Source organism: Alligator mississippiensis, chromosome 3 (assembly GCF_030867095.1).
Source record: "Alligator mississippiensis isolate rAllMis1 chromosome 3, rAllMis1, whole genome shotgun sequence".
Lineage (NCBI taxonomy): Eukaryota > Metazoa > Chordata > Crocodylia > Alligatoridae > Alligator > Alligator mississippiensis.
Window position 1 is genome coordinate 262,275,165 of NC_081826.1, and position 72,089 is coordinate 262,347,253.

Sequence of the window (72,089 nt, forward strand, 5' to 3'; positions counted from 1 at the left end):
AAGCCAATGGCACTTTATCGTGCATCAGCAGATGCATGACGAATAGGTCCAGGGAGGTGATACTTCCCCTCTATAGGGCGTTGGTCAGACCGCAGTTGGAGTACTGCGTGCAATTCTGGGCGCCACACTTCAAGAAGGATGCGGATAACCTGGAGAGGGTACAGCGAAGGGCAACTCGTATGGTCAAGGGCCTGCAGACCAAGCCCTACGAGGAGAGACTAGAGAACCTGGACCTTTTCAGCCTCCGCAAGAGAAGGTTGAGAGGCGACCTTGTGGCTGCCTATAAGTTCATCACGGGGGCACAGAAGGGAATTGGTGAGGATTTATTCACCAAGGCGCCCCCGGGGGTTACAAGAAACAATGGCCACAAGCTAGTAGAGAGCAGATTTAGACTGGACATAAGGAAGAACTTCTTCACAGTTCGAGTGGCCAAGGTCTGGAACGGGCTCCCAAGGGAGGTGGTGCTCTCCCCTACCCTGGGGGTCTTCAAGAGGAGGTTAGACGAGTATCTAGCTGGGGTCATCTAGACCCAGCACTCTTTCCTGCTTATGCAGGGGGTCGGACTCGATGATCTATTGAGGTCCCTTCCGACCCTAACATCTGTGAATCTATGAATCTATGGTGTTTGGTGTTGGAAGGCTTTGGCAGCATTCAGTGGATGGCAATGGTTGCCTGTTCCACAGATGGGCAATGAGGAGCTGCTTGTTCTGTGGCAAGGTGGTTAAGGGGCTTTGGCCATGCCACAAATGGGGGGCAGGGAAAAACATGAGCAGTGGCTGGTTCCTAGTTCCAGCCCACTTCAGACCCAAGCTGGGTTACTCCAGCTCACCACCCAGAAATGTTGATGACTGCTTGTCTATACTTTTTTTTTTTTTTTGGTGCTTCCACTCTCATTTCCCTGTAAATAGGCGAAGTTTAATTCATTGTGTTCACAAGGCTGAAGTTCTAGGAAAGTACCTACCTACTTCTGGTGGCCTCTACTAAGGCTCATTACTAATTTTGGATTCTTGTGATAATGGAGACAAATATCCTATTTCAATGAAGAGCTACAAAAAGCCTATACCCAAGGAGGATATCAGAGAGACCAAGGGAAGTGACTGCTGAATTTGACTTAGATCAAGGGAATCATGAAACCACAGGGGCAGATACAACAGCTTGTTTAATGCCCAGGTCACAACAGCTGTGTAGTAGGGCTATGCGAAGCTTCGGTCCCTTGTTCGATTCGATGGAGATTTGACCCGACTCGGTGGCTGAATCGTCAAATCCACATTGAATCAGAGGACCCTTTAATCTCTCTGAATTGAATCAGAACCCTCCAAATCAATTTGGAGAGATTCGGAAAGATTTGGCAATTCAGACGTAGATACAGCTTTAAATGTTTTTTCTACATACCTCAGGATAGCAGGCAGCTCATGAACACTGCAATGCTGGGGCACATGGAGTGTCCCACAGGAACGTGGTGGGGGGGTCCCCAGCATGCTAGGCAGCAGACCCGGAAGTGGACTAGAAGCACTTCTGGTCCACTTCCGCATCCACTGGGGAGCACCCTGGGCCCACTCCCCCAAAACTCCTGGCTTAGTGACTGGTGCCTCCTGGGTTGGGGGGGGGGCACCCAGGACTCCCCTGTGGCTGACCACAGAGTTGGGGGGGGGGCTCCCTGCATGCTCCCCAGTGGACTCAGAAGTGGACTGGAAATACTTTTGGTCTACTTCCAGCTTCACCACTGCACATGTGGAGGGCCCCCCCGCACTCCTGTGGGACACTCCATGCGCCCCAGCATCACAGCATTCACGAGCCACACCTGGTACCTTGAGGTATGTAGAAAAGACATTTAAAGCTGTGTCTATGTCCAAATTGCTGATTCTCCAAATCATCATTGAATCTTCAGACTAATTGAATCACTGTCCCTGTTTCAGGCCGAATCCGAATCTAAATCAAATAGGGCCCTCTTCACACATCTATACTGTATCGAAGTATTCATTAACAGTCTAGAAAAGAGAGAACAACAAGGTAGCAAAAATTGCAGATGACAAAGTAATTTAGAAGTCAAGAAATCTGTTCTGGAGAATGTTGGGGAACTTCAGAGGGACCTAATAGAGTTTAGGGAAATGGGCAGCACAGTGGCACTGGTGGTAGGTAAAATTCATTGTTGACAAATTCAAGGTAATGAATACATGGTAGATTCATTTAAAGTGCAGATACACAACGTTGCTTTCTAAATGAGACTCTGAAATTCCTAAGGAGGAGAATGACCTTTATAAGGGTCATTATGAAGCTCTCAATAAATGCAGAGAAAGAGTAAAAATAGGAAACAAAGTAGTGAAAGAACACACATCAAATAAGTAGGAAAATCATAGTAAGAATTGTATCATGCTGTTGCTTAAATTCAGTGAATGCCTTCAGCTGAAATTCCGTGTTCAGTTCCAGGCAATCTAACCCAAATAAAATAGAGCTGAAACTGATGGAATGCTGAGATAGGTGACAAAAATGAGCAGAGGAAAATTGAAAAGATTAAGATTGTTTACTTTAGGAACGAGATTAATAAGAGGTATTCAAAAATACTGGATTAGTGTAGATAAAATAGGCCAGGTACTCAATCTTTTCTAATATATAAATAAAAAGTTATCCACTAAAACAATGGAAGTGAACAAATTAAGACTGATAGAAGGATAGTTTCATAGCTATACTGTGTAATTAGCCTCTAGATCTAACTGCTGAAAGAAAGAAACTTAGCAGGATTCAGAAAGGAATCTGGGTAATGAACCTTTGCAGTTACAGCAACATACAAACACTATTCTAGGGCTGGATGCACACCAACATGACACTTACCATGTCCCTCCTCCACCCCAGCAAGAGCTGGTAGGGCTACAAATAAGAAAAGTAAAATCACAATACCGTGCTCAAGAAAGGGTGGTGATCTCAGATCTAGAGTATGCATATATTAAGGTGCATACATGCAAAAGTGTGGAAGAATCCAAAACACTTTGAAGAGATAAGTAGAATTTTCTCATAACGAATGATAAGACATGGGTTATCTCTATACGTAGATCAGATTTGCAGCAGTGGTCTAAAATACAATGGTATCTCAGATACTGCTCTGTAGCTGGTTCCTCATTACTTCTCCATCACTAACTTGAGAGACAAGCCAAGAGACTGCACAATGTTATACCTGTAGCTAGCAATGACTAGGAAGAAATCAGGCAGACAGTGAAAATTCATCTCAGCACCTATACACCTCTGGCATGAATACTCAGAAATAGCCATATTTTCAGAAAACAAATGTATAAATGTTATTCATTTTTTAAAAACAATTTTTGTGGCCTTTAACAATAGGAGGTACGTTATTTTAAAAATTCCAGCCTGGGGATTCATGGTAGATTCTCTTTGACAGCAAGCCAAATTTTGAACTGTAGCAAATGCTCCTGTCAATCTTCTAGCATCAAGAAACTACACAGATCTTGCCCATTTCTTTTCTTAGCCAGTTAAAATCAAATTATTAAGATGAGAGCTGGAGAACTAGCGTCCTACAAAAGAAACAAAATAGTGGACACCTCTCTCTTTAAGTACTTCCTTAGCTTCTCTTGCTGTGGCATCCAAGCACATCACAATCCATCAATAAATTCTTTCGCTCAACCCTCCTAAGGTTAAAAGTCATAATGGAGAGTTAGCTGTATCTAAATCAAGTATATAGGAAGTTCAGTGCCTTCTATTGTTCTATGCTCAAAGAATGACCATTCAAGTAACTGTGTTATTCACTGTTCTCCTATCAGCAACTATAACACATTCATGAAAAATCAGAGGGAAAAAGCTAAAAAGATTAAAAAAAAAAACACCTCAGGGGCATTACTCATCATGTTGAAATATGCCAGGTGCTCAAAGCCCAATTTTACGATAGAATTTAATGAGGTGCTCAGGGCAAGTTTACTTACCAGTACCATTAGAAATGTTCATTTCAATGCTAATGTAGGCCATGTACAAGCGTTCATTTCTAGCAATGGAAAATTTCTACAGGTAAAAATACTTCCAGGAGAGGAAGCAGTACAAACATTTAGCCTGCAACTGCAAGGGCATTTCTCCTGTTCCTGGGGGGACTGGAGCAGAAGGGAAAGTTTATTTGGGGAAAGGGAACAGAAGGGAAAGTCTACTTTGGAGACTCCAGAGTGAAAAGTGGGCAGGGGGAGGTGCCAAGGAGCTGATTGGCAGAGTGGTGGGGCAGAATGTCCTGCCAGCTTGTCACTCTAAGGACTCTGGTGTGTAGGGAGCAAGCAGGGAGCAGCTGGCAACTACTCCCCACCCCTTCTGGTCTATAAGCCTTTCCCTGTGGCTCCACTCCTCCCTAGGAGGAGTTAATCCATTGGAAAGTGCATGTACAAATGTTCCTTCTCCCAGGAGTGATTTCTAAATGGTTAGAGTTAGGCTATTTTTCTCTTGGAACCACCATTTTACTTCAGGAGAAAAAAACTGGAATGTCCATACATTTGTGGTTTCTACTGGGAGACCAGGGATTTTCCTGGTCAAAATAGAATACCTGTATGTGGCCATAAACAGAAAAGAATATAAATATTATAAATAGAGAAGAAGTTGTTGAGCTGTAGATCTCAAAATCCTTTGCAAAAGTTTCTAAAGATTACTGGTTAGAAGGCAAAACCTGAACTAATTCCCCAAAACATATTCCATTCCGTGCAGGTTGGATTGCTTAAAAAGAAGTCTAAAACTGGTTTTGGACAATATTCCTCCACATGGCAATCCAGCACTGAGTGTAAAAATTCAGGAGGCTTACCATTGTCTGTGGATGTATCTATAGCTCAGAGGTGACAGAGGCCTTCCATATTTTTGTAGTTTCACAGTCTGAGCTTCCTATTTTTATTAATATATTTTCCCCTTCCCTTCTACTGTATACTAACAAAAAGAGAAACCCATGAAAATGTTAAACATGGGACATTCTGTAGAAAATCCAATGTAAAGAACCTGAAGAAAGAAGGATTTATCTCTGTAATCTCTTTCAGTTATAGAAATTAGAGGATCATAGGAAAAACCTTAGGGATTGATTTTAATATGAGTAGACTTAAAAAAAAATCACAGAAATGTAACTTTTAGTTTGTAGCCTAAAGAGAAATGTCAGATAAAACATGGGATATAAATCATAGTCTAAGTTTGCAGGTGTCAATGAAGGCTAAGTTTAAACTTTCCATTTAAATGTTTGCACATAACTTTAAGAGGTTACATCGCTTAAGATATGTAAAATGAACATTAATCCACAGTGTCTAAGATGTCTTATGTCAGTCAATACCTATTTTACCTAGCATGGAAATGAAACTTCATCAGATTTTTCATCTACCCAGGCAATAATTAACACTATTTAATAGGAAATATTCTGTACATTTACCTTTTGTAAGTGCTATAATAAGAAATGCTCACTTAAAATATGGCAAAGATCATAAGTTTAATTTCAGTGGCTAATTGAAATGCATGTCCCATAAGCTAAAAAAGTAAATACAGGTACACTGTTTAACCAAAAGCAGAATTTGTAATCCCATTGTCTTTAATAGGATTGCGCTAGTGTCAGCAGCTGAGACCCAAAATATGTTTTAACTATAGTACTATGTGATACATTCACATAAATCCTAATTTCTTTTTGAATGATTACAAAAAAATGAGCGATGGTTTTAATTATATTTGCAGCACTTTCTTTTGTGTCTCCCTACTTTCTTCCGACTCAATTTCTAAAAATTAAAGTGATTTTTATATGAACCTGTCTGTTGCTTAGTATTGTTTTATGAGGAACAAAGGAGAAACACTTTGAAATGTTGTTAAGTCTAACTTTAAAATTGTTTTGTCAGTTCTGAACATGAGAAAAAAAGCCTCTGAAATATTTTACCATGGTAGTAAGAATGAAAGGATTTGTATTTCTCTTTAGAAAAACAGAAGCTAGCACTGTGCAAGCTTGTTTGTTTGTGCTTTGCAAAACACTGATAATATTGAAAATGTTCAAGAGAAAAATGCCATTATACAATGAACATCCTAACAATAAAATCCTTATTAAAAACTGTGAAATTTGACAATCTAACATGTAATGGATAAGTAGGGATTGCCAATGTAATAGTTTGGATACTATGGCGATTATTGAAATTTTAAAATGATGTCAAACTCTTAATGACACCTGTGTAATTCTCCCTTCCACTAATTTCAGAAGCAATGCCAACATCAATAGCACTGCCACAACTACTCCTAAGTAAGATTAATTACAATGACCATTTTGCCCCCTTGTTGAAACAAATCAGAGAGGTTTTACCTGACATAGAAAAATTCAGAACACCAAGTAGTTTACTACAAATCAAGAACTATCTATATATCTATTTCAGATTTCACACCCACATCACACTTAAGCAACTCATAAAACTGCCATTTTTGGTACTTGTGCAATCCTATTCCACATGCAAAGTAGATATGCAAGGCTTTTTGCAGCTACCAAGCTTGTGCAGCAAGCTGTGTTCTGGACAGTCAGTTTTGTGGCTCCCTAGCTAGAACAGTGAGGGCTGGCTGACAAGGGGGTGAGGGGGAATGCCCAACTAGGGATGCAGCCCAGTCTGCAAGAGGGTGGGGACTGCCTCCCCAGGCAAATCCTGACTGGGGCCAGGGAGGGGGGATTAAATACCCTTTCCCCCACTCAAATTTACTGCTGGCTACAACTGTAGACCAAAAAACCCAGAGGCACCTGGAAGCAGGAAGAGGACCCTGCAGAGTCCTGCTGCTGTAATTCTGGACTGCAAATCCTAGAGACTTCAGGGGCAGCAGGAAAAGGAAGTAAACACACAGCCAGAGAGGTGTGTTCTAGTCCCCCTGGCTTCTGGCCTGAGTCACTGCAGGCATGTGGTTGCATTTCCTGAATCAAAGGTAAATGTCTGTTTGCTTCTGTTTCAATTTAAACTGTGCAGTTTAAACTAACCTGCATAGACTGAATCGATGCAGCCTCAGGCTCTGTGACTGTCTGTACCTAGCCTAGAGGTTGCACTTTCTGTAGCAGCCCAGAGCTGCAGCTATGGGGAAAGTTCTGCTCAGTGCAGATGAACTACTGGGGTACTTAGCTACCAAAATCTAGGTCTCTGCTGAGGAAATGCAAAGAGTATTTTTTCAAAGGCTTCTAATTTGGCTAATGCCTGGCACAAACATATTGACTAAGTATCATACCCCAGCTCCAAAGTCAGAGCTTTTTGAAGAAGAGGATGCCAGAATTCTTAAATGTGAAAAAAAACAACCCCCTTCCCACAACACCCCTGTCCCCTCTGCCGCCTTCCCACCCCTGCATGTGCTATTTTCTCCAGCTTTCCCTTCAGATGTGATTAGACTGTCCTGGACTGTTCTGGCTGACCAGACTGAGGCAAGTACCAACTATGTAAAATTTAGGTCATGTGGTTAAAAATGAACAAAGTGATAAGCAACTAAGAACATGACAGCAGGGTCATATAATGGGAAGTACTGGCAACCTTGATAATGGGCAGTTCTTCCCATCTGTAACTGCATTTTAAAATGGTACTTCCAGCAGTAGTTGGACTCCTGATCTCCAGATAAAAAAAGGCACTAAATAAGATTAAGAAATGTTGTTTGGTGGACTTGTGCAGAAACAAACTAGAAGTTATCTTTCAGTGGTTAGGTCCTTAGTACTCCACTTGCCAAAAAGGAAGCAGATAGATCATAAGGATCTGTTTGTCCTTTATTTTCCAATTTATGCCTTAATTCTGGTTATGGCATACTGGACATGCCTGCTCTCTTATCCAAATATGTTCATTACAAATAAGATTTATTTTTAAATATTTTTGCTAGCTTATAAATCTTTAAACAGCCTTTTTCTAATCTTTAAAGATCTTTAAACTAACTTTTAATCTTTAAACTATCCTTCAGTTTTAGGAATTTACATACAAAGCTATATTACCCCCCAAATATATGGCTACTAACACTTCAGCTAGCACATTTTTTAATACTGAAGGCACATTTTTGAATAGCATATTGACTTTCATTCTACCCAAGAGAGCACACAAAGAAACAACAAACTTACCTGTGTCTGGAAAAGGGTGTTTGTACCTGAAAACTTGCAAAGAACAATTTTTCCAACTGTTTAGCTGGTCTAATAAAAGATATTACATTTACCCAAAGAACCGTGCCTGCCAAAGGCCTTAGAAGATATTAAATCCAAATATTGCATATTATTTTCATCAGGGAGGACTAAAATGTAGGTATATTCTAATCTTAGCCTTCTAATTTTATCATAACACATGAATACATGTTTTTGCATGGCTTAAAAGAGCTGAAATCAAGGTAGCTACTTTACAGAAGGGGCTATTAACAGTCAGAGATCCAGCCCATTGAGCCATGTCAACCAGCCTGCCAGGGCACCCCACACGTCCAAAATTTTGGCAGCAGGGGAGTGGGGCACCGTTAATTTCAGCTCCCCCACTGCCAAATAGTGAGCCCTGTAGGCCTGATAGTGTGGCCCTGCCCATTAGATCAGGCATATGGGGCTGGGCCAAGGTGGCATGGGGCCTGATTTGGGTGCACAGGGCCTAATCCCGCTAGCTGACCCTCTTAAAATCTCTCTTAAATCTTCTACTAATGCTAGTGAAAAGCTATTCCAGAACCTTCCTTCTTTGACAGTGAGAAACCATTTTCTTATTTTCAGCCTAACTGTATTTAAGGCCATTTTATATCCATTTGTTCATGTAGTAAAATTGTCCTTTTATTTTTAAAAAGCTTCTCTGTGTTGATAGTGTTTCCCCTCCAATTTATTTATTTATTTATAGCTCCTCTGACCCTTCATTTTCAGGACTGAACAAGACAAACTCTCATATGGCAGGCTCTTCTTTCCCTTGATCCTTTGACACATCAGTTCCAGTTCCATGCAAATTAAAGTCCAATTTGGAAGATGTGTCAAATTTTTCTTCCCTGAAATACAGTAAAATAGGGTTCAATGCTAGGAATATACAATATACTAATGCTCGCAGTGGGAAAAAGTGGAGAGGTGCTGGCTACATTTGATTAGTCTGCTGGCATCATGGCAACGCAAGGAATGAATGTGGTGTGGAATGTTCCTTATTACAGATAAGATTGCCTTTCCCTTTGCCATACCTTCTGTAATACGTGGATGTGCATACCTGGATGGGTGTATGAGGCTGGATACAAGCTCATAGGATCTTAGGAAAATAGGGCTGGAAAGGACCTCACAAGGTCATCTAGTCTAGCCCCCTGCTTAAGGCTGCTGACTAAAGCATCCCAGTCTCAGCTGCAGTGAAGCAGTGACAGGGGTTGGGCAGATGATTGGGCGGGGGGGAGTGGGAGGTGCTGTTTAGGCACCTGACCTAAACACCAGGGGACTTCATCGGCTTGCTTTGATCAGTTTATGTCCTGTGTCAGACATGTCCTGTGGAAGTCCAGGAACCTCCTGATGTACAGGCACATGAACCTCAAGGTGGTAGACAGTGTTAAAATGAGTCTAAGAGAACTCCAGTCCTACTACCAGAAATTGGTAGCAGAGGACAGTGAATACACAGCCGACACCACCTGGCAAAGAGACACTTGGCACAGGCTCTTCAACCTGCACCTCTCCTCCCACCCCTCAGGGGGAATGGTTAGTAACTACAAAGAGGATGATGATGCATCTAGACCTGGAGACTGCAACGATGACAGCAGCAGTAGATCAGACAGTGACAGTGAATGAACTGAGATTTTAAACCCCGTAATCGGGGCAAGGACTAAGGGATAGTATAATCAGGTTAGGGAAAGGCCTGCGGATGGGTGCATGGGCACGCGGTTCTGCAGGCGTGTATATTGTAATGGGTGCATGGGTTTTGTTTGTGGGTTACGGTATGTGAAGAAAAGTTGCTAGAAGATGTGTATATATAACTTATATATAGACATATAGACATATATATTCACACACACACAAGTGTAGGGAGTATCTGAAGTCCTGGACTAAAGAGTCTGGGATGAAGAATGCTTGCCTATAGTATCTGGGAGCATCCAAACCCTAAGGCCTCTGGGCTTGGGCATGTATGTAGGATGCCTGTTGAGAGGAGGTATCCAGTGGGGTTCTCCAGGGGTCTGTCCTGGGTCCAGCATTGTTCAGAATCTTCATTAATGATTTGGAGGATGGGATCAAGTGCATACTTAGTAAAATTGTGGATGACACTATGTTATGTGAAATTGTGGATACTCTACAGGGCACAGTGTTCTGGATAGACTAGATAAATGGTCTGAAGTCAATGAGATGAGATTCAGTATGCACAAGTGGAAAGTCCTGCACTTAGGGTGATATAATTGCATGCACAAATAGAGACTGGGGAATGAGTGGCTGGGTTGCAGTACTGCAGAGAAGGACCTGGGGGTTATGATGGACCATAAGCTGAATATAAGCCAACAATGTTGTTATATCATTGCAGAAAAAAAGCCAACAGTCTCCTGGATTATATTAACCAGAGTGATACTTGCAAATCAAGTGAAGTGATTCTTTCACTTTATTCAGCATGGGTGAGGCCTCATCTGGAGTACTATCCAGAACACCCTGCCCCCTAGAGTGTCCACAATTCCACGTAACTTGGTGTCATCCACAATTTTACTAAGCAAGCTGAGTATGATGATCCAGCTAATGTATACTACTTTGCTCTAGTCTATATTTCCTTAGCTTGTTAATGAAGATGCCATGGGAGACAGTGTCAAAAGCCTTGCTAAAGTCAAGGTATACCATGTCCACTGCTCTCCCCTCATTCACAGAGCCTGTCACTTTATCATAGAAGGAAATCAGATTGGTCAGGCATAACTTGCTCTTGGTGTATCCATGCTGACTTTTTCTGCTCACCTTGTTCTCCTTTTGCGTGCCTCACAATGGATTTGTTGAGGATCTGCTCCTTGATCTTTCTGCATATAGAAGTCAGGCTGACTTCCTGAGAGCAGGGTATTAGGTGCCTGAAATATCCCCACCCTTTACAACCTGGTAGGTCGAAGTTGCAGTTCCACTTTATGCAGGTTAGCATGCATGTCTGCATCTATAAAAACATTTTCTGTGCTCTTTTCCTTTCTGTTGCCCTTCCTCTCCTATACTTCTCTAAGTGCACCTCAGTATCACAGGAAGCATTTGTCTCAGTGTCTTACTCCACTGTTCTGCTTTGGTAGAGCTTAGAATTATGGCACTGTATGAGCCTGCTATTACCCTTAATGGAAAGATTATCCCCATCTGTCTGTGTTTCTGCACTGTGAATTATATGTACACTATATACCAAGATCATTTTAACTCACATATCTACTATTACTCTGGTGACTTGATTTATGTTTCAGGGCTAAATCAGGATTTTACATTAAAACCTCAAAGTAAATACTCAATAATAATAAGTGTTTGAGGGCACTGCAGGTGAAAAAAAAAGTACATTTTAATTTTAGTTGATGTATTTTAATAACTAGGGAACAGTCTGTACTTGTAATTAGAATCAACAGCAATACTGACACATCCAAATCAAACTGGTTTCTATCTGACTTTTGATTTCCACAATGAAAGAGCTCTGTGTTCATTAAATTCCAGATCTTTAAAGGGAATGCAAAGGATACCTTAACCCATCTGCCTCCCTAAAAGAACAAATTTTAAGGACACGTCTGACCTCAGTTCATGAAATTAGTCCTAAATGCCTGTAGTATCTGGGGGCAGATTTTTTTAAATAATAAAAATAGCTATACATGTTATGAAAGGATTAATGAGTCAAACAGCCATGTCCAATAAAGTAGAGTCTACATTACCCTTCTAGACCTTATAAATACATACCTAGAATTTACAGAAATTGCCTATGAGTAAGACCTATTAGACCATACCTGACCACTGCTCTGATACTTTGCTTATCTAGTTTCCCAGAGAGATGATACAGTTCTCATTTAGACTGAATTATTACTCCTTTTCTATCCCAGGTTTTTTTAATTTCACTTGGACTGCTCACATGGGTGCTATTATTCATTTATGGTGTAATGAGGTCTGTAGGTGGGTCCAGAACTTTGAAAAGAGGGATGTAGAAGCAGCAGCTGACACTGCAGGAGTGGCTGTACTCCCTGTCCCAGATTCACCCCCTCCCCCGTCATGGTGGGCAGCCCACATCAGGATACCAACATCTGAGGATGTTCGTTTAGTCCCTGATTTGGGTAAACAGCTCTTTCTCTCCCCTGCGCTTAGCATACCCTCTCTTTCCATGTGTGTTCAGCAGCACCACCCCTCCCTACCCATTCCCCTCTCTCACCCTCTACTTATGCCTGCCCAACACTGCTGTCTTCCTGGCCCTTCCTGCTATGCTCCAGACTGGGCTGCAGGATGCAGATGTACAGGGAGCTGGGTTTTTGGGGGACAGTAACAGTAGCAGGTTCCCCCTTGCATCTGCACTTGGGCCAGTGGGGAACTTCCAGGGGGACCAGGCAGGGAAGGAGAGCCCGCTTGATTCTGCTGCTTTGACTATCTAGCCCCAACTCCCTGCATGGCTGCTCCCCACAGCCATGGCTTGAGTGGGGCAGAAGCAGGTCCACCTGTCCCTGGGTCAGCTAGGGACAATAGTACTATGGGTAGGTCTCCCCGTTCTGAGCCCAGAGGTGTAAATTGAGGTAGGAGTGGAAGAGAGGGGCTGATGACAGCAGAGTGAGTCTTACTTGCTTCAGGAACTTTAAAAAAAGTCCCCAGCTGATTCTCCCATCCAGAGGTGCTGAGCTACACTATAGAAAGTAGGATGTGACTATGCCATTGCATTGCCTCTGGATCTGCTTCTGATTAGGCCTGAATCTAAACTATGCCTGCTAAACTGCTTCTCACTTCTAGAAACACACATTACTCCACAGCACAGATGCTACCTAGTTTGGAAATGTAAGGGTGCTTAAAAGTACATAGAATTGTCCGTCTGTTCAGAATTCATGACACCTACACAACTGCAATGTGGTAACGTGGTAAAAATGTACTCTTGCTGATGACTATATAAAATAATAGATCCTATCTAAAACATTAAGAGTGAAATATGTAATTTTTAAAAAATTGTGCTGGTGTCTTAGGGGTGCTTCTACAATTTGGAAGGGAAAACATACTATAATCAGGCATCTATCATAAAATTTATTAATTTTTTTTCTAAGTGATGATAGAAAATGTATCCATTTTACTTTCTTCATTAATCAATAACTAGAGTTTATTTGAACAGTATACTAAAAGAATGCCTGTGCCAGACTCTAAGCACTTTGCCACCAGTTAAACATACATCATTAAGAACAAAAACCTCTATGTACAACCAAAAGGCTACGGAGTATTATACATGAAAAAAGTTCCTTGCTCTAATTCTGAAAGATAATCCCCTTCTCAAACACATTTTCAAAATGAATTTTCCAGAAGTTCAATTTAGGTTGGGCAAAGGTGGAGGATGGGAGTTCATTCCAAAATTGGTTAACCTTCGTTAAGAACCCCATGGCCACAGCTCTCTCTTCCATCTATCAATGGAGGTCCAAAGCTTTATAGATGGAAACCAGCCTTTTTTAAAATCCATTTGCAAAGAAGCAGAGATGATGGAATATTAATGTCATGAGCTCAAAGCAAGATACACTACTCAAGCAACCAACTGCTAGGTTCTGCATTAACTTTATGTTACAAATTGATTTCAACAACAGGTAGAGATCATTATTGTGCACTTATTTAATGCAATGCATAGTTTGGCAGCCCCCAAGGATCCATGTAGCACAGCATGACCCTTCATAATGAGTAGAGGGATCTCTCAAGCCCTCTCTCCTCTGGAAAGTGGAGATGGGTAGAGAATAGGCAAGTTGGAAAAAAGACACCAACTTAAATTATAGCCTCACTAAGCAAATGATGCACTTACCTGTACACTCCCGTCTTTATTAGTACTTTTGCTACTAAGCATGATGAGGCTTCTTCTCTACTCCCTGTCTTGCTCATCACCTTCTGTTTTGTTGTCTTATGTGTTACACTCCAGAAGTAGCCAATTCAGGGTCAAGGCCATTGTGAGTCTGTAATGCAAAATATTTAATATTTTCATAAGGAACAGACTTAGGACATGATATTCTGCTTATGAATATAATTAACCATATTGATCTCTCTGAAAGTCATCAAGTAGAGTGCATTTCACTAAGGTATGAGATGAGGTGACTTAACATTTGAGAATGTCTTAAGCTTCACCTGTCTGAAGGGATTTCCTGCATTCCTGTAACACAGACACTTCATTCCTACAATGTCAAGTTAAGTTTTAACAGTCCAAGACTGTAAATGAGTTTAAATGAAGCTGAGAGCTGACAAGTGGTAGTTCAATCAGAGGTAGTGCTACTGTGTTCAAGATGGCCTATAATCTCTTTGGACTAGAATTCAACAGGTAAGGATGCTAATCTACTCTTATTAGGAATAGCAGCAAATGCATGTGGCATCTCAAATGCAGGCACCAACAGTCATTATATTGAGTAGAAGCCAACAGTAACTCACTCATATAAATTAGAAAGTAGCCTGCAAAAAATCTACTTACTGCATTAAAATGCAGGCCCTTTTCCAGCTATACCATCCTTGGCAAACTAGAAAATCATTCTGAGAAAAGGTAAGGTGAGGTTAAGTAACCAAGAAGAAGGCATCAAAAGGAAGTCACAGAAAACAGAGTCAAGTAATCACAATAAGTGAGAACATAATAAAAAACATGACCCAAGACATCAAGGATCACTGCAGAGAACCTGAAAGAGAACTGAAGAGAGGATCAATAAAAATTATTTTCTCTGAGATTCTCCAGGTGCTAAATGTGAGTAAGAAAAGAACAGGACAGACAAGGCAAACAGAAAAAAAAAATTCCATTTGCATACACAGGAGGATTTGGATTTACCACCCATTCTTGTATATGATGCAGTGAAGCATGGGTGGGGAATCCCTGGCTCCCATGCTGCCCTGTGCCCATGTCTCCTTAATCAGGGAACCCTGGGCTTTCCCTGCTTAAAGAGATGTATCTGGGGGAGGCATGGGAGCTGGGGAATTCCAGCACACCATGTCTCCATGATGGGACCAGTCCACCACTGACCCAGGGATTCCCCACCCATGCTTCACCCAGAGGAATGTGTCAGTATGGATCCCAGTAAGGAGGTGTGGGGCAGTGGGGGAAGCAGGGAATCCCTCAGCAAGGGAAAAATGGTGCCCCCTTGTCCTGCATCCCACCAAAACTAATTTGCTTTCCTCTGGTGGCACCTGTTTCTACCCTTAATGTTCTAAAACGTCTCTTCAAAAAGTAAAAAAAAAAAGAACTCATAAGTATTTTCAAGTAATAGGCATAGAGTTTATTGCAGAAATTACTGGGTGAAGTTTTACACCCTGTGTTCTGTGTCCAAGGTCAGCATAGAGTAATATAATGGCACCTTCTGACCTTAAATGGCCAATGGCTATCTACAGCCTCAAAAATACTAGGTCCTGCAAACAACACTTTGGCAATAAATTATGCATTATCAAAATGCCTAACTTATATACAGCTCAATGTTTCAGTCCAGAAAGCAGTTGAGAAACTATCTTTAGTGCATTTTTCTGAGCAATTTGAATTAAGCTTCCCATAGGAAGCAATGACTTTACAGAACAGAGTAGTACAAATAAATTAATCTTTTTTTGCCACTGGCTCATCCATCCTATAGTCTGTTATAGCTGTACAAAGTAAGTCTAAAATAGTTGTAATACACTTCTTTTCTGATTTGTCATATTTCATGTGTCAAGCTGCACAGCAACAAATGATTTACACAATACAAGGGGATTGAGTCAGTAGATTTTAGAATTTGGAAAATTATTAAATCTAGGGTTTGATTAAACTAGTCTAGTTTTATGCATGTGTAAGTGTATTGATTTCAGTGGAGTTACTCCAGTAACAGAGATTATCTAGACTAGAGCCAAAGATTCATTGTCTCATTGTAAAACCCCCATTCACTGAAATGGAAACTTTCTGTGAGAAAGCTCTAGTTTTGACACTCTTTTTACTTGAATAAATTGGAATAAAAGACTTGAGAGTTTCAAAAGATTTAATTTCAAAGTTTAAAAAAGTCTGTTTTTTTATGTGAAATAATGTTGTGTTTAGAAATGTAAACTAGTTATACTTTTAAATACAGTCAAAATTGAAACAAAGCTTGTTGAAACTATTGAAATACTTTGACTGACCAGGACTGATCATCTGGAGGTGGGGGGAGGGCGGGGGAGGAGAGAAGAAGCTGGTAGGCAAAAAAAAAAGAAGAGATTTCAACATTTTGCTTTGATTTGAGACTGGAAGTTTTTTTGAAATATTGAATAATTTGTGAGTTAAGAAATTTGTTTTCTGACTCTGTAGGGCCTCACTTGGAGAAGCAATGAAATGGGATATTAAAATCCACAAGTATGAGGAAGTCTGGGAAATGTTGAAGAACAAATTATAATCCCCCCACCCTCCCAAATGAACAAACAGAAAAAAAATGCACAAGTTAGACCAACAGGCAGTGTGGCTTTAGGTGGGAATCTTTAAATCTTAAAATAAACTGTTATACTAATAAAGCAAGCAACTGGAAAAGAATGATTCAAGGAATTAACAGAAATGTTCTCTGAGGGAAAAAACCTAATACTAGAATGAATGGGGCTTAAATTAAGGCTAACAGATTTGTCAAATAATTATGCCCTTTATAACCTTTCAAAACTAAGAATTTAAATAAGTAGGAATTAATGAAAGCCTTGTAAAATAGTTTTTGATAAACAGCAAGCAAGGGAATATTTGGAAAATTTCCACACATACAAATCACCTGGTTTGGGTGAAGTGAAGAGTGGATGGCTCAGGAAATTAGCTAACAAAGCCTACCCAACTAGTGACAATTATAGTTGAAAAATTGCAGAACACTGCAGAATTATCAAGATAATGGGAAAGAGCAAACAGGGTCCTAATCTTCAGAAGTGAATCTGTATAATCTTTCAAGGCTGGGATTTTCAGGAGTTTGGAAGTCAAAGGAGTTCTGAATTGTACATGCCGCTTTGAGAATCCCAGCCTAAATCTCATGTTTGGATCCTTATAAAAATGGAAAACAAAAATTATCAGAAGGAATCACCCTAAGCACTAAATAAAGCTGATATATTGTATCCAGCTCAGGTAGCAGTTACCACAGGGCAGAAAACCTCTGAGCAAGCAACACCTGTGCCAGAGCGAGGCTGCCTTTGAAAAGGAAACTAATAGAAAATTACCAGCACATGGAGAAGGCACATTTAATTACTGCTTATACTAGTTGCAAGTAATTGCTCTACACTCTTACAATGCTATTAAAGTTAGCATTGCTGGGCAGACTAACAATGAGCATAGTAGAAGCTGTGTGCAAGGACAACAGCTACAGAACAGTGTCTGTGTTGGTTATGTGACAGAGCAAGTATCAGCAAAGTTGGGGTGTCTCAACAGAACTGACCTGACCAGTACATCATTGCTGGACTACCCAAAGGGGGAAAGGCTCTTGCCAAGCTTGCTGTATGCTACATCCTGACAGTTGCCAGCTTACTGAGCCAGGATACTGTCTCAATAAAAGAGGTATCATATTTGCTCTGAGAATGATATTTGACTGAATCCCTCTCCTTAAAAAGCAGACTTCCATTAACAGGGTAAAAGTAAAAAAAGTTAAAATCAGGAAGGCAGCAATGCTTTAGCATTTAAAAAACACCCACAGACCTATATTAAATCTGCTGTGAAAATATACTGCTAGTTGGTCCTTGAGACCCTACAAAGAACCATTGTGGTCCTGTTTATGCCGTCTCGGAAAAAGAAATTCCAGTAGGGATGACCTGTCACTGTATATCAAGTGTAGCCATAGTGCAGCTTGCAAACTTACTGGCTGTTTAAATACAGCTCCTGACAAAAGAGTAGTTAAATAAGTCATGCTTTGTCCCCTCCATTTGTTCATTTATTGTTTTCTATTTTGTTTCAGTTCTTTCTTATTATTTATTCTATGATATCCTTTAAAATGGCAAATTGTTATGTTATATGAGGTGGAGTGTTATCCATATATCATTGACTCTAAGGTTTGCACATCTTGCAAGTTTTGCCTCCTTGTCAAGTGTTGCAGGGCACCTCAGTGCCTGCTCCTAGAGAGGAGAAACTGCCAGGGAGAGAGAGAGAGCCCTGGCACGTTATAATGAGACCAGCTGAGGGTTGCCAGGGTAACAAATGCAGCTGCAGGTTGCCGGAGCAACTAAGGGGAGCCAGCTGCCTGTAGGGGGCAGGGCCTGGCCCTTATAAAGCCCAGGGCTGAGGCTAGGCTGGCAGTTCCCTGCCAGCAGCCAAGGAGGCAAGAGCTCTGGGAGTGAGGATGCGGAGAGGAGCCTAGTAGCAAGTATCACTGTCATATGGAGCAATGTTGTTATAGCCAGAGGGCATGTGTTTAAGTTATAACCGGGAGGCTTGCACTGTGGTTGTTTATTACACCGCAGGTTTGGGTGAGGCTGTAGGGGTTGGAGAAGGCCTCATAGGGACCCCAGAGAATGTGGGGTGCCCTAGCGCCAAGAGGGCGCAGTGCCCTCATAGGGACCCCAGAGGGGTGGGGCCCCAGCGCCAGTGAGGGCGCAGTCTAGTGCCAAGAGGGCGCATTATTCTCATAGGGACCCTAGAGAGTGTGGGGTGCCCTAGCGCCAAGAGGGCACAGTGTCCTCATAGGGACCCCAGAGGGGTGGGGCCCAGTGCTAGTGAGGGCGCAGTATCCTCATAGGTACCCTAGTGGTAAGGGGACCCCAGCGCCAGCGAAGGCACAGCTTATGCGCCAGTGCAGGCGCAACGGGCAGTGAGGAGCGCAACCAGTGGGTTGCGGGTGCAACCGGTGGGTTGCGGACGGGGGATGCAGACCCTGGGTTGTGTGCGGGGTACGTAGACCCCAGCCCCAGAGACAGGGGCGGTTTCCTTGGGAAGCCCAAGGTGGGCACGGCAAGCCCCAAAGAGGGGGAGCGCCATATCGGACTATTGAGAAGCCCAAGGTGGGCACGACAAGCCCCAAAGAGGGGGAGCGCCATATTAGGAAGCCCAGGATGGGCGCAACAGACGCCAGCAGGGGCGTCACTTGTGGGGTGCATAGACCCCAGCCCCAAGGAGGGGCGATTGCTGAGTAGCCCAAGAGGGGCGTAGTAGACCTGGGTGAAGGCTAGCACTGCAGGAAAACCCAGGGCAGGGTGCTGCGGTGGACCCAAACCAAAGGGGTTGGCAGCATAGTGACCCAGGAGAAAGGCGAGGTGCTGCGGTTGTCCCCGGCAAAAGGGGATAGCAGCGCGGTGAGCCCGTACCATAGAGGGCAGTAGTGTGGTGGGCCTAAAAGACCGGTGGATCGAGAGGACGTCCCAGAGGGGACTAGCCTTTTGTAGAGAAGGCCCAAGAGTGGGCTAGATTATAGAAGAAGGGCCCGGGAAGCGGGCGTGCAGACACACCAACGTCTATTACATCTGCGAGGCTTGGGGCGTGGTATTAGGGGTGGTAGAAGCCACGCGCAGCCCATAAGGCTAGGGTGCTTGGGGAGCACCCGTCATACCGGGAGACCACAGGAGTCCAGAAGAACCGCGGGGACAGAGGTCCCGAGTAGCTGTGCCCAGGGAGTCATAGGCAGCCTCCCAACCTTATATTTGCCAGCAAGACGTGGCGGGTGAGAATAAGAGGGTGCCTTGGGCTGGCCTTGACACGGAGCGAGGGACCTCGAGGAGATCACGGCCTTCCTAAAGGACCCCGCTGTGACATCAAGATTTTGATTGCTGGAAGGGTAGAATTTCAGATCACCCATGCTATATATTCTAGCACAGGAGTTTAGCTGTTTATTAAAAGGAAGCTCTTTACATTTTCTCTCTAGCAGGCTTACTGTTTTCACCTGTTATTTCATATTCAGGTAATCATACCATGAACTAATGTGAAGTCACACTTTTAAAGGACATGTATAAAAGAAAGGGCCTTCTACCATGGTCAGCAGTCAGGTTCTTACAGTTCAGCCATCACAATGGTATTCCACTGCTTTCTACCTGATAACTAATATGTTAAAAGCTGTGATTTCTTTAATAACTAGAGCATTCATAATAATTGTATTGGAAATTTTTTCTTAATCGCATTATATTGTTCTTGCAAGTAGTTTTCTGGGGGTGTTTGCCAGCTGTAGAAGGAATTTGTCTTGTGTATCTAGGGTTATTTATCAATGGCATTATTTTGTTAGGCAGTGGAGTTTTGATATCCTGTAGGTTCTCCTTCTACATATCAGTGGGTTGCCAACTGCTCAAGTAACACAGGTAACAAACACAATGTCAAACAAAAACAAAGCAAAAAAAAAAAGTGAGGAGTTTAACAATCTCATGGTAGACTGGTGTGTCTACCACTGCTAATCTGATCTCTGGCATTTCATTCATTCCAAACAGGAAATTTAATATAAAATCTCATTTTTTAAAATATTATATTTTCAAGAGTTCTGATGAACAAATTGCAGTATGCTGGCACTTGAACCTGTAAACACTTCCATTTTCATACATATAGAAGTTTATGGTGGCATTTATTTTATTTTTTTTGTATAAATATTACATAAATCTGATGTGTGTGATGGAGATTAAAACATTAGATACAAGGAGTCAGATGTTATGCAAACTTCCTTTCAGAGACTTAATCTTGACACCATCCACCCTATCCCTCAGCTTCTCCTAAACAAACACAGGCAATCTGGCTAAATTGAACCTGAAGAAGGCTGTTTGTGCCTGAAAGCTTGCAAAGAACAATTTTTCCAACTATTTAGTTGGCCTAATAAAAGATATCACATTTACCCAAAGAACCTTGTCTGCCTATATATGAACATTTGTGATTTCAAGGCCCCCCCTGCATGTTACAGGTATTGCATAATTAACTGGTTAATTGCACAGTTAACTGAGACCAGTTATACAGGCAAAATACCTATCACACCATTAAAAGCTCCAACCAGTCATAATGTTAGACCTCAAAACTGTGTCCTAACTTTAAAGCTTGGTTGCTATCCAGCTTTAACTTGCATGTGTAGCAGGGTCTGCCCCTGTGGCTCAGAGCCCCATCAGCTGACTGGTCTCCCAGCCTCAGGGGTGCACAATACACAGCTGAGACAGAGTCCCTCAGCTGAGGGGACTTGCCCTTCTGGCAGTGCCCCATGGCCACTGGAATTGAGAGCTGGCAGCTGCAGGGCTCTTGATCCCAGTGCCAGGGGGCTGTGCCAAGTCTGCAAGCCCCACCAGCTATGGGACTTACAGCTGCAGGAGCTTTGTTACTTGCTTGTGCAGGGGGAGCCTAGGCTGATGATCTTGGGCTCCCCCTGCACTGGAAATAAGACATGATAGGATCTGATGCTGGAAATCACAATCATGCTGCTTGCCATGTATGTGTTGCATGACAGAAGGTATGATTGTGTGGATTGCACTGCAGATCCTATCATGCCTTTCCCTGAGCATCTAGAGAGGCCCTAAGAAATATACACTGCAGCCTAAAAAGCAATCCATTCAGTTTCACTTTGAATATAACCAGACTGGTACTAAGTTGTAGAGAAGTGTTATTTCTGTTTGTCAAAGACTCTCTTTCCCTAAAGCAATGTGACAATTTAAATGTCAAAATAAATTGTAAGAGAAACACCACAAAAATAATCAGGGTCATATTAGATGCTAAAATGTTTTTCAATTTTTCCAGATATGGAAAAAACCTTGAAAGAACTATGTCCCTCACTCCTTAAGTCATTTTAAAGAACCATTTAATTACTAGTGATAAAGAAAATATTTGATATACTAAAGGCATAATTTAGTTCTGGAATAAAATATCAGAAAACTTTTCTTTCCTCAGGCTTATAAGTCTGTTGCAGACAATAATAGGATTTTTTCATTGAAGTAAAAATAATCATTAATAATATTTCATTTGGAGATGGAACATCTGAAAACTCATCTAGTGACAAGGGTATAAATCTCATAGAAAGAACATTTTTACTAGTCTAATATTCTAACCTTACATTTCTGGAAATGTCATTAGTGTTAGCAAAACAAGATCTTGTCATGCTACAAAAACAATAAAGTATCTATGATCTCTATTTAAAGTATAACTATCCTTCTGCACCCAGAAAGCTTTCCAGAAAAGTGCACTAGCATTTTGATAGCACAATAGTGTTACTTTTATTGTCAATCAGTTTAATTTACTGCCTTTCAAATTCTCAAATTATTTTGCTTTCCTGACCCCTCCTGGCCCTGACTCACTCACTTTCTCATGGTTTGAAAATGAGGGCAAGAAAACCTCCTGTTACCAAATAACACTGTTTCTTAGACATCAAGAAATCTGAGGATAATGTAAAAATGCCAAAAGTCAAATTGAAGTAGACCTTGCAAAGGGTATTAAAATGAGAGATTCTTCAGCCATATTTAATGAAGACAAGTTAAAACTAAGTGGGGTCATTGAACAAATGGGATAGAGATGAAAGCTAAATTTGTGTGGCGCCCAAAATAATTAGTCAATATTTTTCCACCATTTCCCTTAAGTGCAATGAGTTTCACTAGGAAGAAAGGCAGAACGCCTAATATAAATGAGGGTATAGAAATTTTCATAACTAAGCTATAAGCAAAACTCAAAGTGCTTAATGCACTAAAATAAAAAGGACCAACTAATATCCATTCCAGAATTTGAAAGTAATACCACACGAAATCAGAGGTCCAAGATTTTTTTTTTTTTTAACAAATCAATCAATTTAGATGTGGTACTACATAAATTGGAGAACAACCTAATATTTGTATTTAAAATTAAGGGGTGGGGAGAAGTAAATGAGATATCAAGAGCCCGGTTAGTCCAACCTCAGTAGTTTAAGAGCAGGGGTGGCCAACTGATGGCATGTAGCAGATCAGGAAGGGACTACGGACACACAGATAAATAAGGCAGGTAGCAGAGAGCAAAGTAATAGCTCTGGCATGGAGGGTGGGCATCAGACAAAGCAACAGATCAGGGAGGGGAAGGGGATCAGAACTGCACTCAGGAACCATGTCCACACAAGCAGGGGCATGCTTTTGTAGCAGCACAAATAATAGTGGCATACTTTGTGCTGCTACTTTGTGCCACAGTGCAAACCCCTGGCCATACACTTTGCAGCAGGACACATTGTCCCACTGTTCCACGTGCTGCAGGGGGATGTCACTGGGTACCTCAGTGTGGGCCCAGCTGACAGGCCACAGCCACCTGAGGAGTGGCACATGGAGACAGGGGAGTAGACAGCCCGGGGCTGCAGAGCAGCTGGCTGGGGCACAGTATGCCTCAAGACAGGGGCTCCATCTGCCTCAGTTCCTGCTGCCCAGGGCTGCCTGCTCCTGTCTCAAGGCCAGAGAAAGGCTGGCTGAGGCACAGGGTGCCTCTGCATGGGTACTTTGCAGCACATGGAAATGAGGCAGCCCTGGGCTACCTACTGCCCTGTCTCTGCATTTGTCCCAAAACATGCCACTTTGTTCTACCTTGTGCCACTTCTTTATTCAAGGTTTCTTTTTTTTTGTTATTGAGAAATCCCAGTAGCAAATTTTGCCTTGACATAGCAAATTAGCAGCGCTGCACACATGTGAGTCATGCAGTTTGCAGCACCACAAACTGCATGTGCCTACACATCTGGATCCAGCCAGGGAGAGTATAGGATCTGTCTTTTGGCATGCCTGCCAAAAAGGTTGGTCCCCATTGTTTGAAGCAAATTTTGAGGGACTGAATAATAAAAGATATGAAGGTAAGTGAAAAATATGATTAAACGTGACAGATATTTTTCAAAGATAGGTAGTGCCAGACTTATCTGGTGTTTCTTTTTTGTAAAACAAGTGATTATCAAGACAAATCTCACCTACCTGGACTTCAGTAGAACATAAAAAATTACTACTTAAACTGGACATTATGAGAATTTAGTATAAAAAATGTATAAAAAGGGATAAGGAACTAGCAAAAGTAAAGGCCTTACTAGGCCAAAAAAGTTAACTGATGATTGCTGCTTACTGGTTGCTGCCATTAGGGACTGTTAGCATGTCACATGAACCATGTAGCTATGTTGGCCATGCAGCTAGAAAAGTCTTCCTGATAACAACTAGGGTGCAAAGTTGTTATATATAAGGCAATTTGTGAATCAATAGATCTTACACCTTATCTGCCTTAGGAGAGAGTAAGATCAAGAAAACACCATCAGGTGACAATATGTACACAGTATAAGTTCAGTGCATATAAACTACTTTCAAAATGGCTGAAACAGTTTTAAGATAAACCCGGATGGGTGTAGTATCAAAATAAATTGACTTAGGTTAAATCGGTTTATTGAACTTCTGTCTCAGATCCCCTCCAGGTTTAAGTTAATTCACGGTCCCCTAGCATCCCAGGATACTTTGCACCTCCCCTGTAAGCCCCACCTCACAGGGTGGGCAGACTAGCCTTGACCCAAGCTATTTGCTATTTGAAGGACTCTGCCTCCTTCTGGTCAGCTGACCATCTGCTGGTGCCAGCTAATTACTTCATTAGCCTGATGCTCAGGCAACCTGCAGCGGTGGTGCACTGCTTAGCCTGCAAAACCCCTGGTTTGGTTGTTTCTGCCCTTAAAGAAGTAGGCACATCTTAATGTCCCATGACACTGGCAAAATATTAAAAAAAATAGGATGAACTTTAGAAATCTGGTTTATAATTATGAAAGAGGTTCTGGAACAGTCTTTCAATGGGAATAGTGGGGGCAAAACACCCTGAAATATTTTAAAGAGGGAACTTAATTTATTTGAATGATTATATGACATAGTTGCCCACAACAACGGGGACCTGTACTGGATGGTGCAAAAGATGCCTTCTAGGGATATATTTCTATTTGATGATACAGTATGCCTTTCAGAGCAGTGAACTGCATCCCATTCAAATCATCCCTATAGACCCTCCTTTTATCTTTAGCATTGGATTGTAATTGTAAGGTATATTATGATACTGCAATTGTGAGAGCTGGGAGGGAACTCACCAGGGGTGTATCCCCAGCCAGGAACACGGACCACCATGCACAGTAACATCAACCCTGCAGTGGGAATTCCACATCTGCACCAGCACAGCTTTACCTGCATGGCAGGTTAAGCGAATTGGGGCTAATTGGTGATACAGACTATATCCAGGGACCGGAGGCAGACCCGAGCAGGGGTCACTGGAGTAGGAGAGAGTACCCACAAAAGGGGAAGCCTGGGCAAGCTGCCAGGTGAAGGCTGAGGGAGTGGCAACCCCCCTAACCAGGAGTGAAACTGAGGGCAGAAGAAACAGGGTGCTGGAGGGGAATCTGGGGATAGCCCTGGGAGTGGAGGAGGCAGCGGATCTGCCTTAATCTAACTGCTGTGGAGTTACTTTTGGTTATTCATTTTTTTTTTTTTTTTTTTCTTTTGCCTCTGGTGGTTTTCCCCAGCCAATCGGAGAACCCGGGCTGAAGACAGGTGCCTGCCCAAGGAAAGGGGAGCTGGGGCTTATCTCCAGGAGTCTTTATAACGAAAGGGGCAGTCAGGACCCTGGGCCACGAAAGCTGCATCTGCCTAGCTGATGACGTTGGAGGGAATCCCCAGTTGTGGGAGCGGCACTTACTGGTAATTACATCCCCTGTGGCACAGATTTGGAAGATTCCGGAGAAGAGATCTGAGCAGGGAAAGTGGTTCAGGGAAGAGTTTGCGGTAACGACCCCAGGCAAGCAAGCACCCAACTGGGAAGGCTCATGAAGCCGAGGAGGCCAAAGGTCAAGGACTTTTTCTGTCTTTCAGAAAAGAAAAGAGAAAAAAAATATAATAAAGAAAGGAAAAGGAATCAGAAAGTTGACTCTGAGCTGGTCCTTTCTACCCTCCCTGAGTTGGGCCCTTCAGGGTGTGGGGCCACCCCTTTGAGTGAGTTGGGCAGGAGACAGGTGGTCACCACCTCCCTCTCTCTCAAGATCTCTTATATCATCAAAATCATGGCAGGTGGGAAAAGAAGAGGTGTCGAATTCCCTCCCACTCAGTCATAGGAGAACAGCCACCTTAGGGGCTGGTGAATGTCAGCAGGACGCTGGGGTGTTCACCCATACATGGTTACAACCCAACAACTTGGTGCATTGGCTGGGAACACCGACGATGGCCTAGAAGAAGCAGAGAGGATGGAGGTTCCCATGGTGGCAGCTGCAGTGGGTGTGGACCTGGTTCAGCAAACACTGCACCTAATGGGGCAGGTCCTCCAGCAGCAACAGCAACAATCTGTATGACAGCTGGGTTTGGAGGAGAACTGGATTCAGCAGCAGGCATGGAAATAGAGAAATGCTGTACAGTTAAGGATTCTGAAGATGACCATTCATGATGACCCCGAAGTGTTCCTGGAGAGCTTTGAATGGGCAGCCCTGGCAGTGGGGCTGGAGAGGTCGTGATGGGCAGGGAACTTCGTTGTTTTGTTGATTGGAAAGGCTCAGGCAGCCTATGGGTCTATGCCCAGGAAGAAGCTAGGGACTACAATAAGGTCAAACAGGAAGTAGTACATAGGCTCAATATTAACCCAGAGATGTACCGCCAAGCATTTAGGGCCTGGAAATCATGGGAAACAAGGGAACCGAGAGCCCTGTTGCAGTGGTTGGCCCATCTGGCAACTAAGTGGTTGAGACCCCTGGAAAACTTGAAGAGTGAGATCTGTGATAAGATCCTGCTAGAGTAGTTTCTCTATGATTTCGATGAGGAAACCCAGTGGTGGGTCCATTGTCATTGACCAGAGACATCCACTGAAGTGCTGCAGCTGGCAGAGAATTTTTGGAGCACCCTGGGGGAAAAGATGCCAGAACGAAGCTCCCATATGATGGGTCCCTCCAGGCCCCATGATCCCACAAGGTCCATGAACCAAGGACCCCGGGAGAACAGGAGGCCTGAGGATGGTGGGGTGATCTGCTTCTGATGTGGAAGATTGGGGGCACATGGCCCAGGACTCTCTCCTCATCGCAGGGCCCTACGTGGGCAACCCACTCGCCCTTCACAGAGCGGAATGAGTCTTCAGGACAAGGTGACCCCTCCGGAGTCAAAATCATGGACTGTAGTGTTGGAAAGAGCTCAACAGCTGGCCCCAGGTCCCATCCCACGGGCAGCACTTGGGTCAGAGGTAGAAGATTGGAGGTGATCACTGATACAGGTTGCTCACATGCATTTATTCAAAGTAAATTAGCTCCTTCCATGTATATATGAAAAGCTACCCCAGTAGAGGTAACCTGCATGCATGGACATAGCACCTTTTACCCCTCGTGAGTTTACCGAGTCACGGTATTCGGGTTCTATGCAAGAAATGCCTGTGGGGCTGGCTTGGGACTTGCCATACCCCATGATCCTGGGCTGGGACTGGCCTGAGATCTACAAAGTGCTTGGAGTTGCAAAGAACATCAGGAGGGGAGAGGTCAGCCTGGCTGGAGAAGACACCGGGGACCTTGACCTCGAACAGCTGACAAGCAGTCAGCCCTTTCAAAAGGCCCAAGAAGAAGAGCAGGAATTCTGGGCCGTATGGGAAATGGAATTGGCAAAGGTGGAAGACGAGGTGGTGGACCCAGCTTGCTATGCCCGCACGCCCTGATTCGAGGTTAGGAATGGCTTATTATATCGAGTAAAGCAAAGCACTTCAGTGGGGGGAAGAGGTGGCTCAACTACTGATTCCCACCCAGTTTAGACTTCTCCTCTTGAATCTAAGACACAGGAATCCTCTGGGGGGGTCACATGGGGCACCAGAAGACTGAAGCCAGGTTAATGAGATGATGCTTCTAGGCTGGGCTGTATGACCAGGTCAAAACATTTTGCCGGGCTTGTCCAGCTTGCCAAAGGGCAAGTGGGAACTGGCCTGCATGAGCTTCATTACAGCCCATGCCAATAATCGAGGTTCCCTTTTCCAGTATTGCACTGGACATCATGGGTCCCCTCTCTCTAAGAGTTCAGCTGGCCACCAATTTCTGCTGGTTATCGTGGACTATACCACTAGGTTCCCTGAAGTGGTCCCCATGTGGTCGGTCACAGGGCCCCAGGTGGCAGAGGAGTTAATGAAGTGGATTGCCTGAGTGGGCATCCCAAAGGAAATCATCACAGACCAGGGGTCAAACTTTGTCGAATGTCATGCGCAGCCTTTGCAAGACGCTGCAGATTAAACACCTTCGCACCACAGTCTTTCACCCTCAGACTAATGGGGTGGTGGAAAGATTTAATCAAACCCTGAACAATATGTTGAGGAGGTGTATGCAGGTAGAACCCTGCCAGTGGGACTGAATGATTCCCCCATTGTTATTTGCAGCATGAGAAGCACCTCAGTCATCGCTAGGATGTGCCCTGTTTGACCTAGTTCATGGACACCAGCCTAGAAGCCTGCTAGATCTAGTCAAAGAAGGATGGGAGGCTAGGCAGGAGGGTGGTTTAAACTCCTCCAGATACGTTGAGAACTTGCAGCAACATCTACAAAGGGCAGGAGAATTGGCCCGTGATTACCTGAGGACCACCCAGCAGTCCCAGAAGGCCGCATATGATAAGAAGACCCAAGAAAGGGGCTTTTGAATAGGTCAAAATGTTTTGGTGTTGCTTCCTGACAACGAGAATAAACTCATGAAATGTTGGCAGGGGCTCTTCATGATAACCTGGAAAATGGGTCCCGTAGATTACGAGGTTCTTAAACCTGGATCTCATAGGGAGAAACAAGTTTACCATGTTAACCTGCTTAAAGAATGGAGGGAGCAGGAAGGTCTATTGATTGCCCCTTCCCCTCCAGAGGACAAGTTTGGCCGAGAGCTTGACCCTAGGACGAAGGCCGAGGTCCTAGTCATCCCTATGGGAGCCCAAATCAATCCAGCACAACAAGGCCCGGTCTAGGCCCTCATAAAAGAGTTCCAAGATGTCTTTAGTGAGAACCCTGGGTGTGCCCATGGCATAGTTATGCCCCCAGGACAGGTCATCAGGGAGAAATGGAGGAGGATTCCCCACTGTAGACATGAGGCCATCCGCACCAAGTTAGCCAAAATGCTGGAACAGGGGATAATCCAGGAATCATGGAGCCCCTGGCAGAGCCTTGTTGTACCAGTTACCAAGCCCGATGGTTCTTTACAACTGTGTATTGACTTCAGGGAAGTGAATGCCATTTCCAGGTTCGACGCTTTCCCGATGCCACAGATCAGCGAGCTTCTCGAAGGTAGGCCAAGCCCGGTTCATTTCCACCCTTGATTTAGCAAAGGGATATTAGCAGGTCCCCTTGAGAGAAAAAGACAGAGCAAAAAACAGCATCTGGTACCCCATGGGGGTTGTATGACTTTAGAAGAATGCCCTTTGGGCTATACGGGGTAGCCGCCACTTTCCAACGGCTGGTTGATTGGGTATTGGCCCTGCACCAACAATATGTGGCTGTGTATATCAACGATATTGTCATCTATACCCAAGGGTGGGAAGACCACTTCAGGGTGGTGAGGGCAGTACTACAGGAACTGCGCCAAGTAGGCCTGATAGTCAACCTGAATGTGGCAGAGATGCCCCCACAGGCTCCCGATGGGGAGAGGGTAGTTCCTGCGAGCCCCAAACCCCACAAACAGCCCCCCCTCACAAACTTTACCTCCTGGGCTGCAGCTGGAGCAGGAACTGCGGCTGCAGCTGTCCCAGGAGATCGAGGGAGCCTCACGTCCCATAGCCTATGCTAGCCAGAAATTAAATCCCCAAGAAAGAAGGTATGCCACCACTGAATGCGAATGCCTTGCCATAAAATGGGGCATTCAGTACTTCTGGTACTATCTACTAGGGCAGGAATTTACTCCCATCACCAATCACTCACCCCTGAGGTGGCTGAAAATCAAACAAACTGACAATGCCCACATTACCTGGTGGGCTCTAGCCTTACAGCCTGTTAGTTTTAAGATCATGTACCAGCCTGGAAAAACTCACACTGTGGCTGATTTCCTTTCAAGATGCTATGAGAAGGAAGATAGAATGACTTTGGGGACAGCGGACGTGGAGCCGATCATACAGAAACCCCAGGGTGTAAGTACGCCTAGCGGCGATTTAAGGGGGGAGGTATGTGGGAGCCCAGAAGGCACTCGCCAAAGGTGTATCCCTGGCCAGGAAAACGGACCACCACATACAGTAACGTCAACCCTCTGGTGGGAACTCCCAGTCTGCACCAGCACAGCTTTACCTGCATGGCAGGTGAAGCGAATTGGGGCTAATTGGTGACATGGACTATATCCGGGGATGGGGGGAAGACCTGAGGAGGGGTTGCCGGAGCAAGGGCAAGTGGCCACAGAAGGGGAAGCCTGGGCAAGCTGCCAGGTGGAGGCTGAGGGAGTGGTGACCCCCCTTGCCATGGGAGTGAAACTGAGGGCAGAAGAAACAGGGCGCTGGAGGGGAATCTGGGGATAGCCCTGGGAGCAGCAGAGGTGGTGGATCTGCTGGAATCTAACTGTCCTGGAGTTCTTTTTGGTTCTTCATTTCTTTTCCCTCTAGTGGTTTTCCCCAGCCGATCGGAGAACCCGGGCTGAAGACAGGTGAAGACAGGCACTGCCCAAGGAAAGGGGAGCCAGGGCTTACCTCCAGCAGTCTTCATAACAAAAGAGGGGCAGTCAGGACCCCGGGCCACGAAAGCTGCATCTGCCTGGCTGATGATGTCAGAGGGAATCCCCAGTTGTGAGAGCGGCACTTACTGGTAATTACGTCCCCTGTGGCACAGATTTTGAAGGTTCCGGAGCAGAGATCTGAGCAGGGAAAGCGATTCAGGGAAGAGTGTGTGGTAATGACCCCAGGCAAGCAAGCACCCAACTGGGAAGATTCATGAAGCCGAGGAGGCCAAAGGTCAAGGACTTTTTTTTGTCTTTCAGAAAAGAAAAGAGAAAAAAAAACATAATAAAGAAAGGAAAAGGAATCAGGAAGTTGACTCTGAGCTGGTCCTTTCTACCCTCCCGGAGTTGGGCTCTTCAGGGTGCGGGGCAGCCCCTCTGAGTGAGTTGGGCAGGAGACAGGTGGTCACCACCTCCCTCTCTCTCAAGATCTCTTATAACATCAGTCGTGGCGGGCAGGAAAAGAAGAGGTGTCAAATCTCCTCCCACTCAGTCATAGGAGCACAGCCACTTTGGGGCCGGTCAATGTCAGCAGGATGCCAGGGTGTTCGCCCGTACATGATGACAACCCTATATAACAACAGCTACTAACTAAAGAAAAATGGTGTCTTTGGGCATGTACTGTGGAAGCACTAAATATACACATGCATACCATACATATATCAGGTATATTTGGGACAGGTGGCAGAAAATTGCTGCCTGTCAAATGACCATTTCTGGGTTATAATGTCAAGAAAATGTGCAACTCCCACTGACTTCTCAATGGGTATTCAGTACAGCAAGTGCATGTTCATGCAAACAGAAATTAATGTCTACTTAGTGCAATTTAGGACTGTCTTCTATATTTATTTTAAAAATAGCCTGACCTCTAATTCTTTCTTTCCAGTTTTGCACACATCATCATTTGTACATAAAGAGCTGCATGCACTTTCAGAAAGAACAGAATTTGCACATAGAACTGGTAGTTCCAAAAGCTGGCTGAGGTCAGTTTTTAAATTTGGCCCGTTTTGTAGGTTTATCCTCAAATGGCAATTTTATGTAGCCTGTTAGGCTTGGTATCTAACTATGGAACTGGTTCGATATAAGTAATGATTAACTAACACCAGTCAGAGATGTAACTAGCATTTTCTAAGATAGACTGGAGACATCTGAGAAAAAAGAGGGAACAGGCTACATTGGATGATTTTAAGATGACCATGAGCTTCCAGCATGATGCACCCGTGAAAAAGGCTAATGCAATATTAGGATGTATTAGGTGGAGTACATGCAATAGAGACATGCAGGGAAGTGCTGGTACCATTGTACAAGTCATTGGTAAGATCATCTTCTGAACTTTGAACAGTTCTGGTAATCAATATTCAAACAAGATTAACTTAAAGAGGAATGAGTTGAAAGAAAGACCCCTAAGATGGTTAAGATAATCTTTCCTTACGAAAGAAGATGAAAGGATCTTGCTTTATTTAGTTTGGCAAAACAGAGATTGAGAGGAGATATACCTATTCAATATATTTTATAAGTGAATTAGTGGAGTAAATATTAGGGGGAGAGGTGTTTTTTGGTTGAAAACAATATTGGTTACAAACTAGGAGGGGTGTGCAAAGCCTCAGTTGCTGGTTTGATTCAGAGAAGATTCGGCCCAATTTAGAGGTCGAATCACCAAATCTGAATTGAATCAGGAGACCAAAAGAGACTTCTGAATCAATTTGGAGCCTCTGAATTGATTCAGAAAATATTTGAAAAAAGATTCAGAAGACAATCTTTCAGGGAAACAGAAACTGAGAAGAAGGACGGGGAGCAGGGGGGAAAAGACTATAGCTGGCCAGTGACTGTGACCTTTCCCTGAGTCTCCTTCCAGTCACAGTGCTCTGGGGTAGGGACATAGAAACAGCACATAAGCCTCTGTCTGCAGCCTTTCTATCCCTATCCAGTTTTCATCCCACTGTGCCTTAACACACATGCACAGTCACACATCATGAGTTTTACTTGTCAGCAGTTTGAGGTGCAGTTTCCCAAAAAATTCCTGCACCTATCTCCTTGAAACTCAGCAGGCCTCGTGCCCTAAAAAGGGGCTACCACTTCTGCTGTTTTCATCCAAATCTGCCAAAAAACGACAAAGTTATAGGTATTTCAGTTATTCCCCATTATAATCTATGGATGAATCTCCATTTGTTTCCTAATCAATGTCAAATCTTCTGAAGCTGATTCAGCTGAATTGATTTGGGACAGTAATCTGAATCTCTGAATTGAATCGCTGTTCTCCAAATTGGCCGAATCCAAATTGAATACTTCCCTATTTGCACAGGCCTACAAACTAGCTGTGGATAAATTTAGACTAGAATTTTTAAAGATTTTTAGCTAGCAGAGAACCTTATCTTTTAGGATGCTCTTCTAAGCATAGAAGTGGAGACAAGAGACCTGAATCATTTTAAAAATTGAGCTGGATAAATTTATAGAAGAAAGGACAGGACGTTCTGGCAATCTCCAGGTTGGATATAAAACGTAGTTCTTATAACAGAAACCTAATGCTTTTTTTGTCTGGAAAATCCTATGTCTCAGGCCTTTTGTGGTCACTTGTAGGGACCCAGAAGTAATGTTTTTCTCTTATGATTGGTCCCGGCCTTGAGGATGATGGTGGGGAGATAGAGTTTTTCCTTCCCAAGGCATTGGAAATTGACCACAGCTAAGGGTGAGTGTTGACGGAAGTGTGCTTATTCTTCTGCTGGCACTTAGCAGGCTCCTAGTTAGAGGGTCGTGCTCTTCCCACTCAGGGTCATACCTATCAACAATTTGGGGTCAGAAAGAAAATAATCATTTAGGTCAGACTAGCATATATTGTGGCAGTTTTTGCTTTATGTAGAGTGGAATATATTCCTTTTCTTAGATACATATTAACCACCTACTTTCTGGGGACTGGCAGTGCCCTTCTCTACTTTGCTTTTTTCAATGGCATGTTCTAGAGTGTTCTTGGTGTTTTGGGTACTGTACCTTGTAGTTGAGAGGGTGTGAAGTGGTGATTTTTTGGATTATTGTAATGATTCAGTGGTCCAGGAAGTACCTTCCAGTTTTATGTAGAGTGAGAATGCTCATAATTTTGCTGTATATATTACATTTTTTAAATAGCCTCTGCATTGGCCTTCCTTTGCCTTTCTGGGGAAATACATTTAATGGCTGTAGATACTCATTTAAAAAAAATCTGTGGTTGCCATGAGAACCTGAGATGATTTAGAAAAAGATATTGACTAATTGTAGAACAATCAATCTTGGTGACAAATGTTACCACAGCAAAGACCTCATTCAGCACCACGAAATCTCAGGTTTTAGACTGATTACAGTACAGAGCAGTCAGAGTTAAAAGTTGTTCAGATGAGTCAAAATTAAGTTTGATACGTATGAATGAAGGTTTATGCAAGCAATTCTGCTTTGTATTAAGTTTTGGTCTCAAGTGAAAGCAGACTCCTTCTCAATATATCTAATATTTACTTAGTTTGGTCAAAGGGAAATCCATATGCAAATATGGTGTCTAATGGAACTTCAGTATATCTGAGTCTGATTCTAGGCAAAATCAGAAAAAGCAAAGATATTTGAAATTTTGAAAACTGAAAAGACAATAAGAGGACATTTTGAGACTCTGATAGGTTAAGGTAAGCAGGGCATAACAGTTCTCCTACTAAACTGTCATTAAACATCTTGCCTATTTTCATTACAATCTCTGTCCCATCCTAGGCAGTTGCTTCCAAATATAGAAGGCTGGTAAGAGATGGATCAAGAGCACCATAGAATTCCAATACTTTCACAGGGGACCTTCTCGTCTTTCTAGCCATTTCTACCAGGTATCAGTGAATCATTACTCAGTACATCACAGGAATGTTCTGTTTTGCTTCTGCAACTCTGAAGGAGAGATGCAGTCACATAAATGGCAAAAGAGCAGAAGATGGAGACCTCTAACAGCCAGGAGCTCTTAGAAGCAGAAGGATCAGAAAGATGCCATTGTTGGATAACTTAACCTTTGCCAGGGACCCCCAGTCCAAACACCCTATTGATTACTTACAGAACCTGAGGAGGAATCAATAAGGAAATCATTCATTTTCTGCAACTTGGTTATCAGTAATACATTCCCAAAAAGCCTGCAGAAGTGACAAGGCATGACAAAACCAAATGGCCTCAAAATACTTTAGAAACTGACAACTACCTTTTTTATGCACATTCCTGGACCCTAAATTTCCATGGCAAAGAGAATGAGTACAGAGAGAAAAAAGATCCATGGCCTATAGGACTAGTATCTAATAGAAGTGAATTCCTGTATGATCAAAGGTACAGGATTAATGTACTTTTGGTTGCAGAGCATCAATCTATCTAACTTTGTCCTCAGAATACTAATAGTGCTGGGATTCTAGGTTTACAATATGATGGTCTTAGAAGGTCACCATTACTATAGTCACAAAACTAAAACTAGGCTTAGTGAGGGCTAGCAGTCTTCTAGAGTTTGGTTCCCATATTTTTCACATGAAGTTCTGTAATTATCACCTTCCTATTGAGCACCTTAAGGGCTTTCCACACTACAGTTGCACTCAAAAAGTATAGATGCAAGCAGGGAACAGATTAAGAAATGATATGATATAACATGGGGTGCTCAACCTCTGGCCCATGGGCCAAATCCAGACCATGGAAGCCATGACCACCTGACCAGCAGGAATTCCTATGGGTTGGAAAAAAATGGCTGCTGAAAAGTGGGAGAAGTGCTATGCAGCTGTTTTCAGGATCAGGATCAGGGCCAGGCCCACCTTCCATGTGTCTAGATCAGGTCAGGCTGCTCCCTCAATGCAGTGGCCTCTATCCAGATGCATACCATCTGAGCTGTTTCCTCCACCTCCTGCATCAGGATTGGGGTAATTTTGCCCCACCCCCTCCTCCCCACTCCACACCCTAGTGCAGCTGGATGGGGCCCCTCCACTGGCTTCACATGTTGGCCAGAGCTAGCACTGGCCACCCATCCCACAGGGTGAAAAGGTTGGACCCCACTGGTCTAACAGGATTTCATCAAGAATCTTCATGCTGAATGTTTGCAATTGTCTAATTGGTTTTTTTTTTTTTGTTATCAATTTCTTGTTTTCTTCTCTGATGTTTAACTCAAAAATGGAAGAAGGAATATTTGTTTTATGGCCTTTTATAACTTACCTTTCCCCTGCTAACTTACCTGCTCCACAAGTGACAAATACTCATTTCCCTTCCAAGTGGAAAAGAAAAATTAATAATTAATAGAAACTGATTAACTTGTACTGAACTTGGACCTCAACTGCTTCTTTCCTAGATCTTGAAGGATAGTTGAAGTCTGAAAGCTTGTTTCCTATTCTTCCCAACTCTACAAATTGGCCCTTTAACAGCTATTACCACACCTTACAAATCTTTTTGCTCTTACATCCCATGACCATCATAGTTACTGCACAGTAATTGCTCTAATTGTCAATAAATTTGCTGCATGCAAATGCAAGTAGGAAATTTACTTATGATTAGTAACTGTGCAGTAGTGCAAGTGTAGATGCCTGACTGTGCAAATGTGCAACAGGGGACAGGAGATTGCTCCCTGCCACCAGGAGCTACGTGCTGCTGGGGTAGGCTCTGCCACTGGAACCCAGGTAGGGACAATATCCCCCAGCAGGGAGCTCCCAGCCTCCACTCCATGGTTGCAGGGCTATTGCTGAGACATCCTTCTCTACCCCACAGTCACGGGACCTGGGCTGCGAGATTCTTATCTCCCAGTGCCAGTTCTGTGGTCATGGACCAGGGGCTGGGAGACTCCCTGCTGCTGGGGAAACAGAGGTGGAGTGCCTCCTGGCCTAGGCAGCTCCTGGGGACAAGGATCAATGTCCCAGCCCCCACCAGGAGACAGCAGTCTCCTGGGTAGCACTCAGGGGGGTGCCTAGAGCTCCCCCAGCTGCTGCAAGGGCCAGTTGCAGGGCTGCAGGGAATAGGAGCATGCTGCTGCTAGGAGCAGCAAATCTGCTCCCACATCCCTGCATGTGTAGAGACATGCCTGGGAGCATTTACTTGAGAGAGAGCTGCTCCTGGATCTTTTGCACATAGAGGCACTCCCACACTGTACATAATCTGTACCTAGACCAGGCTTAATAAAGTCAGTGCCCAAAAGAGATGGTGAAATGACATGTACTAACAAAATCAGGGACCAGAATTTGTTGAAGATAATACACTATTAGATATAACGTTAAAATTATTTTGATATTTAACTATTCAGTGTGTGATACTTCATCAGTTTTTATAGGAGTCTGGCAAGTATGATGGTGTCAGTTTGCTAATCTCATTATCTTCTGTATTTGCCTTTTTAAGTCATTGTATTCCAAGAACTAGCCATATTTCTACTAAATATGGCTGATATTTAGTAGAAATAAGATCTGAGACCTGAGGAAAAATGCCTTGTATTTAAAACCTTGTTTAACTTTATTCCAGCTACACAGTTGGTCCAATAGAAGATATCACCCTAAGAAATCCTTGCCTCATGAATAATTTCTGGACCACCATGGCTACAACATCACTCTTACACTACCTACTAAAAAAGGTTCATTTGCAATTTTGTAAGATAAATAAGTGAATTTCTAAAGAAGACCTAATTTCATCTATCACAAATGGATAGGACAAAAATGTCGAGAGAGAATGGAAGACTCCCAGATGTTATAAAACCACTATGGTAGATTAGTTTTGAAGGGAAACACATTTTCTGGATTTGGATAGTGTTCATTTACTATTTAGGACTGAAAGACTTGTATATACTACAACTACTTTATAGTGTATAAGGAATCGTTGCTAGAAGACATGCATATAATTTATTAATAGACAAAAATGTCTATTTTATTTTACAGGCAGTCCTTGGACTTGCAACATAATTGGTTCATGAAAATTGCATCTTAAGTCGAAATATTGTAACTCGGAACCATTTTTCCCATAGGAAACAATGTTATAAATGGGGATTGGTTTCTGAACCAAGGCCTGATACCCTATTTTCATTAAAAATAACTCAGAATTTTGTACTCAGTCAATTATAGATGAGTAATAGAGCTACATTAATGTATTTATATTGTAAATAGCAATCATATTGATTTGGAAGGACTGCTTTGAGGAGACTTTGCTGGACATTTTGAAGGGCTCTCGGTTGGAATTTTGAAGGGTTCTTGGCTGGAGTCTTCTCAGGAGTCTTGGCTGCAGGTTTTTCTGGAGTCTTGTCTGGTTTCTTAAAGAAAGTGTCCAAGCAAGTTTGGACAGATGTTCTCGAGAGACATGGGCGAAGCAGCGTACTTGTTCACTAGTGCGCATCATGTCAGATCAAGCGTTGTAAAGTCAAAACTGACATCAGAAAGTTGAAACGGTGTCAATTTATAAACATTGTAAGTGCGAAACATTGTAACTCAAAATATTGTAAGTCGAAGACTGCCTGTATTTTTATATAGATACCTTTTTCTTTGTAGTGCTCTACATAAAAGAACATTCTCTGGGTTCTAGCCTTTCAAGTTTTCCCTTTTCAATTGATTGTCCACTTATACTGGATTATATATGCTTTTTACTCTGTGTACTATTTTCAGTATAATACTGCATTTTCATCTATCCAGATAAATAGGGGTTTCTTTGCATGTACAACTAAGAGTAATATATAATGATACTAATAGTCAGATCTTTTAAACCCTTTTCCACCCACAGACTGGTGTGCATATAGAGAAAAATATGACTAGGATGTCTACTAATAAACTGTGACCTTGTTGTTGCCCATTCAAAGAAAATACAATTCACCAGGATTCCAACAAGCCAACCAGATTTCTGTAAATGGTCCTTTTTACAGCAAAGTAAAGCAAAGTCCAGCAAAATAAGTCCAGTTGTTTGTTTTGGGGGGGCAGTTGTTTGTATTGTTTTGGGGTTTTTTGTGTTTTGTTTTTTAGAATTCAGATGAAGTCCATTTCAACTAGTGAAATCCTATGTCGATTTTTGACTACTTACTGTTTAAATATTACCACAGTAAAGCAGGCTTTTCCTAAGGTACACAAAGTATAGGGAATAGATAATATAGTCCCATTATACACAACTGTAAATATGAGTCTTCAGTGGGATGTACAAAAGTTCTCTTCCATGCAAGTTCCCACTAGAGAATACCTCTGGGCAAAATGGCAACCTGAAAACAAAATCAGGCTGAGAACAAAAGAATAATCAGTATTGTGATAAAGGCATGCTCAGAAGGCCAGCTAATATGTCATATTTTGCCTCATGGTACAATTACAACGCCTTGAAGCCAATGTGCATGAAATACCTTAACTCAGAAAAGCTGTAAAATCAGCATTTTGAAAAACTGCATTTACAAGAGATCTCACTGGTTCCATTAGCTTAGGTCATTGTAGTTTTACGTACATGTATACAAAGTCTTGGCTTCATGAGCTTGGAGTATGTTTTTGAGCTGCCTGTCTTTACTTAGAATGATAAAATACTGAAAAGATACGCTGGTGGCTCTATTTGTTCTCTGCCCAAGGCACAATGTTCACATCTCTTGTTTTATTACTGAGGATGCCATGTTCCAAACACCTCAGTAAATATATTTGCTCTTAACAAGCTCAGTGCCATTGTACTGCCTCAAAGAACTATACTGTGCTTTACTTGTACTTTTTACATGGACTCCACAGGGTCACTTACCCTGGAGTTTCAGCCTCAGGGCACCATCATTTTGAACGGCAGGTAGCGTAGAAGGCTGCCTACTGGTGTCACTGTATTCACTGATGCAGGTGGTTTCTAGCTGACAGATGGTCATCCTGATGCACTTGATCATAAATAACAGGCTTGCCAAATAGACATGTTCACTCCACTTTCTCAAGGGATGCAACCTCAGATTTTTTTAACCTTCTGACTTTAATGTGTTTAAGAGTCAGCAAATCCAGGTTTATTTTAATTGTATATATATACACACACACACCTTTAAACTGTAAAATCCACCATGGCTGGAACCTGAGTTAAATTTCCTGCAATATTTTTCTTGCCTTTGCAGTAAGATCTAAATAAAATATATACAAAAGTAAGACATTTGGAAGACTGTATACTGAAAAACACAAATAGAAGCTTTCTTTGCTAATGTCAAGAAGCAAACATGTGCAGGTTTAATGTTAAATAAACCAAAATGGTCCAAATTATATTAATCATGTAATACCCTTGGCATCTTTTAGTTACTGTACTGAAAATTACTGTCTAGTTGCTCATTTTCAGGAAAAAAACCCCCAATATGAACCAATAGTTATTATATGGGAGCTAATGTAAAACAAAGTACGACAGCTAATCACAGAGCTAAGGACTGGCTTGTTTTTTTTTTAAGCAGCTAAGTGTCTTTATTTCTCAATAATACCTTATAGATTTGTATAAAAATCTAAATCAAGATTAACTGGCAAGAATTTCAGTATTTGTAACCCTGGTGAGTTTATCATGAAACTCATGCTACTTGACAGTTTTTTCTTAAAGCTCCACCTTTTGAATTCATAGGGTTAGACAAATAACCCCTGATAATGGCAGAGAAAAGCTTGATTAGAGGAAACCTAATGGCTCAAAAAACAAGAGACAAAAAATAAATAAAAAGATTGCAAAACTGATTATTTCAAGTCTCATTACTTTTAAGTGGCTAACACATGACTTCTGAAAGCCTGAAGTTGGCAACAATGACGTTTTCCCATGTGTGCGTGCCACAACATACAATGGGAGTACAAGCAAGTGCTTACATTTATTTTCCTCTTGTATTTTTTATTTTAGGGGTAACACCTTTGCACAAAAGTGATGGCCAGTTTGGCCACAGCATCCATTGCTTTTCTATTTTTCTCAGAGTATAGCAGCTGCTGATTTACCAGTAAAAGCAGTGAAATATTTACACATGATATGAACAAAGAGTACTGCAATTCACATTGAAGATTAGAAAGATCACCTCTTCAGTCTGTTAGCTAGAACTTGGTTAGAGTTTTTCTGTAACACTGGAAAGCATCTCAGTTTGGGAAGCTTCACAAATTAGTATTTCTGTCCAGTGCATATCTACATCTATATCAAATTAAATGTGAATACAGATGGTATTTTTCTTTTAGAAAATAATTTCTCACTATTTTAAAGAATTCTATGTAATGGTGAATTAGAACTCTTCTTTCTCAGTCAGGAGGAGTTCTTTTTTTTGCCTGGTTGCTCATGGGGAGCATTGAGTTTCTGGTATTGGATACCAAATACCAACCCTCCTTGCCCCCCACAACTTTTAAGTATTTTGGCCGTAAAATATGAAGCCTAGGTTCCAGAAGTTAGGCACCCAAATCTATATTAAAAATCTCAATTCTTCATATGGTTCCATATATGCTTATACTGTGCACTGAATTCACGATGATTCACAGATACAATGAAGTACATAAGTGCTTGCAGGATTGCGCTCTTCTTCATCTTAGTGTTGGCTCTCTAGGCATAAATTTATTGTAGCCAAAGATTTACTCAAATTTTTTCACCAATGCATCTGATTTACAATACCACCGTAACTACACAGACAGCTCAATGCAACATATAACATGGGTAGGCTTGCTTGAAATAAGTGCAAGTGAAAGCTACACATGTGTACCATTGCAAGAAGCTCAGAAACCAAGTTTGCCAAATTCTTGAAGGAGAACTCAAAACATTACAAGTTTGTCCCCTTAAGCTGCCTCACAGAAAAGAGGGTGGGAGGAAAAGACTTTGGAGATAGAAGCAGCAATTTAGAAACTTTATAGGATACAGTAACTTCCATTTCTTCTCTTGTTATATTTTGTTGCATATATAGATTTCAGGTTTGAAATAATACTTGTTTCCTATGAGCTTGAGGGAACCATTAGAAGCAAGATTATTTATTGGTTACTTACATAAGCTTTTTGAATAGAGTTCTGGTTTAAATTCACAGATAATAACTGTGTTTGTCTGAACATGGTCACAAACTGTCTGTTTTGTTTGATTAACTGCAGAGGCAATGTTTCATTTTTTATACAACATCTCTATCAGTTCTGCTAGCTCTCCTCCAGCAGCTGCTATTCCATTTTCAGTTGCTTGCTGCTGCTTCTGCCAGGGCCTCTGACAGCTATTCACCCACTGCAATCTGCTGCTGTTTCCCATGCAAAATGAAAAAAACAGAACTGAGTATTAAAAATACTGAATTTCATTAAAGTATTAAATCCTTCATTAGAAGAAACTGAGAATGACTGCTCAGCATTACGCACCTTTCTTCTCCATTACAAAATCTATCCACTGGATAATATGAAATACTCATGATATTGATGACATTGAGGATGTGATCTCTCCACTTCCTTTGCTGTTTTCCAGTCCTCTTCTTTCTAACTGATGACAGCAGGGCTGTGGACCACCAGCTGTAGATACAGGTGACCATTTATTTATTTTCATTTGAACAATACCTAAAAAGTTATTTAGCCACTGCTCCAGATGCCTTAAAACATGATGAGCATAAACATTCAGTTTAGCAACATTAACACTATTGATTCAATTACAATAGGCTGAGCTAACCACCTCCAAAAATACATCTTTGTCACTGCTTCACTGCCTGGAAAAAGGCTCTCTACTTTCTGAAGACATCCTCTTAAATTGATGCTTTGTATGATGTACCAAGAAAATCACCACATTTTGTCTATTTTGGAGGAGTAATTTCCAGTCCCTTGCCAGTCACTCCTCTCATGCAGGAACAGAAATCCATTATGAGTGCCTCTGCTGACCACAGCTGTAGGAATTCCTCAGATAAACTGGACCCTAGACATTTAAGGATTTTTGGGTCACAACTAACTCATTAAGACCCTTTGTCTTCAGGATCATCTAAACATCCCTGTTCTGCACAGACAGAAGGAAGAGATCATTTCTGCACTGAGGGCACAGCACAAAAGAATTACATGAAGAACTTCATTAAATGTTTGGGGAGAACTCTTTATTGCTTGCTCCGATTTAAGTGTATATAGATCCAAAAGAGGATCATAACTGTAATTATAGCTTAATGAGGATAAGAAAAGTTAGCTAGCTTGAGTGACAGCCAATAGAGCACTGGTTGTATTGTCAGCATATCATGCCAGTGCATTTGATTTTTAATGTCATAAGAATTCCATTTAACCTCAAATATAAAACAGCTCTAAAAACAAGATTAAACAAAGACATTCCAATTCACCAAGAGTGATGGTGGCTTTTTTCAATTCTATATTGGGTGATTGTTATTTTTTTCTTTCAAGGAAGGAAATGCAAACAATTTTCAGTAATCTTGAAAAACATTTTCATACAGGGCAAACAGACCAATGTGACTGACAATTACACTTTGTTGCAAGCTGCACACTGACAAAATCCCATTAGCTTCAGGATCAACTAAAAATGTGTTGCTTATACATACTCCAGATCATAGCTGTAAATTAATGAAACAAGATTAAGGAGCATAAGAGAGAAACAGTAAATTAGACTCTTTACTTAAGTGCAATTTTCTGCTTTTGAACCATCTAGGGAATACATTTAAATGAGACGTAAGGGAATTCTGGATGCTCTGTTTGACATTTTAATCTATTATGAACTGTTACATATAATAGATGTTCACAGTTTATACTAGCAGTGAAATTGTTAAGTTAATGGTCAGAATTGACAGTTTTAAAGGGCTAAGTTCATCATGCTTGCATATCTAGGTCATGCTAATTATAACATATGAAAAAAAAATCGAGAGCCAGTATTGCATTTACAAACTCAGCTGAAAAAGGACTTATTTAAAACAGGTAAATTTATTTAACTTGTTTCAATGTAATTGCTCATTTTCAGTTCCTACAGCCAGTTTTGGCTCTCCTATATTAGTACTGGATACATTTTATACGGTACAACTAGCATTGTAAAGTTGAAACCCACATTGAAACATGGTGTCAATTTATAAGGGTTGTAAGTGCTGTTCATTGACCTCAAAAAGTTGTAAGTCGAGGATTGCCTGTATATAAAAGAAATAATAACCAACTTAATTTTAACTATTACACTTCCAACTTCATATTTTCTTATTTCTGCTGTCATGCCACCATGCTGGATTTGAATCTCACATTTGAGCTAGGTCCTCCTCTGTCTGTCTCTCTGGAAAAGTTACTCTCAAATGCTTGAAGTCTAGTTAGCAGCCGGTATCAAGTAGAGTCCCCCAGGGGTTGGTTCTGGGGCTGGTTTTGTTCAATGTCTTCATCAATGACCTGGAAGTTGTAATAGAGTGGACCCTCAGCAACTTTGCAGATGACACCAAGCTTGGGAGAGTAGTAGATATGCTGGAGGGTAGGGCTATGATTCAGAGTGACCTAGACAAATTGGAGGATTGAGCCAAAGGAATCTCATGAGGTTCAACAAAGACAAGTACAAACTCCTGCACTTAGAACAATCCCATGCACCAGTACAAGCTGTGGGCTGACTGGCTGGGCAGCAGCTCTGCAGAAAATGATCTGGGGGTTACAATAAGCTGAATATGAGCCAGCAGTGTGCCCTAGTTGCCAAGAAGGCTAACAGTATACTGGGCTGCATTGGTAGGTGTTCTGCCAGTAGGTTAAGAGTTATTTCTCTCTATTCACCACTGGTGAGGCCACATCTGGCATATGGTGTTCAATTTAGGGCCCCCTACTACAAAAAAGATGTGGGCAAATTGGATAGAGTCCAGTGGAGGGTGACAAAAATGATGAGGGGGCTGGGGGACATGACTTATGAGGAAAGAGTAGGAGAACTGGGCTTATTTAGTCTAGAGAAGAGGAGACTGAGGGGTTTTAATAACAGCCTTCAATGACCTGAAGGGGGGTTCAAAAGAAGATGGAACTAGGCTATTCTCAGTGGTGGCAGATGGTAGAACAAGGAGCAACAGTCTCAAGTTACAGCAAAGGAAGTTTAGGTTAGATATTAGGAAGTATTTTCTCACAAGGAGGGTAGTAAAACACTGGAACAGATTTCTCAGAGAGGTGGTGGAAGCTCTATCTTTGGGGGTTTTCGAAACCCAGTAAGACAAAGCTTTGGCTGGGATGATCTAGTTGGGGTTGGTCCTGCATTGAGCAGAGGGTTGGACTAGATGACTTCCTGAGGTCCTTTCCAATCCTAACTTTCTATGATTCTATGATTCATTCCTTATAACATCACTAGGGTTTGAAAAGAAGATTGTCATCAGTGCACTGTGCTTTTAACAAAACAATCCACCTTACATAAAGGTTAAAATTAAATGAGTTCAGAAAATATTAAGCAGGGAGAAAAACACTATTAAAAACCACCAGTGGTAGGGTCCAAACACCATGTAAACAGGGTATTACTGCCAGAATGGTTGCCATGAGGCAAAAAATAGTAAACAGAAGGCGACACTTGGATTTCTTTATACTGTGAATTCTGTCCATTAAGTTACCACTAACGGAAATTTTGCTGTAGAGAGATCTGTAGTGCTGTCATTGATAACCACCAGATTGTGTTGCTGGGACTGAAAGTTAAGAAAAATAATATATGTGAAAGAACATTTAAAATAATGGAATTTACCAACTAAAAGCCTCAGAAACTTGACCCCTTACTAAGGAAGATTAAAAGCATAGCACAACCATGGAGGGAGAAAAATCAGGAAGGCCAAACCACAAATTGAGATGCAGCTAGCAGAGGACATAAAAGGCAACAAAAGGGCATTTGACAAGGATGTGGGCACTTCTACACAAGACATTTATTGCAGAGCTGCCTAATTAGCTCTGCAGTAAATCCTGTGTGTCTACATGTGCAGCTATATTAGGCTGCAGTAAACTAATAAACTCCACTGTAGGTTAGTTTTTGTAAATACAAGTATTACCCTACTGCAGAGTTATTTACTGCACAGCAACACATGTGTAGACACTGATGGAGCTGGCTGGGCATGAAAGTGCTTTAGTACAGGGGCTGCCTGCCATCTAGCCCCACAATGAAATACCCTCATACCCCAGCCAGCCCCTCTGCAGCATGTTGAGCTGGGTTGGAGCAGCCCGGGCTGGCAGGCTGACTCCCTGGACCCCATGCCAGCTGGGGCTGCTCTGACCTGGCTCAATGTGTTGTGGTCCCAGGTGCACGTGTAAACATGGTGCCCAGGAGCAATTAACTCCATCATGATATGCTCCAGAGTTTACTGCTTTAAATTAATTGCATGTGAGACATGCCTTATCAGAAATAAAAAACCCAAAGAAAGTCTATACCCCTTACTAAATCCAGGGGGGCAATCTAATAAAGGGCAATGAAGATAAGGCTGAAGTATTTAATATCTTTTTTATTTTAGTCTCGATGAATCAAGGTCAGTTCCCAGATGACAAGCATGGTTGGCAGCAAGGATATGGGAGGAAATAAGCAGCCTGGAGTAGAGGAAAAACAAATTGGAGATTACTTGGAGAAGCTGAATGTTTCCAAATCAGCCAGGCCACACAGGATGCATCCTAGAGTACTGAGGAATTGACTGAGGTATTTTCAGAGCTGATGGTTATTATCCTTGAAAGCTCATGAAGGTTAGGTGAGATCTTAAAGGAATGAAAAAGGACAAATAAAGCATTAATCTCTAAGAAAAAGCAGCAGAGGAATCCAGAGAATTACAAACTGGATCAAGTGATTGGATTATCATGCTCAAAGGCTAGTCACCAATAGCCTAATATCTAGTTGGGAGGAGGCATCAAAAGGGGTTCTCCAAGAGTCTGTTTTGAGTTTAGTACTGTTTAATATATTCATTAATGATTTAGAGGATGGGATTGAGGGCACACTTAGCAGATCTGAAGATGACACCAAGTTGGGTGGAGTTGCAGACACAAGGATAGATTTGGGATTCAGAATAACCTTTATATACTGGAAAAATCATCCAAAATTAATTAAAGGAAAAGTGGATAGTCCTGCACTTGGAGTGAGAACAGACTGGGAAATGATTGGCTAAGCTGCAGCCCTGTAGAAAGGGAGCTGTGAATTATAGTGGATCATAAGCTTAAGACGAGCAAGCATGCTCTTGTTGGGGGAAAAACAGGATACTGAGCTATATTAAATAGAAGCATCAATTCCAAATCAAGGGAAGTAATTCTCCCACTCTGTTTGGGACTGGTAAGGCTTCACCCAGAGTACTGTATCCAGTTTTGGCCTCTTGCTTCAAGAAAACAGTGGGCAAACTACAAAGAATCCATAAGATCATGATACAAATGATTAGAGGCCTAGGAAAATGAGGAAAGTCTGAAAAAAACTGGATAACCTTGAGAAGACTGAGGAACAATTTGATAACAATTTTCAAATAGGTGAAGGGTAGTTATTATAAAGATGATGGAGATAGACTATTCTCTGCGGCCACAGGAGAGAGAACTAGGAACGATCATCTCAAATTGCAGTAAGGGAAATTTAGATTGGGTACTAGGAAGAACTTTCTTATGAAGGTGCTTAAGCATTGGAAGAGATTATCTAAAGAAGTTAATTATAGAATCATAGGCTTGGAAGGGCCGTCGGGGGTCTTCTGCTCCAACCCCCTGTACAAATGCAGGAATGCTACTCCTAAACCATTCCTACCCAGTGCTTATCTGGCCTTCCCTTGAAAATCTCCACTGAAGGAGAATCCACAACAACTTTGGGCAGCACGTTCCACTGCCTCACTGTTCTACCAGTACAGATGGGTTTTTTCATGAAATCTAATCTAAACCTATTTTGTTTCAAATTAAAGTAATTGTTTTGTGTAAGGAAAATAAACAAACACACAAAAATAGGCCATCCAGCCAAGACCTAGAAACAGGTCTCTAAATCAGGGACCTCAGCATTTACAGACCAGGAATGCCACCACTGTGCTATTGCCCAGGGTCTAACAAGGTCCTGGAATTTCTATCTTTGGAGGTTTTTAAGAGCAGGTTAGACAAGGATGATCCTGCCTCAGGCGGGGGTGGCCAGACTAGATGACCTCAGGTCTCTTCTAGCTTTTTTTCTGTATGATTCTAAAAAGGCATTCAGCAGGAATTATATTTTTTCAGCAGGACTTTTATTGTTGCAGTCATATTATAAGTAATTTTCATCTGCTGTAAGGCATTTTTTAAACTAGGTTATGGACACTTTAACATGTAATGCTTCTGTTGCAAGACCTCATGATGAAAATGTCATTATTTGGAGACAAAGGTTTATTTTAAAATCAATTTTAGGAATGTAAAGGTGGCAGTATTTTCCAGAGTAAAACTCAAGTCCCCTCACTACTGAAAAGGTACAGAATGTTTAATGGCCTATTTATTTTCATAGACCTTTAGACACTTGAAATTCCTACATCCTAGTTTGTATGTGATATAAGACAATGAATTAACTGTGCCAGACCAATTAGTAACACATTGGCTTAAATTAATAAATGAGAACTAGTACACTTTGTAAATACAGTTTAGCTGTAAATCTGGTTTAACTGGTCATTTAATCTGGGTTTATAGTGGTTGTATCACTGATTAATTCTGGCTGCTTTTTGCTTCAGAAAACAGGTTTGCAAAGAGCTTTGGACCCGAACAACATGCCCGATATGCAGCACACACTGGCCCCAGTCCTGCAGCATGTAGGGTCAGTCCATGGTGCCCACTGCATGTTGGGCCCACGCTAAACCAACCCCATGTGCTGGATTCAGGGCCGGTCTGGATCAGTCCTACAGACAGGGCCTGCATGCCGGTTTCAGCATGCAGGGTTGGTCCAGCACAGGTGCCCCAGACTAGCCCTGTGCACTAGACATAGAACATAGTCTGGACTGCTCTCATGAGCTACAGATGACACTCAGGCCTTGAGCTTGTACACATACTGCATGCAGCATATGGAGTCTGTCCACGGCATGTGCCGCATGCAGTATCCATGCTGGACCAGATCAATGTGCTGGGTCTGGTATGCAGGGCCAATCTGCGGGCCTGACATGGCCAGCTGACCAGCTCCACACTCCATATCCAGCCTGCAGGGAAAGATGAGTTTGATATCTGTTTTACAGGGACTGGTACCACACAACTGACTGTGCACTGCCAGCCCAAACTCCCCAGTAAGTTATAATTTGGGTTTACTGTAAGGTGGACTCAAATCCACCTGCCGTCAATGGTACCCAGCTAAAGTCAAGATTGGAAAGGTTGTATTTTGAAAGTCTTCCAGCCTACATAATTTCCTGGGGCTGTGTTTTCTGCTTCAAAAAAATACACACACACACACACACACACGTATATCAACACACATGCGTGTGCGTGTGCGTGTGTGTGTGTGTAAATAAAATAATTAAACACTGCAAAATCAGTGTTTAATTAAACCTAAAAAATAGGACCTAATGGGATCTCCTGACACATCAAGTTCAACTACCTGGTATTGCAAGCACCATGTTACATAAACACTTTTCTGTATTTATCTAGATCCATTCTTTTCTCTGTCTCTTTCATGTGGCATCAGATATTAACTTCCTAATCTATGAGCCACTCTGGTATTATCACTCAATGTGCAGATTCCATCTTCCCTGTCTGAGCATTTGTAAAGATCACAGCTTTTGATTAAGTGCTATGCTATTTGTTGGACACCAAATCCATACAGGGGCTGTCCAAGATGTTCATGTTATGAAATATCGTTTTGAAGTGTCCATATCCAGATCTGTTTGTTCAGCTTGACCCATGCTTCTCTGTCAAGGTTGTGCCCAATGGGGGGGGGGGGGGGAGGGGGGAGGGTTCATCTGGTGTTGGTATAAAGTACTGTAGGAACAGGTCTGACCTTTCCCAGTGACTGGCCCACTCCATTGCTGCCCATAAGTTTGATTCAACATCCCCAGTCTCTTCCAGGAACTTGTGGGCTTCATGTACAAATGGTGTACGACTTTTAAATCTCTTAAGCCTCCACCTGTTCAGGTCTTAAGTTAACATTTGATGGTGGTTTCTGTCATCTCTTGCCTCTGTTGCCAGTATTGATGTTAGGGTCTATCTTCTTATTTCATTTGGATTAATGCCCGAGTGTACAGGGAGTATGTTGGTGTGTGTGTAGGTTGTGCAGCCTATTACGAGTCTCAGCGCACTGTTAAGTAGATCATTGAGCTTTTTAGTGTGACAACTTCTGTACCATACAGGGCCACAATATTCTGCTGGGGCATATAACACTGCAGGCGCAGTGGTTCTGAGCACTTAAAAGTTGGCACCCCCATGTTATGCTAGCTAAACATCTTAAGGCAGCTACCTGTGCAGAGATTTTACTGCTGATCTAAATGTGATTTTTATAGGTGAGGGAATGGTCTAATGAGCCTCCTAGGTAGGCTGGGGTATGCTCATGGGGAAGAATGTGGTTGCCTACTCTGATAATCAGCGTGATCTTGGCTTGATGACTGTCTAGGTAGAAGAGTGATGATACTGATGTATTAATGCTCAGTTTTAAGCACCACTTATGGAACTAGTCAGTGATGAGTTTCATATCAGTCAGTACTCAGTGTCTTTTCCAGTTCTGTCGTGTCTGTTCCTTGGGCTGCTATTGGTACTATGCATTGCTTAGATGTTATATGTGGGAAGTCTGAGGTATATATACTGAAAAGCATTGGTGCAAGCACTGACCCTTGGGGGACTCCATTCTTCAGAGTTCATACTTTGTTTTTTTTCTCTGTGGCTGGTAGTGTGTTTGAACAATCTCCTGGAGATCATGTTCATGATGAAAACACATAGCTTATCGTCAGATATCACAGACTGCAGTTTATATTTGAGGCCCTGGTGCCATAGAGTGTCACAGGCAGCTGTTAGGTTGATAAAGGCCAAGCTTGCTTGCTGTCTCATTTCAAATTGTTTTTGTATATCAGATGTAAGTAAAGCAACTTGCTCAGTGGTACACCATTTTTTTCTGAAAGCCAGCTTGTTCTTTTGGGAGCTGGGGATTATGACATTCTCTATTCTGTTCAGGATTATGCACTCCATGAGTTTGTATGTAATGCAGAATAATGAGATGGGTCAGTCATGTTTTGGATCCTCTGATGGTTTATTGAATTTCAGGATAGCAATGACATCAGCTTTTCTCTGGGTTTTTAAAAGTTTGTTATTTTCTAGACATTTATACAAGACTTTCTGAAGCCATCTTTTCATTGTGGTTCTCAGTTTGGTAACAAATTCTGGGGATAACTTATCTGAATATCTTATCTAGGTCAATCTTGGAAAATAAGTATGGTTTCTAACACCTTCTGTTCCCTTTGGAAGATTGTTACAGACTCTCATTCCTCTGATAATTATAAACCTTTTTTATTTCTAGCCTCAATTTATTCGTGACCATCTTTTTTTTTTAATTTTCCATACTCAAAACCAAGTTATCCAAAACAAATTCCAAATCTGAGTCAATCCAGAACCATAAGTGGCCCTACTACCGGCAAACATCCTCCACCCCCATCTGGGGCTTCAGATATTTCCAAAACCTTTGGCAGGCATCCTACTCACAGACCCAAGCCTGGAGGCTTGGCGTTTAGATGCCCCTGAGTTTTGCTTGCCCTCAGCCGTAAGGCTCTGATACCAGGATATTGTTTCATGAGCCCAAGTGGTAAACAGTAAACTGGATCCTCAAAAACAGTGTTTTCCAACCTTTTTAGACTGCAGGTACCTCTCAATAGACTTGAGGCACCCCTCAAAGATATCAGCTTAGTTTTGAAAAATAATTCCTACTGTGGGGCATTCTTTCGAAATCATCAATGCCCAACACCTGCTGCTGCAGCAGCACTATGAATGTGGCCACCTGGATATGACACTGGGGTATCCTGCCATATGGATGTTCACAAGCAGGCTTGGCTTGCCAGGTATCTATCCAAGATGCAGGTAATCTATCATGAAGACATCTCAAGATTTTATTCTTTTCTATTCAAAAGAGACATCATAAAGCAGAACAGAAAACTAAGAATACCTGCCTCAATTTAATCTTCTCAGCTTCCACAGTGACTTGCCCACCTATAAATACTTACATTGTTTGAAGGTGTTGGTTGTGAGGATTAACTGTTAAACAAGCTTTGAAGACATAATGGTCTATACAAATCTGTAACAACTGTTACCCAGATTACAGGTAACCTTGTGGGTGAGCAGAAACAGGTCTACAGCCCAACTTCTTGTGTGCTTGCAGTTTAAAACATAAAAACAAACATCCATCTGGCTACCTATGACAGCATAACTTAGAATCTCACCTATACTGGCTGGGGAGACTTGAGAGGTAGGAGGAAGGTGGCACACAAATTTGCAGCAGGTCTTCTTGAATTTGCCATGTTTTCCAAATTTCCCTCCAGCTTATAACCAATATTTATAGATGGCTGGTTCAAATATTTTAATAAATGCTCTCTGATTTAAATTTGTTTCATTGCAACTTTTGGAACTGAACTGAACAAGATCTCTTGTGGACTTGGAAGGTGTCAATTAGTTGGGATTTATATCCTTGGGAAAGTAAAAGGGTGGGTTTATCTCCTTTGCTTTCTCATTTTGATCTTCTCTGACAAGCTTGTTTTATTTTTGCAAATTACCTAGGCATCTTAAAAAATATACCTATTATAGCCAAACAACATCCAACACATTTGGTTACATCAATCACTACTGCAACTTTTTAAAGATAAAGTCATGATAGAGTGTATTTGGATTATTTAATATATAGTCTTCCCATATAATGTCTCCTTTCACACCTTAACTTTAATTGCATCTTGTTTCTGGTCTAGTTAGATATGTGGATGGCTTCCTTTACTTTGCTGACCAAGCTAGTTGTCACATCTGCAAAGCTTCATGCTACAGTCACTTGGAAACAGACCTTAGGGCCTTCTGCTTAGCCATACTTCTGTAGCTTGGCCTAGGCCCCTTAAAAATGTCCAAGGCTGGCATCACAACAAATCTCCAAAGAATTACAATTAAAGCATTAAAAGAGCACCACAGGAACATAACTGAATTTCAGCACAGCTGTTACAACTGTACCTGCCCAAAAAGAGATTTTTGAAACTGTTGTGTTGAGGATTTCCTTGTAGTTTTAAGAGTATCCTAGTTGTCATACATAAAGTTCTGGGTTTATTTTTTTAAAATTAAATAATCTATTCTTATAAAATCAAATCCTAAGGATGGTTCTCATTTTGATCTCAAGTCTTAACTAAAGAAAAGTACAGCTGTTTAACTGAAGAGAGTCAGTTCTCACTATGTTAGTTAAATCATGAAAGCAAAGTTTAGCCTGATTTTATATGCGCACACACTACTGTATTGGTTTGATTTGTAAGTGTATTTAGTTAATCCAGTGGAATTTTGTAACACATGACAGGCCCCAGTCCTTATTCAGAAAAAAAGTTTGTATTTCAGTGCAGTGTGAAGAACTTGGAGTGTTCCTACTTCCATTATTATACCATGTTTCATACTATTCAATATTCTACTCAGTGGCCAATATCCTTGAGGCAATAGATTATGTAACTATCCCATGTTTTATTACAACAAATAGAAATTTCTCATAGGGTGGAGGAAGTCTAAAAACATGACCCACGTGTACAATGAGGATTCAAATCCAAAAGACAATGAAACAAAATCCAAAATGTCCAAAACCAAATTTATGCCTCTACCTATATTCCCCATTTTTAAGAAGCCTGGGGCTTCTAGTCATTCTAGAACTAGGGATGTGCAAAGCAGGCCCTATTCAATTCAGATTCAGACCGAATCAGAGACAGTGATTCGATTCGTTGATTCAGATCACTGTCACTGATTCGATTTGGCTAAATCCAAATCTGAAGATTCACTGCTGATTCGGAGAATCAGCGATTTGGATACAGGCACAGCTTTAAAAGTTTTTTCTGCATACATCAAGGTACCAGCACAGCTTGTGAATGCTGCAAGGCTGGGGCACAAGGAGTGTCCTACAGAAGTGCGGGGGGCCCTCCACATGCTCGGCAGCGAATCAGGAAGTGGTTCAGAAGTATTTCTGGTCCACTTCTGAGACTGCTGGGGAGCACGTAGGGCCCCCCCCACTCCCAGCTCAGTGATTGGCTATAGCTCCCCCTCCCCCCGAGACCCAGGAGGCACCAGTCGCTGAGCCAGGGGGTACAGGGCCCCCTCAGTGTGCTCCCTGATGGGCCCAGAAGTGGATCGGAAGTGCTTCTGGGCCACTTCCAGGTCTGCTGCCGAGCATGATGGGGAGCCCCCTGCGCTCCCGTGGGACACTTCATGTGTCCCAGCATTGCACCATTCATGAGCTGCCTGGTACCTAAAGGTATGTAGAAAAAACATTTAAAGCTGTCTCTATGTCCAAATTGCTGAATCTTTCTGAATCTCTCTGAATCAATTTAGAGGGCCCTGATTCAATTCGGGAGATTAAAGGATCTCCTGATTCAATTCAGATTTAGAGATTCGGCCACAAAATCAGGCCAAATCAAATCAGGGACTGAAGCTTTGCACAGCCGTAGCTAGAACACTACTCACTGAAATCCTGGGCACTATTGGCCCTGCACACATCCATTTTATCCCTAGTACTAAACACCAACATATGTCATCTTAAACTGGTGATTCCCTCTTCCACTCCTTGATCTAGCAGCACTGTCTCCCATTATCACATATCTTAGAAAAACTGTTACTGTCCAAAAAGGATTGGTGAAACTTTCAAGACATACAGCTATGTGAAGTTACTAGCAGAGAGTAAAACTGTCTTTGGTTTTAAATTCCTCTGAGCAAAAAGAGTGAATAGTTATCATAATGAGTCTCAGTAACCATTCTTTCTGTGATACTCAGATTCTCAGGCCAAAGATGTTTTTCTGCCTTGTCATTTTGGGGAAGATCAAGAGTTTTAGCACCACAGCTGGGTTTTTTTCCAGGGAAATGTATGGCTGAAAAGTTATAATACATATGGTAATGCTACATTAGCATAGTATTAGTCACATCACTATAGTTAAACTTGGGTCAGCACTTCCTTTGTAAACTCCTACACATTAGGGTTTGCCCACATACATTTCCTTTTGGTTGACTGGGAACTTGATGTCTCAGTTAAACAGCTATAGTTATTTATTTAAATCCAGTCCTGGTTTAAACAGCTTCTCAGAAAACCTCTTAATCTGATGCCTAACATCTAAATGTTACTGACTAGTGTTTGAGAAATGCAAGGCATATAGAGCCCATGCTTTTAATAGAAATCATCATCGGCAATCCCTTGCAGCCAAGTACAATTATCTTCCATGATTGCCGTATCTGTGGGTCAGAAGATGGCTGACAAGGCCAGTCTGGGATTGACAGGTTCTAGTGCGACTCGGACATGTGTGTCCATGCGGAGTGGGTGGCTCTGGATTATTGTTTTGGTCTGTGACACATTGTTTCTGCCACTCCCGCATTTCCATATCTTGTTGTCATTGCGTGTTTTCAAAGTACTGAGATCCTTGTAGCAGACTCTTCCTCCATTTGGGGCCATCCTCATCAGTAGTCTCCCATGAACTGATATTAATGTTTTATTTTCTCAAGTTGGCCTTGAGGATGTCTTTGAAGCACTTTCTCTTCCCTCCTCTTGAGCATATGCCTTGGCTGAGCTGGCAGAATAAAACTTGCTTGGGAGTCTGAAGTCAGACATCTAGATGAACTGGCTAGCCCAGAGCAGTTCATATTGGATGATCATTCCTCGATGCTCATGGTGTTTTCTTGTGTGAGGATACTAATGTTGATGTGTCGGTCTTCCCACTGGATTTGAAAGCTCTTTTCCAGACAGCATTGATGGTACTTCTCCAGTGACTTGAGGGGTCTCCTGTATGTTGTCCATGTCTCAGCTCTATACAGTAAGGTGAGGATCATGACTGCTTGTTAAACCATGAACTTGGTTTCAGAACTGATGTTGCAATCTTTGAACACCCATTTCCTCAAGCATGAGAAGGCTGCACTTGCACATCTAAGGTGCTGTTGGATTTCTTGGTCAATGTCAGCCTTCTGAAAGAGATGGCTTTTGAAGTATGGAAAATACTCAACCTTCTCCACTGTAAATTTGAATTACTGGAGCTGGGAAATGCTCATTAGGAGCTTGCTGATAGAGGACCTTAGTCTTCTGAACATTAAACATCAATCCGATTTTCTTGTACACCCTTGGTAAAGAAGTCAACAATTCCTGAAGGTCTGCTTCTGAGTAAGCACACACTGCAGTGTCATCAGCATACTGCAGCTTGATGATTGAGGTTAGGGTGTCTTGGTTCTGGCTCGGAGTTGGCTGAGATTAAATAGCTTACCATCCATTTGGTAGTTTAGCTCCACTCCAACTGGAAGCTTCTGAGTGGTGAGATGTGGCATTGCAGTAAGGAATAGAGAAGAGTGTTGGAGCAATAACTCAGCCTTGCCTAAGTCTCATCTTAACCTCAAAGTGGTCTGTGATAGACCTGTTACTGAGAATCACCGTTTGCATACCATCATGGAACAAGCAAAGAATGGTGATAAATTTCAGTGAGCCTCCATATTTCTAAAGGATCCTCCACAGTGCTTCTTGGTTGACAGAGTCAAAGGCTTTCATGAAGTTAAAGAAGCCCATGTAGAGAGGTTTATTTTGTTCCCAGCATTTTTCCTGCAGCTGGCGAGCATGAAGATTATGTTAGTTGTGCCTCTTGATGCCTTAAACCTACAATGAGATTCAGGGAGGAGCTCTTCAGCAAGTGGAAGGAGATAGTTCAGGATGGTTCTTGCAATGATCTTTCTTGTGGTAGAGAGCAAGGCAATCCCTCTGTAATTTCCACAGTTGGACCTGTCTCCCTTCTTGAAGATTATCATGATCATGGAGTCCATGATGTCATCTGGGACTTCCTCATTATTCCAGATCCTTAAGATGAGGACATGGAGCTGTGATGAAAGTTCCTCTCTCCCCCCTTGCCCCCGACTGAAGATTTTGTTAGGGATTTGATCTGCTCCAAAGCCTGTGTCATTCTTCATTTGCTTGATGGCTTTCCTGACTTCATTGAAGATTGGAAGGATTCTGAGAGAGTCTCTGACTGGGTCTTGTGAGACTGAATTGAGCCTGCTCTTATTAACAGCAGTCTTGATTGAGAATGTGTTCAAAATGCTTCTTCTAACAGGTGTTGATGGCTCCCCTTTCCTTGATCAGATCTTCCACCTGTAGGTCTCAAGGGGCTTGGTCCCCGAGTGCTCAGGCTGTAGATGGCTTTGGTGACATTGAAAAAACCGTGCATATCATGTATGTCAGTGAGATGTTGAATCTCCTTAGCCTGCTCTTCCCACCATCTGTTTTTCATATCATGGGTCTTCCTTTGGGCCTCTGCCTTGACTTGTTGGTGCTTCAATTTCCTTTGCTTGGAATTAGTGTCATTCTGCCAAACATGAAAGGTTATATGCTTGTTGATAATCAACTCTTGGATCTCCCAGTCATTCTCATCAAACCAGTCTTGATGTTTCCTGGTAGAGAATCAAGTGTCTCTTTGCAGGTGCTGATGACAGTGGACCTGAAGGCACCCCAAGCAATGCTGACATTCTTCCATTGTTGTTGATTGGAATTCACTAGTTTTTAGTTGTGGCACTAGTAGAAAAGATCTCATTTGAATGGGTCCTAGAGTTTTTCAACATTGAACTTCCATCAACACTGGTTCTGCTGCAGCCATTATTTGGGAGCCAGTCTGAGTGACATAACAGAGTGGATGAGTCTGTGATTGGCTCAGCAATCTTCAGCTCCTACCATAGCTCGAGTGATATGGACATCTTTGTAATCCTGGGCACAAATGATGATGTAGTCAATCAAGTGGCAGTGCTTACATCACAGGTGTTGCCATGATATATTGTACCTATTTTGCTGGTGGAACAGGGTGTTGGTGATGACGAGTCCATGTTCTGCTCTTTCAGTCAAGACAAGGATGTCACTGGAGTTGACTTTTCCCACTCCTTCCTTGCCAATTGTTCCATTCCAAAGCTTCAAGTATCTTCTGACTCTGGCATTGAAATCACTGAGCAGAATAAGCCTGACTTCCTCTGGAAATTCATAAAGGGCAAGGTCAAGGTTTACATAGAATTTCTCCTTGGTTTCGGCAGTGGCATAAAAACTCGGGGCATATGTGTTGATGGCATTGGAGTATTGGCTCCCTGCCAATTTGAGACAAAGTCATGAGGCACTCCTTAAGCCCAATAGGGAACTTGTTTCATGCTTCATTCTTAATTGGAAAGCCAGTTCCAATTGGCACTCGTTCATTCTTAATTGGAAAGCCAGTTTGGTGAAGTCAGTGTTCTCTTTCCTGTTTACTCTTCCAAAAAAGGGTATAGCTACCTCCTTGTTCTTGGAACTGTCCATCTCCCACTCACCAGGTCTTGCTCAGTACAGCGATGTCAATGTTGTGCCACCTGAGTTTGAACCGTGATTGCAATGTGACGCTCTGGGATTGTTCATAAGAGTCCTAATGTTCCAGGTCTCAAAGCTGATTGTGTGCCTTCACTGATTTCAGCTGTAGTAAAGGTGATCCCACTGAATGCAGTTATCTAGTCAGAAAAAGGTTAGGCATCCTATGTTTAGGACACCTTTTCTAGCCCCCCATGCGGAGTGAGCAGAGCAAATCCTAAAGAGGGCTGCTCAGACAGTTACAGCCACCAAATCACACTCCTGATTACCTTGTCCAAGTGCTCAGTGACCTTCTTGTAACAGCTGCCTTTGTGCCAGCTCATGATTAAGAGCTCCAGGCCTCACCATCCTGTTCCCATCATCACTAACTGGTCACTGAAGGGCTTGAAGAATGTGCTAAAGCCATTTCCATGGAAGATGCCTGTACATAATTTCTTTCATCCCAGAGAAGCTGCTGCACATCAGGTTCCACATTGTTTTTGACAGAATGGGACCTTGATCCAATGGCAAGAAGGCCAAGATAATTGGAGATATCATTCTGCTGCAGCCCTCATCTGCCTATGCAGCCATGGAGATTCAAACATCTTCTTGTGCCTGCTTTGCTGCTGAGGACTTGTAAACCCATTGCTGGGGGCTAGCAGTTTAAGTGGCAAACTGTACTTGTCATGTCACAGCAACATCAGAGCATACATGGCTTTTCAGGAGGGAAAGCACTGCCATCTGCTGTGCCCACCACATGTTGGTGGTGCTGCTGCTGCTTGGTCCATGACTGTTTATTTGTTAGTTACCTGCTTATTTCATAGCTAACTTTCCCTGAAAGTCATTCCACTGCCTGCCATCTGTGGACGTGCTGGGTAGCAGCACAGCTCTGCCACCAGTTACTGGAAATAAAACTGCAGTGTAAGGATTTCTTAGCTATTAAATAATTCTTTATTGGCTTATCTAACCCTAGAAATGCATCTTATGTTAATATTAAGACTTCCATCAAAAGGTACTACATTCTATGTTTTCCTTGAATTAATTTATTCTATTTCATGCACAACACACCAAAAGCCCTTTGAATTTGGGGAAGTAAAGCATTTGGGTATAGAATTCCTGAGTTTGGCTAACTTCATGATATTTCTAGGCTTTGAAGGTATGAGACAAGTTAGCCTTAAAGACAAATACAAACAATAAATAAAAACAACCCCTCCCCGCACATTAACTGCACAACTTTCTTCCAAAACATCTAGCTTAATTTATCATAAGAGATTCTATCAGTTTGGATAGTACTCAAAAGACCCACGACCCTTCTGCATTGCAATGCACAGCACAAATGACAGATGCTTGTTTCTTAGTCACAGATTATAGGTTTAGCATCTTTGAGCAATCATTTCCTGTAAATGCGTCTTTCAGAATTTCTTCAACAATATGTCACATGCTCTTCTGGGCATTTTAATCACAATATCTATATTGTATTAAGCCTATTTTTCTCCTCACAATGGAAGAGAGGTAGACAGGATTAAGCCTATTACCTAGGGTGGGGAATGCTCTTTGTGTGACTTTCTTCAGTCTTCTAACAAGACTCAGAATTAGCAAGGGAATCCAGAGGACAGACCACTAGTACAGGGACATATGGAAAGCAGCTTGCACCTCCTAAAAATCAGAAGATGGTTTGGTCTCCAGCGCACACTAAGGCTACCTCAGGGCTGACCTAGCTTCTACTCTTTTTTCAAGGGGCATTCAACATGGTCCGCATAAGATTTTCCCTGGATATGCGCCTCCTTCCTCTTTTAGCCATCTTTCTTTATAGCCTTGTTCATCTCAGAGCCTCACTGCACTTAGCATGCACTATATTTAGATCATAATGGTAAGCATTAATACAATTTAGCATGTTGTCTGAACAGTGGCACATCAATGCTTACTAATAAGCTGTTTGCCAGGTCCACACTCCCCTCCACAGCACTGGAGCCTTGCTGGTTCAAGAATCCACTGCAGTAAAGAGGCTAGAAGCTGGACAAATATATTTGACAGTTTTCCACTGCCCCACTGCACCAGAGTCTCCTGATCATATTGCCTCAGTGGAGCAGTCCAACATTAGCTCAGTTCATGTTAGGTAATATGTTCTTAAGACACTCTTTGCCAGAAAAGGCTCTACTTTATTATACTACAATGGCACTAAGCATGTGCTTCACTGCTTGAACACTCAGATGCTAGTGTTCTAAGTGCAGTTAGCATGTACCAAGTGTAGCATGCTCCCCTCCTGTGCCTAGGGCTGCAGTGGAAGAATCTGAGCCAGGTAAGGTGGACATTAGAGTCATAAGCAGACTAGCCAAGTTCGCTGATGACATCAAACTTTGGGGTAATGCATCCACAACTGAGGACAGCAGGATGATCCAGGCTGACCTTGACAGGCTCAGGAAATGGGCAGACAAGAACCTGATGGTGTTTAACACCGAAAAATGCAAGGTTCTCCACCTTGGGAAGAAAAACCCACAGCATGCTTATAGGCTCAGCAGAGCTATGCTGGCTAGCACTATGGATGAAAGGGACTTGGGGGTCATGATTGACCACAAGATGAACATGAGCCTTCGATGTGATGCTGCAACTAGTAAAGTGAGCAAAACGCTGACTTGCATGCATAGATACTTCTGAAGCAAATCCCAGGATGTCATTCTCTCATTGTACTCGGCCTTGGTGAGGCCACAGCTGGAGTACTGCATCCAGTTTTGGGCTCCACAATTCAACAAGGATGTGGAGAAGCTTGAGAGAGCCCAGAGGAGATCCACGTGTATGATCAGAGGGCAGGAAAAACTTATGATGAGAGGCTGAGAGCTATGGGACTCTTCAGCCTGGAAAAGAGCAGGCTCAGGGGTGATCTGGTGGCCATCTATACATTTATCAGGGGTGCTCACCAGGATCTGGGGGAACATCTGCTCACCAGAGCACCCCAAGGGTGACAAGATTGAATGGTCACAAACTCCTCCATTACCGTTTCAGGCTGGACATAAGGAAGAACTTCTTTACTGTCTGAGCCCCCAAGGTTTGGAATAGACTGCCACTGAAGGTGGTTCAAGCATCTACTTCGAATGCCTTCAAGAGACATTTGGATGTTTATCTTGCTGGGATCCTATGAACCCTGCTGACTGTCTGCCCCTGGGGTAGGGGGACAGACTCAAAGATCTTCTGAGGTCCCTTCCAGCCCTAATGTCTATGCAACCTATAAAATCTATGACAGAAGTTGACAGTCTCAGCGAAAGGACTCAGGTACCTGTACACTAATGCCAGGAGCATGGGGAACAAGCAGGAGGAGCTAGCCCTTCTACTCTCCAGTGGGCATTATGATCTAGTAGGGATTACAGAGATCTAGTGGGACTCCTCACATGATTGGATCATAGCCATAGAGGGCTACACCCTGCATAGAAGGGACCGAGTGGGGAAGAAAGGTGGAGGTATAGCTCTCTAAATGAAGGAGCAGTATACCTCCTTGGAGGCTGACATCGGCTCCAAAGAAGAATGGCTTGAAACCCTCTGGATCAAACTTCAGCGGGGGACACGGTGAGAGACACTTAACTGTAGGTGTATACTACAGACTGCCAAACCAGGGGGAGGAACTCAATCTAGAGTTTGCCCAAGAATTGGCAGAGGTTGTGCGTGCACAGGATATGGTCATCATGGGCAAATTCAGCTATCCAGACATCACTTGGGAAGAACACTCGGCCAAGTCAGATAGGTTGCATTCCTTCCTGACCTGCATCAAAGAGCTTTCCATGGCTCAAGAGGTGTACAGGCCAACCAGAGGTAACACTGTTCTAGACTTGGTCCTGGCCAAAGGAGACCAACCAACTTAAACATAGAGGGTAGCCTGGATGACAGCAGCCATGAAACCATCACATTGACTGTTCATCACAAGGCAGACAAATCAGATAGCAGGACTGAAGTTTTGGACTTAAAAAATGCAAATTTCAACAAGCTCAGGTCACTAGTAGGGGAAGTTCTGTGGAAGTAGGGACCAAAGGTGAAAGGAAGGCATGAAGAGTGATCATTTCTTAAGGATATGATCCTTGAAGCATAAAGGAAGTCTATTCCCATGTAGAGAAAATGTAGCATAAGGACTGGAAAGCCCTCTTGACTGAACAGGGAAATCATTGTCCTCTTAAGAAAAAAGAAAGAGGCATACAAACAATGGAAGCTTGGGACAGGCCCCAAGGAAGACTATATAACAATGGCTGGCACTTGTAGGGAACAGATTAGAAGGGCTAAGGCAGCAACTGAACTCAAATTAGCAACAGGAAACAAGGACAATCCCTACATCCTTCTTTAGGAATGTAGGAAAAAGGAGGAAAACAAATGGGAGTGTGGGGTCATTGCTCAACAACTCAGGACAGATGGTTACCAGCACACAGAAGAAAACTGAACTCCTGAATGACTACTTTGCTTCAGTATTTCACTGGGCCAAGGGGAAAATCATGCCAGATACAGTACAGAATGAGCAGGGTAGGAACGACTGCTTTCCTACTCTTGCTGTAGAACTGGTGTGTGATCAATTAAAAAAAATTAGACATATATAAGTCAGCAGGACTGGATGAACTTCATCCAAGAGTGCTGAAGGAGCTGGCTGAAGTCATCGTGGAACTGCTGGTGAAGCTCTTCCAAAACTTATGGAGCTCTGGAGAGATCCCTGAGGACTGGAAGAGGGCAAATGTTGTGCCCATCTTCAAGAAGCGGAGGAGGGAGGACCCAAGTAACTACAGACCAATTAGCTTAACTTCTATCCCAGGGAAAATCCTGGAAAAATTCATTAAGCAGTCTATGTGCAATAGGCTTGCAGAAGGTAAGATTCTGAATGGCAGCCAGCATGGCTTCATCATAGATTCATAGATGTTAGGGTCGGAAGGGACCTCAATAGATCATCAAGTCCGACCCCCTGCATAAGCAGGAAAGAGTGCTGGGTCTAGATGACCCCAGCTAGATACTCGTCTAACCTCCTCTTGAAGACCCCCAGGGTAGGGGACAGTACCACCTCCCTTGGGAGCCCGTTCCAGACCTTGGCCACTCGAACTGTGAAGAAGTTCTTCCTTATGTCCAGTCTAAATCTGCTCTCTACTAGCTTGTGGCCATTGTTTCTTGTAACCCCCGGGGGCGCCTTGGTGAATAAATCCTCACCAATTCCCTTCTGTGCCCCTGTGATGAACTTATAGGCGGCCACAAGGTCGCCTCTCAACCTTCTCTTGCGGAGGCTGAAAAGGTCCAGTTTCTCTAGTCTCTCCTCGTAGGGCTTGGTCTGCAGGCCCTTGACCATACGAGTTGCCCTTCTCTGTACCCTCTCCAGGTTATCCGCATCCTTCTTGAAGTGTGGCGCCCAGAATTGCACGCAGTACTCCAACTGCGGTCTGACCAGCGCCCTATAGAGGGGAAGTATCACCTCCCTGGACCTATTCGTCATGCATCTGCTGATGCATGATAAAGTGCCATTGGCTTTTCTGATGGCTTCGTCACACTGCCAGCTCATGTTCATCTTGGAGTCCACTAGGACTCCAAGATCTCTTTCCACCTCTGTGCCACCCAGCAGGTCATTCCCTAGGCTGTAGGTGTGCTGGACATTTTTCCTCCCTAGGTGCAGCACTTTGCATTTCTCCTTGTTGAACTGCATCCTGTTGTTTTCTGCCCACTTGTCCAACCTATCCAGGTCTGCCTGCAGCTGTTCCCTGCCCTCCGGCGTGTCCACTTGTGAAGGAGTGAGACAAAACTCACAGCATGGAGGGCCAGCAGGGCTGCAGCTGGAGGCTGGAAGGGAAGGAACATACCCACCCCACTTTTGGAGCAGCATCTTGATCAGGATTGGAGGAGGGACCTTAATATATGCATACTCTAGATCTGAGATCACCACCCTTTCTTGAGCACGGTATTGTGATTTTACTTTTCTTATTTGTAGCCCTACCAGCTCTTGCTGGGGTGGAGGAGGGACATGGTAAGTGTCATGTTGGTGTGCATCCAGCCCTAGAATAGTGTTTGTATGTTGCTGTAACTGCAAAGGTTCATTACCCAGATTCCTTTCTGAATCCTGCTAAGTTTCTTTCTTTCAGCAGTTAGATCTAGAGGCTAATTACACAGTATAGCTATGAAACTATCCTTCTATCAGTCTTAATTTGTTCACTTCCATTGTTTTAGTGGATAACTTTTTATTTATATATTAGAAAAGATTGAGTACCTGGCCTATTTTATCTACACTAATCCAGTATTTTTGAATACCTCTTATTAATCTCGTTCCTAAAGTAAACAATCTTAATCTTTTCAATTTTCCTCTGCTCATTTTTGTCACCTATCTCAGCATTCCATCAGTTTCAGCTCTATTTTATTTGGGTTAGATTGCCTGGAACTGAACACGGAATTTCAGCTGAAGGCATTCACTGAATTTAAGCAACAGCATGATACAATTCTTACTATGATTTTCCTACTTATTTGATGTGTGTTCTTTCACTACTTTGTTTCCTATTTTTACTCTTTCTCTGCATTTATTGAGAGCTTCATAATGACCCTTATAAAGGTCATTCTCCTCCTTAGGAATTTCAGAGTCTCATTTAGAAAGCAACGTTGTGTATCTGCACTTTAAATGAATCTACCATGTATTCATTACCTTGAATTTGTCAACAATGAATTTTACCTACCACCAGTGCCACTGTGCTGCCCATTTCCCTAAACTCTATTAGGTCCCTCTGAAGTTCCCCAACATTCTCCAGAACAGATTTCTTGACTTCTAAATTACTTTGTCATCTGCAATTTTTGCTACCTTGTTGTTCTCTCTTTTCTAGACTGTTAATGAATACTTCGATACAGTATAGATGTGTGAAGAGGGCCCTATTTGATTTAGATTCGGATTCGGCCTGAAACAGGGACAGTGATTCAATTAGTCTGAAGATTCAATGATGATTTGGAGAATCAGCAATTTGGACATAGACACAGCTTTAAATGTCTTTTCTACATACCTCAAGGTACCAGGTGTGGCTCGTGAATGCTGTGATGCTGGGGCGCATGGAGTGTCCCACAGGAGTGCGGGGGGGCCCTCCACATGTGCAGTGGTGAAGCTGGAAGTAGACCAAAAGTATTTCCAGTCCACTTCTGAGTCCACTGGGGAGCATGCAGGGAGCCCCCCCCCCAACTCTGTGGTCAGCCACAGGGGAGTCCTGGGTGCCCCCCCCCCAACCCAGGAGGCACCAGTCACTAAGCCAGGAGTTTTGGGGGAGTGGGCCCAGGGTGCTCCCCAGTGGATGCGGAAGTGGACCAGAAGTGCTTCTAGTCCACTTCCGGGTCTGCTGCCTAGCATGCTGGGGACCCCCCCACCACGTTCCTGTGGGACACTCCATGTGCCCCAGCATTGCAGTGTTCATGAGCTGCCTGCTATCCTGAGGTATGTAGAAAAAACATTTAAAGCTGTATCTACGTCTGAATTGCCAAATCTTTCCGAATCTCTCCAAATTGATTTGGAGGGTTCTGATTCAATTCAGAGAGATTAAAGGGTCCTCTGATTCAATGTGGATTTGACGATTCAGCCACCGAGTCGGGTCAAATCTCCATCGAATCGAACAAGGGACCGAAGCTTCGCATAGCCCTACTACACAGCTGTTGTGACCTGGGCATTAAACAAGCTGTTGTATCTGCCCCTGTGGTTTCATGATTCCCTTGATCTAAGTCAAATTCAGCAGTCACTTCCCTTGGTCTCTCTGATATCCTCCTTGGGTATAGGCTTTTTGTAGCTCTTCATTGAAATAGGATATTTGTCTCCATTATCACAAGAATCCAAAATTAGTAATGAGCCTTAGTAGAGGCCACCAGAAGTAGGTAGGTACTTTCCTAGAACTTCAGCCTTGTGAACACAATGAATTAAACTTCGCCTATTTACAGGGAAATGAGAGTGGAAGCACCAAAAAAAAAAAAAAAGTATAGACAAGCAGTCATCAACATTTCTGGGTGGTGAGCTGGAGTAACCCAGCTTGGGTCTGAAGTGGGCTGGAACTAGGAACCAGCCACTGCTCATGTTTTTCCCTGCCCCCCATTTGTGGCATGGCCAAAGCCCCTTAACCACCTTGCCACAGAACAAGCAGCTCCTCATTGCCCATCTGTGGAACAGGCAACCATTGCCATCCACTGAATGCTGCCAAAGCCTTCCAACACCAAACACCATAGATTCATAGATTCACAGATGTTAGGGTCGGAAGGGACCTCAATAGATCATCGAGTCCGACCCCCTGCATAAGCAGGAAAGAGTGCTGGGTCTAGATGACCCCAGCTAGATACTCGTCTAACCTCCTCTTGAAGACCCCCAGGGTAGGGGAGAGCACCACCTCCCTTGGGAGCCCGTTCCAGACCTTGGCCACTCGAACTGTGAAGAAGTTCTTCCTTATGTCCAGTCTAAATCTGCTCTCTACTAGCTTGTGGCCATTGTTTCTTGTAACCCCCGGGGGCGCCTTGGTGAATAAATCCTCACCAATTCCCTTCTGTGCCCCCGTGATGAACTTATAGGCAGCCACAAGGTCGCCTCTCAACCTTCTCTTGCGGAGGCTGAAAAGGTCCAGGTTCTCTAGTCTCTCCTCGTAGGGCTTGGTCTGCAGGCCCTTGACCATACGAGTTGCCCTTCGCTGTACCCTCTCCAGGTTATCCGCATCCTTCTTGAAGTGTGGCGCCCAGAATTGCACGCAGTACTCCAACTGCGGTCTGACCAACGCCCTATAGAGGGGAAGTATCACCTCCCTGGACCTATTCGTCATGCATCTGCTGATGCACGATAAAGTGCCATTGGCTTTTCTGATGGCTTCATCACACTGACGGCTCATGTTCATCTTGGAGTCTACTAGGACTCCAAGATCCCTTTCCACCTCTGTGCCACCCAGCAGGTCATTCCCTAGGCTGTAGGTGTGCTGGACATTTTTCCTCCCTAGGTGCAGCACTTTGCATTTCTCCTTGTTGAACTGCATCCTGTTGTTTTCTGCCCACTTGTCCAACCTGTCCAGGTCTGCTTGCAGCTGTTCCCTGCCCTCCGGCGTGTCCACTTCTCCCCATAGCTTTGTGTCATCTGCAAACTTGGACAGAGTACATTTCACTCCCACGTCCAAGTCGCTGATGAAGACATTAAAGAGTATCGGTCCAAGGACCGAACCCTGCGGGACCCCACTGCCCACACCCTTCCAGGTCAAGACCGACCCATCTACTATGACTCTTTGGGTGCGACCCTCTAGCCAATTCGCCACCCACCGGACTGTGCAGTCATCCACATCACAGCCTCTTAACTTGTTCACCAGTATGGGGTGGGATACCGTATCGAAGGCCTTCCTGAAGTCTAAGTATACGACATCCACCCCTCCTCCTGTGTCCAAGCGTTTCATAACCTGGTCATAGAAAGAGACTAGGTTGGTCAGGCACGATCTGCCCGCCACAAACCCATGCTGGTTTCCCCTCAGCATAATTTGTCCTGCCGGGCTCTCACAAATGTGAGCCTTGATAATTTTTTCAAATACTTTACCAAGGATGGAGGTGAGACTGACCGGCCTATAGTTGCCCGGGTCCTCCTTCCTCCCCTTTTTGAAAATGGGGACCACGTTAGCCCTTTTCCAGTCCTCCGGGACTTGGCCCGTGCGCCACGAGCATTCGAATATTCCCGCCAGTGGCTCTGCAATGACGTCGGCCAGTTCCTTCAGCACCCTCGGATGGAGCCCATCCGGGCCTGCCGACTTAAAGGCATCCAGTTCTTCCAAATGACTCTGCACCACCTCAGGATCTACGTATGGAAGTCTGGCACCTTGCTGCTGCCTCTCTACAACCCCAGTGAGAGACTTGTCGTGCCCCTCGCTTAGGAACACTGAGGCAAAGAACTCGTTGAGGAGTTCAGCCTTGTCCCCCCTATCTGTCACCAATTGTTTCTGCCCATTTAGCAGGGGTCCTATTCCTCCCTGGGCCTTCCTTTTACTCCCAATATATCTAAAAAACAATTTCTTGTTGTCCTTTACTTGGGTTGCCATCCTCAGCTCCATGGTAGCTTTGGCCCGCCTAACTGCCTCCCTACAAGCACGAGCAGAGGAGGTATATTCATCTTTAGTGATCTCACCCTGTTTCCACTTTTTATGTGCTCCCCTTTTGGCCCTTAGGCTGCTCTGGATTTCTCTGGTCAGCCATGGAAGCCTCCTGGCCCCTTTCCCTCTTTTGCCTCGCTCGGGGATCGTCTTGCTTTGTGCCCAAAGGATCGTTTCCTTTAGGCACAGCCACCCTTCTTGGGCACCCATCCCATCAAAACTCCTACTCTGCAGTGCTTCCTTGACTAATCGCCTGAGTGCAATGAGATCAGCTTTCCTAAAGTCTAGCACTTTCACCCTACTAGTTACCTTACCCACTCGCCGTCTTATGTTGAATTCTATTATAAGGTGATCACTGTCTCCCAGATAGCTACCGATCTGGAGGTCCCCTATCATGTCATCTCCCGTTGCCAATACCAGATCCAGTATGGCATTCCCCCTAGTGGGACCATGCACCTCCTGTGTCAGGTGGAGGTCCTGTACACAAGTTAGAAACCTGCGTGAGCGATGGGACCTTGCTGTCTGCGTCTCTCAGCAGATGTCCGGGTAGTTTAGGTCCCCCATGACTACCGCCTCTTTAGCTTTTATGGTCTCCGAGAGTTGCCTCAGGAGCCCCGCATCTATTTCTTCCCCTTGGTGTGGGGGTCTGTAACAGACCCCTACCACCAAATCCCTTTCTCCTTGCCCCCCATGTAGCCTAACCCACAATCCTTCTACTTCCTCAACCTCGGATTCTGTCTTGATGAGGGTTGATGTATATTGCTCACTGACATAAAGTGCAACCCCCCCCCCTTTCTTCCCCGACCTGTCCTTTCTATACAATCTATAGCCCTCAATATGTACTGCCCAGTCATGGGATGAATCCCACCAGGTCTCTGTTAGCCCCACTAAGTCATAGGTGTTTAGTGCAAGCAGGAGCGCTAGTTCATCCTGCTTGTTCCCCATGCTCCTAGCATCATGGACAGGTCTTGTCTCACCAACCTCATCTCCTTTTGTGATCAGGTAACTCACCACCTGAATAAGAGAGAGGAGGTTGACATTGTATACCTCAACTTCCAAACAGACTCTGAGTTGGTATCCCACAATGTTCTCATGAGAAAATTGGAGGATTGTGAGCTTAACTGCTCGACAGTTAGGTGGGTAGGAAGCTGGCTGTGGGGTAAGACCCAGAGAGTTCTAAGGAATGGATCTGTGTCATCCTGGCGAGAAGTGGCCAGTGGTGTCCCTCAGGGATCCGTACTTGATCCAGTGCTTTTCAACTTCTTTATCAATTATCTGGATATGGTGGTGAAGAGCTTACTGGCCAAGTTTGCAGATGACAGCAAGTTATGGGGAAGAATGGTCATGCTTGAAGATAGGCTACAGATACAGGTGGACCTAGAAAGCCTGGCAAGTTGGGCAGATCAGAACCAGATGAAGTTCAACATCGAGAAAGGTGCTCCACCTGGGGACGAACAATCCCCTACACACCTACAGGCATAGTGGCGCTAAACCGACTAGCACCATGAATGGAAGGGACCTGGGGGTAATAATAGAGCACAGTATGATTATAAGCTGGCAGTGCAATGCTGTAGCCAGCAGGGAAAATAATACTCAGGCATGCATCAATCAATACATCTCCAGCAATACCAAGGAAGTGATTCTTCCTCTCTTCTTGGCATTGGTGAGACTGCAGCTGGAATACTGCATCCAGTTCTGGGTGCTGCACTTTAACAAAGATGTGGTAAAGCTTGAGAGAGTCCAGAGAAGGGGCACCCGTACGATCAGAGCTCATAGAAAAACTTCACAGTTAGGGTGCCCAGACTGGAATAAACTCCCCCCGGAGGTGGTGCAATCACCTACACTAGAAATCTTCTAGAGAAGACTGGATGGTCATGTTGTTGGAGTCACCTGACCCCAGTTGTCTTTCCTGCCTGGTGCAGGGAGGCTAGACCCGATGATATTCTGAGGTCCCTTCCAGCCCCTTACAATCTATGAAATCTATCAAAGGAAAAAATGATTCTTCAAAAGTGCTCTCCCTTTTTCTCTGGTTTTGTCACCTCACTAATAATCTTCTTGGTTGGGCATTGTCTCTCCACCTTATTTTATAAGCTCATATTAATCTATACATTCCCCAGGCAAGGCACTTCAGGGCTGAAACTTCACTGCCCTGCAGTTGTGTAGCTATCCCTACCTATTCCAAGAAGATACCAGAATACCTCAACATTCTCCATTCACTTTACATAGCTATATGTCTTTTCTATCCATTAAATAGACAACATGCATACATGCAATTGTAGAGATTGGTTTTGCATAGACAACTTTTATTTAGAAACCCTGGTTTTACCTTATATGGAAGCTATTTCAGTTTCAGATATTTTAATTTTCTTTTTTTCTAGTTAGAATGAGCTCATGTGCTATAATCATTCTTTAAAGCACTAATGACAGAACCTTGCTGGCATTTTCACTTTTGTTAAAGGCAGCTCCTCAAGAGAAATCCTATTGTTTCTTAGATCTGGCTATATCTGGGGATTTAGGCAGCTAATACAAATCTGGTGAATGGAATCAGACACGACAACACAATTCCTGCAGAGTGGCTATAGATTTGGAAGATGTGTGACAGCTTGGCAAAAAACCCACCTCCTGAGAAGGCCTTCTTTGATTATTATTTTGTGGGGAGTGAATTCTGCACGATCTTCTTTTTACTTTGGCATCACCTCTCAAAGGAGCTACATTACTATAATATTTTGTGAGATAAGCAGCTGGATGGATGGAGCTCCTATTAAAACATTCTGGGCATTTTGAGTGCATTATAAGAGGACTCCTTCCCATCAGTAGCAAAGGACTTTGCCATAGAATTGCTGTTGGTTCACATACAGGTTTCATTAAAGTTATTGGAAGACAGCATAAGTGGAGGAATTTATACAGCATAAAAGAAGTGAGCAAATAAAAGGACACCTGTGAAAAGAAAAGGTAGCTCTTGTTTGTATTTTGAATTCTCTCTAGCACAAAAACTCACTTCATCTCACTCAAGTCAAGCAATTCAGGTCCCATCTCTAATACCTGAAACCTTGTGTAACCTCTAATGTTGTAGGTACAAAGTACTCCCAAGTTAAAATTCTCCATTTATTGAATCCAATGCTGGCATTTTACAGTCATCCTACCCAGAAGCAAATGACAACTCAAGGTACAATCCAGAGGAGAACTGGGATTTTGGAGTGCTTGTACACATGATGAAAATTGGCCATTTTTGCAGTTTAATTGCATCATGCTGTACATGTGTGTGTGTGTGTGGGGGGGGGGTTCTTTATGATTTAAATGAATTTGCTACATTGCAAAGTAAACCACATCCACATATAGTTTAGTTTGCAACATAGCAGCCTTTGACAGCTTGCCCCCAAGCCACAGGAGAAGCAAGCTTATGGCAGAAGCAGTGAGGGGCTTTGGCTGTCTGTAAGGTTGGGCTGACAGACCTTTGAGACTGAGTTGCCTATGCCCTCCTGTACATCTGGGCCTTTTATTGATAATAAATTAAACAAGACTTTTCTCATTTCCTGTCTGCAAACACAAGGTGCTATTTGGGTGGAATTTCTGCCTGCAGAATGATTTATTTATTTTTATCTCCATAGCAAGGTTACGCTCTTCAGACTCCACGGAAGCTGCCCCCCACCAAGTGTTCCTTTTACAGGTTTTAGGCTGAGGCCAAGGGAGAAGATAGTAGACTCAGAGACCATCTGCTATTTCACTTAGATTTCCATGTAGTAATATAGCCTCATTCAGCATACCAGTGTCTATGTGGATACCCAAGAGCCCCTTATTGAAATTCAGCTACCAAAATACTTTGACTGGCTAGACTGATTATCCTGCATCTGATGAGGTCACCCCTTTTCCAATTACAGTTAAATCATTTTTGTCAGTTACAACTTAACTCTTAGACTTATAAAACACTTCTACCCAAAGTGCAGACAGAAACAGTCCAACCTTTGTGGATTTCTCTAAGCTGTGAAGACTGGCTCAAGAGCAAAGGGAAATCACATTCACCCTTGGAGTGGGCGGGGGGGGGGAGGGGGAAGGCAGGCAAATGGCTGCACTAGCCAGGCCAAAAAGCAGGGGCACTCCCAAATATCAAATACCTCCCAGTGTGCTGGACAGTCGAGCCCAGCTGAGCAGGGCCATTCCTGATTGGCTGTCAGGCATACACCCCACACTCTGCAGTCACAGTAGACCCTCCCCTGAACCCAGTCCTCTGTTACC

At 43.0% G+C, this 72,089-nt stretch overlaps 1 long non-coding RNA gene across 2 annotated transcripts; it reads left to right on the forward strand.

Annotated features, from left to right (window-relative positions):
* The first annotated feature begins 18,274 nt into the window (after positions 1 to 18,274).
* Positions 18,275 to 30,641, forward strand: LOC109285254 (uncharacterized). Of its 2 annotated transcripts, XR_009461122.1 has the most exons (5): positions 18,275 to 18,345; positions 19,873 to 19,983; positions 25,399 to 29,144; positions 29,908 to 29,980; positions 30,443 to 30,641. It is a non-coding gene; the product is annotated as an uncharacterized LOC109285254 (long non-coding RNA). The 2 variants fall into 2 exon arrangements; XR_002092940.2 differs by lacking the exon at positions 19,873 to 19,983.
* The last annotated feature ends 41,448 nt before the right edge of the window (positions 30,642 to 72,089 follow it).